This window comes from Mesocricetus auratus, unplaced genomic scaffold (genome assembly GCF_017639785.1).
Source record: "Mesocricetus auratus isolate SY011 unplaced genomic scaffold, BCM_Maur_2.0 Super-Scaffold_100004, whole genome shotgun sequence".
Taxonomy (NCBI): Eukaryota; Metazoa; Chordata; class Mammalia; order Rodentia; family Cricetidae; genus Mesocricetus; species Mesocricetus auratus.
In genome coordinates, this window is record NW_024429189.1 from 10,270,131 (window position 1) to 10,342,219 (window position 72,089).

At 37.1% G+C, this 72,089-nt stretch overlaps 1 long non-coding RNA gene across 1 annotated transcript; it reads left to right on the plus strand.

Annotated features, from left to right (window-relative positions):
- Positions 1-41,044: 41,044 nt before the first annotated feature.
- LOC121140167 lies at positions 41,045-49,562 on the plus strand. The gene is made up of 3 exons (XR_005876973.1): positions 41,045-41,116; positions 48,117-48,177; positions 48,840-49,562. It is a non-coding gene; the product is annotated as an uncharacterized LOC121140167 (long non-coding RNA).
- The last annotated feature ends 22,527 nt before the right edge of the window (positions 49,563-72,089 follow it).

A 72,089-nucleotide genomic window follows, 5' to 3' on the forward strand; every position in this document is an offset into this window, starting at 1 on the left:
TTAACTACTCACATAAACACTGACAAATATCCATAACCCAATGAAAAACCAAAAATCACCCACCCTACCTCTTGAGAATAAGGGAGTAGTGTTCTTAAATTTACTTCATGCAGTCTGAGGGACAATAGCATTTTTAGGGGATCCTGAAAAGAAAAAAAATGGGATAATTACAAGGCCTGGGAGAGGTAACTGTATCCATTGATGTTCAGTCTCTGAGTAATCAGAAAGTGCATGGCTTGTCTCAAGTCATGCAAAGAGTAGTCCGTGAGGCTAAATCATTTCAGCTAGCCAACTTGAAATTGTTCTGAGTATTTTGTAGTCGAAAGTCAATCTTTAGTTAGCATTTTTGACCTTAGCATTGTTATGGTAGTTCTGATGGAATCTTCTTTGTGGGATCACATCATCTTTTTGGAGACTTCATTAGGTCAGATATTTCCTTTTCTTGGTAATTTTTCCTGGGCAGTTCTCCCTTCTTCTTTGGATGCATATATGTCCAAAGTTCATTAAATTCCTTAAGATAGTTGTTTTATTATCCTAAAAAGAGAAAAACAAAACCCTTCCCTTACTCTAACTTTGGGGAGGTTCCTAATCTAATCTTTAATTTTGATTTATGGTTTCTCCTGCATTTTTGTTTAATCTTCTAAAACCATTCTTGCATCCTGAGCAGTATGGTTTCTTACAATAGGTATTAGGCTGTTTAATTACTCTGGGAAGAAATTTCCTCCACGATGACCAGAAACAATAAAACCAAATTCGACATAGGGGGTTAATTATCAAGGATTTTCTTGAATATCTCTTGTTGACATAAATTCATTAGTCCAATGATTGCCTTTGCCACAGCTTCTACCTATTTCAGAAGGGAGGAGAATTCTGTTTGGATTATGCTTAGAAAAAAATGGTTTCTAGGAACGCCTTGTTTACAATACCTTTTAAGGTGACCATGTTTGCCATCACTGAAACACTAATATTTCCATTTTTCTTCAAACATGAGGAAATCATCTCTTCTATCCATACATCATCATGATCATGAGATTCAATATTTAGTGATCTCAGATTCATTCCTCCAAAGGTACTGACCTTGCCTTTAAGGGCATAGTTATAATTTTGCATTGAATATTAAGTCAGAGATTCAATTATTACTTGTCTAATATCAGAATCTGTTACTATTCTATTTACTGCTGATGCCAATCTGTTAGAAATCAATGAAGCCTTCCTTTATCCATGTTACATATAATAAATGATTCAATTTTCTTTCCTACTTCTCCAATTCTGTCCCAAGTTTTAAAACATGCTGCCTGGCATAAAGTCAGGGTATGGTCATCATGGAGACTGTTTTAGAGAAGCTACAACAGGAAAATCCCAAGATCACTCAGAGGCTTGGGGAAAGCACAGAAGGAAACCTAGCCAGCCAGTCAGGGACTCTGGTGGGAGCAGCCCATCCTGGGCCAGTGACTTAAAAGCCACAGGCATGCAGATTTTTCATGAATTAGCACCTTTAAATTGGACACAAATATGTAGTATGAAAAATAAAAACACAGAGATACATGTTAAGGCTCAAGCAGAAGACATAAAAGCAAAGTAGCCAGCCACTAGCTATTACCTTTACCTCAGACTGACAGAACAAAATGTGTATACCACCACTGCCTGACCTCTATGACTTTGGCTAGTTTTGCATTCTGGTCTTCAGACAAGTTTTATTAGATCACAAACAATATATCACTACAATATAGGGTCCAAATATCCTGTGTTATGCTTTCTTCCAATCCTTATGTGACGTATTATTTTATATTATTTTATTCTCATTTAAGAACTTAGCATTTTTAACAACTTATTTTTTCTGTGACTACCTATATACATTTCCTTTACTTTCTTTAGCATGTCAGCCCATTTTTAGGCATACTGTATATGTACAGTGGTTTGTCTTGGTATCGACATGGCTTTCTTCAGGCCTACAGCCTTTTCTGACCAGGTGAGCCAAGACATAAAGGGCCAGGCCATTCACCAAACCTACCAGACAGCAAATGGGCAGTTGCATTCAACAAGCACTCACAAGTTTGCCAGAGACTATATTATCTGAGCACCCTGGATTTGGGAAGATTTTTTTCTTGCCCGTTTGTCCCTCTAGAGGATCCTGTTGTTTTCCACGTGGCACTGGCAGCTGACTCTACCTCCCTCAGTTGGTCCAGCAGGCTTCCACACTAGTTCTGGGCTGCAGCTTCTTGCAGCTTCTGTTTGGCACTCTGTGAGAACCAGAGCCTCATACTCTTGGCATAGACCAGGAGCCAGACCTACTCATCAGAGCCCTGATAAGTTGTTGGGCCTGTGCTATGTGTTTTCACAAGTTCTCCTATCATAGGCCATACTCAAGCGATCAGCTGCACAGCATGAACTTGTAAAGGAGCCATGCCTCTATCTGCATTAAGCACAGGGACTGCCTGATAGCCTCAGTTTCTAGGATGCAGCATCAAACTCCTTGTACAGAATTTTTCTGTGGTTTCTCAGACTTTGTGTTTTGATACTCATGCCACCTGTTGGCTACCAAATATAACAAGGTTTTATTTTGTTTTTTAAGAGTGCCAGCTCCTGAAAAATGACACACAGACCTTTTATTAATTATGAAAGCTTGGCTTTATCTTAAGCATGTTCAAAACTATCTCTTAAAACTTAAATTTGTCCAGTTGCACAAGCTGTCATGGCGGCCCGACTTAAGTTTTTATGCTTTCCACCTTTCAATAGCAGTAGCAGAACGAGGTCTCCCAGCTGGCTGCGTTTGCTGCCAGTCCTCCAGGGCTGTAATCACCCTGGCTGGTGTGGAGAGAAACCGGTAACAATAACCAACCATGCACTGGCAGGAGGACCCAGAACCTGAGGAAGAAAACATCTATGTGAAGAACCCAGACTTTCATGGTTATGAACAGGACCCTGTGGTGGACGTCTGGAATATGCGAGCTGTCTTCTTCTTTGGTTTTTCCATCGTCCTGGTCTTGAATACCACATTTGTAGCATATCTGCCTGAGTACAGGATGCAAGAGTGGGCCTGCCGGGAAGCTGAGAGACTTGTGAAACGTTGAGAAGTCAACTACCTCCCCATCATGGAATCCAGGTGTTTTGATCCCAGCAAGATACAGTTTCGTAAGAAGAGCTTAAGAAGCACTACTTTGTCCACCCCCTGCCTGTTGTTCTTCTGGTTCCTTGGAACACCTTATTAAAGAGATTAAAAGAAGAAAAAGAAACCCTTAAATTAGTATGTTTATATTAAAATGAGTTCCTCTTCAGTACCAAAAATCCGAGATCCTCAGCAACTCCTTTGAAAATCCTCAGCACCTCAGATTCCCTGCAGATTCTCTATTTCTCTCTAGAAGTTCTGCATGTTCTGTCCTGTGTAGCTATTGGCCATGCAACTCTTTATTGAACCAATAGGATCACCTCTTATGTGTCTGAGGTAAAACAGTGACACAGCTTTACAAAGTGTGATCAAATATCCTGCAATAACATTCTACAGGTAACGTTCTTGTGTCTTCAGAACCTTCTCTAGGCTGATCATGTTTATACCACTTCCATTTGTTGCTGATGTGAATATTCTACTTTATGATTTGGTGTGTCAGATAATACACATTTCATGATAGGAGCTCAGGTCACATGGTAACTGAGTGGCCCATCTTCAAACATTCAGTTTCCGCTAAAGTCCAATAGCATGTCAAGAGCTGACTTCTAAAAAAGTTATTACACAGGGCTGGAAATTCATATATTCTTGAGATAAAGTTATAAATGTATATTGCTGACCTTTCCAACTTCTTTTGGTCTTTATGGATAATACTTTAAAAGATAAATGACTGATTAATTTCTAAATCTAATGTATCAGGAAATGTGTTAATCTAATCAAATAAGGACACATTTAAGGGATTTTGGGGTCTGTAGTCTGGCTCTTCAAATGGTATTTGGTGTACTAGGCCAAGAGTGTGTTAACTGATTGCAGGGGCTATCGAAGAATAGTGATTCAGTGTTAATTTATACTTTGCTGCCCTGATCCAAATGTAGACCAGTTAATGTCAAGCTGTAAGGATGCTAGATTCAAACAGTATTCAAATAGTGTACTATTTTAAAATAAAATAAAATCTGCCATAATAATGTTATGGATGCTTTAAAGTTTACCATAATATGCAGCAGAATATTCTCTCTATTTTTAAAAAATATTTAATTCTACTCTGCACAAAAAGACATAAAACAAATATTTTATATATAAATTCCTTCATTGTTCATTGTTAGTGTATGCTTATTTCAATTTTACCAAGCAGGACACTGCAGGGCTTGAGTGAGCTGACACTATGGATGGATGATGGGAAGTTCTAGAATATTATGGCATAAGGACTTGTCTCCCTCAACCTGAGGATCAATGCCCATGTTTACCATTGCTCTACTCAAATGAGGACACCTGTCTCTGATATGCCTCCTGAAAATATTGATAAGAGTTGTAGAAAAGCTTAATACACTATTCCTGTGTTTTAAGAGAAACCTGGAAATTTTATTAACTTTAAGATGTGGCAATCTTTACAAAAATATAAGGCCACTGATTCTGCTAGAAAATTGAGGACCCACATTTGCCACCCAGATAAACATTCAGAGAAAAACATATGCAATAAAAATAGAAAGGAGGATGGTTGTTGACCATCAGTGGAAGAATTGGAGTAGAGGAGTAGTTCCTTGTGCATGCAGGAGTACAAGTTTAACAACACTGAAATGTTCAGAGAACTTCTATTCCTGAGGCTTTCCAGCCTTTTACTCTGCAAACAGTTCTGAGTACTCTCCAGTGTAGGTTTCTCTACTCTTGTCTTCTAAAGCAGGCTTCTCTGTATTGTTTTCCTTGCTCTCCATTATGTTTCATTTTTGGCATATTTCTAGTATTTGGAGTGTACGTGTATTGACAGCATTAATGCCAGTACCAAACATGTAAATTTTCATGAATTATTTGCCTCCTATTTTCTAGAGATACTTCTTCCTTCCTTCCTTCCTTCCCTGCCTTCCTTCCTTCCTTTCTTTCTTTCTTTTGAAGGGGGTTATTTGTTTGATTGTTTGTTTAAGTAAGAGTTTCTCTCTGTAGCCCTGGGATTTATCTGTAAACTAGGCAGGTGTCAAACTTATAGAGCTCCACTTATCTTTCCATCCTCAGTGCTAAAATTAAAGACATGTACCACCACCAGTGTACACACGAGGGATCTTAAAGAAATGATATCAGAGAGTAATTTTGCAAGTGGATTTGGAAGATAAATGATGCTAGGTCAGAAAAAAAGATGTACACAATTTAAAATAATACTACTATGAATAACTTAATTATATAATCTGCTGATGATATGTATACTGAAGAAAAATAAAGTATATGACAGACATATAACCATATTTATCCACCTATTCATGCATAATTGTTTTATATCCTAAAGCAGTTGATGCTCACCAAAATAGCATTTGTTGTTAAAGTCAAGTGTTGTACTAGGCTATAATGATAGGTCCCTGAAGATAGACAGGTAAGATTTTTTTGATATGGTCAATATTATAATATTTAATTCCAAAAAATACTGGTCTTGTCATCCATGACTGTAATCCTAGCTCTTTGTAAATGGAAGCAGAAGAATTTGTCTTTCCAGGTATTGGAAGAGGATTCCAGAGGATCAGAGGTTACAGGCCAATTTAGAATAAATAGCCAGATTTTTTTGTCATCCTGGGCTTGTGAAATTGTCAACAATTTTTAAAAAAATGTTAATGTTTTAAGACACTTTATCTTCATACGCCAGACTATAGTGAGATTCCCCTGTGCTCAAATCTGTGAAGTATTGTCACTGTATGTCCTTACAACAGTGGCATCATTGTGCTTTCCTTGGCTTGTAACAGTACCGGTTATGACATCAAACAGGGTTGCATTTTATTATGCAGGAGATGCAGTGTATGTGTCCTGAATTCTGTGAATTTTATTTATTGTTGCTGAAAGTGTTACTAGTTTTTTACTGTACAGAAGAATGGGAGTCTCAGAAGGAAAACCTAAGCATTCCTAAAATATGTATATAGTGTAGAATTTGAAAAGTTCATCTCTAAGTTAGTTTATCCCAAACTTTTAACTATTCATCAAAGATTCCCATTGATTTATCTATTGATTGCTACAACAGAAATTTAAGAGGTGACTCTGTGCCTAACTCTGCTCTAGGGACTGAGTATAGACTCTTAAACAATAGCAGAAAAGTCACCTTTTCGGGCCTTTTCCCCATATGCCTTGATCAGAAAGTTCAGATTATTCTAATGAATGATTTCCATTCATTTCTGTAATTTCACACCACATACCACAGGTTATAAATTGGAAGATTACTATTTCCATATGAAAATTAGGTGAAAGAGCCCTCTGATGCCCTTAGACTTCTTTTTCAGAGATATGTGCTGTGCTTTAACCTCACTACAGAAATGTCTTCCAGGTTTAATGATGAAACAGATTTCTGAAACCAGTTGAAGGCATGCACAATCCAACTAGAATAGAATGTTTTATAAGAAGCTAGGATGAAGTCCTGATCCTCATGACCTCAGAATGTGAGCTTAGTTAGAAATAGCTCCATGAAACTGTCAGTCATTGGGATGAACCATTATGTCAGTAAGACTGATTTCCTTAAAAAAAGAAGAAAATTTGGACATCAAGGTAAAATGCAGTAATGGAGAGTCACAGAACAGCATGTGACAATGAAGTCACACTGAAAGACTGTATCTCACAATAAAAAAATCTAAGTACTTCAAATGCAAGAATTTAGAAGAGGCAAGAGGGACTCTGTCTTGTAGATTTCAGAAAGAACGCAGTCTCTTTTGATATAAGTCAGGATTCTCCACTAAAACTTTGAAACAACAAAATTAATTTAAGACATTTCAAATATGTAATCATTTACTACACAGTGATCTAAAAGTAATACAGTTGTATATATCTATTTTATTGTAATTGTCTCATTCTCCCTTCCTCTTCCCCTACTTACCTTTTTTATAAATTTCTCACTAGTAAGCATTCCTGTGATACTATTATCAAAAGTCATTCAATTCATCCTCTCTTCTAACTTTTCTTGATCTCTGAAGCATTTTATCTTCCGAGCTACTACCTTAAAGTGACTACTGAGTTATTCAGTCATGATCCTCTTTCATAATGTTAAATAGTGTTTATAAGGTTCAAAATATTTCTTCAGTCTCTGTTATGCCAGAGTGCCTAAACTTGTGGAAAAATCTTGAAGAATTGCTGCTATTGGAAGATACTGAAGTATCTGCTTCTTCCATTTTCTGGCATGTTTCTGTCTCCAAGACATATAATCTCCTTCCCTAAGAGAATTATTATAGCAAATAGTAAGTAAGTTCCAGTACATATGAAGATGTGAATGCCTATCAGTACTAGGTTGATAGGACATTATTCTGCAGTGGTCTGTGTCACAACAAACCATGTTTTACTTTTCCTGGAAGTACCAGGATACTTCCTGTTTTTCTATTGAAGGTATGCTATCTATGCAAACAACCTGGTGCTGAACATTATTCATGAGAATGTGTTCTCCAGAAAATACTATTTCAACATCTAATGCTATACTAATGCTAGAAAATGAGACTTATCACTGACTAGTTCATTATATAAAGGGCTCAACTTCAAACATTGGCTCCGTTCTTTGACATTTTACTTGAGGGACAATAAATAATAAAACAGAACATATGATACTAGTGATGTCATACAGGAGTACTTAGGCCAGTACAATTTTAATTGTACAGTATTTCAGGCCCACAAACACATATCGATATATTATATACTACACTATATATTTTGTTGACTAAACATTGGTTATATTAGTTTCCTTTCAATTTCTGTGATAAGACACCATGACCAAGGAAACTTGATAAAGAAAAGTTCTAATTATGCTTTGGTGCAAAGGGTTAGAACCTACAAAGTTGGAGGAAACCATTGAAACACATGGAGAAGCAACCAGAGATCACATCTTTCACAAGCAGGGGACAGAGAATGCTGGGAACAGCCTGATTCTTTTGTAACCTTAAATCAAAAAAACAGGTCAAAGAATTAAGATGACTGAATCTCAAATTGGTGTTCTGCAGCTTTTATTTGGGTCACTTATAAAAATATAAGTAAGGGGTTACTGATAAAAGCAGTGACTATTCAAAGTCACCTCATCATGAGTGATGATTCATACAGGTGAATTTCATGATTTCATTATTTTTTAACAGGTGAGAAATACTCCATTGTGCAAATTAACCACATTTTGTTTTATCCATTCTTCCATGAAGGATACATACGTTTTTTTCAATTTCATTCTTTTATGAATAGAAGATCAACAAACATGTTTGAGCAGGTACTCTCATGGTAAAATGAAATGTTCATTGGGTTTGTGCCCAAAAGACATGTAAGCCCCTTTTTTTGAAGTTGGGTTTTTAAGTATATTGATTCCCAACTTTCTAAGAAACTACCATATTGGTTTGCAGAGAGGCTGAACATGTTTGTAAACTCAACAGCAAATGATGAGTTTTTCACTTATTTCCCAGCATGAGCTCTCATTTGTATTTCTTATCTTAACCAATCTGACAGATATAAGATATAATCTCGAGATACAATGATTTATATTTCCCTAATGGCTAAGGATGTTTAAAATTTCTTTTCAAGTTTCTCAATCTATTGATTTTTCTCTATCAAGAATTATTTATTTAGATTTGTACCCTATTTTTAAATTGGATTAATTGCTTTATTGATATCTACTTTTTGAGTTTTTTTAATATATTTTGAATATTAGTCCTCTATCAGATGTGAAGCTGTAAAAATCTGTTTCCATTCTGTTGGCTGCTTCTTTGTCCAAATGATAGTGTTTTTTACCTTACATAAGCCTTTCAGTTTCATGAGGTCTCCTTTCTTAATTATTACTCATAGTTCAGAAGTTGTTTCTTGTGCCAATGAGTTCAAGCTGTTCCTTTGTTTTTCTTCTATCAGGTACAGTTTATCTGGGTTTATGCTGAGTCTTTGATTCACCTGTACTTGTAGTTTGTGCAGAATGGTAAGTATGGATATATTTGCATTCTTCTACATGTAGACAACCAGTTCAATGAGCACCATTTGTGGAAGATGCTTTCTTTTTGCATGTGTATGTTTCTGTCTTCCTTTGCAAAATCAGTAGTTCAAAGGTATGTATAATTATGTCTCAGTCTTCAATTTGATTTTTTAATTAACATGTTTGTTTATATCACCATACCATGTAGTTTTTATTAAACCGGTACATAGTAAAATTTGAAGTCAGCAAAGGTGAGATCTCCAGTAGTTTTTTGTTATTCAGCATGGTTCTGTGTATCCTGGGTTTTGTGTTGTTTATTTGTTTGCTTTTCCATATGACATACATGATTGTCCTTCTTTTATTATTTTTATTATCACTCTCACTATACTATGCTTGTTTTAGTGCAGTTTGGTTATTTTATTGTTCTCTCATAAAATACCCAGCCTCAGCCTCCACTCTTGTCAGTGCCTCCTAGCTCCCTGCTACCCCAGATCTACTGCTTCTCTGTTTCCCTTCCTAAAAGATCAGAACTTCCAGTGATATTCATCAAACTCAGAATAACAAGGTGCAATAAGCCTAGGCATATACCCTCATATCAAGGCTGGACAAGTCAGTCCAATAATAGGAAATGGATCCCAAACAAAGACAAAAGGCAGACACTCCTCACTCTCCTTGCTAGGAGTTCAACCAAAACATCAAACTGAAGAACCACAGCATGTATACCTATGATCTGATGCATACAAATGCAGACTCTTTGATTGCTGGTTCAATCTGTGACCCTCTGAGACTATGAGCCCTGTTTAGTTGATTCTGTTGGCCATTTTCTTGTGGTACTCTTGAAAACATTGGTTCCCATAATCCTTCTTTCCCATCACCTGCAGAGATGTCAAAGCACTGCCTAATGTTTTAGTGCTTTGTGTATCTGCTCCCATAAGCTGCTGAAGGAAGACTCTCTGATAACTCTTGGTTTAGTCACTGATCCTATGAGTATAGCAGAATACCTAGGAATCCTTTCATTGGGTGTCAGAGTAACTGTGACATCATGAAATCAATTGGGCAATAATCTTTTAATCTGTTTTGTTGAATAAAGTGAGGAGTATTGCCATTAACCCTTGAAAGTCTGTCAGAATTCTGTACTAAAACTATCTGAGCCTAAGATCTTTTGATTGAGAAACTTTTTGCACCAACTTCTATTTCACTATTGGTCATTTGTCTGTTTAAATTGCTCATTTTATCTTGACATAACTTTGAGAAGTGGTACCTATCAAAACTATTCATTAGTTTACTGAATTTCCAGAGACCTGGGAGTAGCCCAATCCTTCCAAAACTGCATCTGTTGCCATAAGAGCCTTGGCTATGCCTCTACTTGGAGAGGCCCTACCTGTACTCATTGGAGGAAGAGAAGAGAAAAAGACAGTATAAAACCACATTCAGCAACATAAAAACTAATATGGTACCACCAAAATATACATGTTCTACATCAGCAAGACATGAACATCCCAACAGAGATGAAGCAGAAGAATATGACCTCAAAGAGAGCTTTATTGATGATAGAGACACTTAAAGAGGAAATGAGTACCTCAGAGTTAAGGGTTGGGAAGAGATTTTCAAAAAAAATGGACCAAAGAAACAAGCAGGGTTAGCAATCCTAATATATAACAAATTAGACTTTAAACTAAAATCAGTCAAAAGAGATGAAGGAGGTCATTTCATACTCATCACAGGAGAAATTCATCAAGATGAAGTCTCAATTCTGAATATCTCTGCCTCAAATACAAAGGCATCCACTTTCATAAGAAAAGTATTAAATTAAATCACATATAAAATCTGACACACTTATATTGGGAAACCTCAACACCCTACCCTCACCACTTGAAAGGACTATCAGAAAGAAACTTAGCAAAGAAACAAAGGAACTAATAGAAGTTATGACCCAATTGGGTCTAACAGACATCTATAGAACATTCTGCCCAAACACAAAAGAATATACATTCTGCTCAACACCACAGAGAACCTTCTAAAAATCAGCGACATGCTTGGCAACATAGCAAATCTCAACAGGGACAAAGATGTTGAAATAACTCTGTGTATCTTATCAGACCACCATGCTCTAAAGTTAGAATTCAACAACAACACAAATTGCAGAAAACCTACAAACTCATGGAAATTGAACAGTGCATATTTGTACCATTCCTGGGGCAATAAAAAAATTAAAAAAGAAGTTTTAACGTCTTCCTAGAATTCAAAGATAATGAAGCAAGAACATATGAAAACTTATGGGACTTTGAAAGTGCCCACATGAAGAAACTGGAGAATGGTCACACTAGAGAATTAACAGCACAAATGACAGCTCTAGATCAAAAGGAAGCACACTCACCCAGGATGAGTAGATGCCAGGAAATAATCAAATTGAGGGCTGAAATCAATGAAGTAGAAATTAGGGAAACAATAAAAGGAATCAATGTAACAAAGAATTGGTTCTTTGAGAAAGTCAACAAAATAGACAAAACTTTATCAAAACTTATGAAATAGCAGAGTATGAACATGCAAATTAACAAAATCAGAAATGAAAAGGGGGACATAACAATGGACATTGAGGAAATCCAGAGAACCATCAGGTAATATTTTGAAAACCTGTACTCCACAAAAATGAAAAATTTAAAGAAAATGAACAATTTTATGGATAGATATCACTTACCAAAATTAAATCAGGAACAGAAAGCAATTTAAATAGACCTATAACACCTAAGGAACTAGAAGCAGTTATAACTGAACAAAAAAAAGCTCAGGTCCAGATGGCCTCAGTATAGAATTCTACCAGAAATTCAAAGAACAGCTTATACCAATTCTTTTCAAAGTAGTCCATGCAATAGAAGCAGAAGGGTATTTGCCAGACTCGTTCTATGAGGATTCAATAACCTTGATACCCAAGCTACACAAGGACACAACTAAGAAAGAGAGAACTTCAGACCAATAACCCTCATGAACAAAAATACTCAATAAAATACTGATAAATCAGATACAAGAACACATCAGAAAAATCATCCACCATGATCAAGTAGGCTTCATTCCAGGGATGCAGAAATGGTCCAACATACAAAAATCCATCATTGTAATCCACCATATAAACAAGCTGAGAAACAAAAATCATATGATGATCTTAACTAGATACTGAAAAAGACTTTGAAAAAATGCAACAGAACATGAACATACATAAACATAATAAAAGCAATATACAGCAAACCAACAGACAACATCAAAATAATGGAGAAGAACTCAAGGCAATTTTAAAATCAGGAAAGAGAAGAGGCTGACCCCTTTCTCCATACCTCTTCAATATTGTAGTTCAAGTTCTAGCTAAAGCAATAAGACAACAAAAGAAGATCAAGGGAATACAAAATGGAAAGAGATCAAACTTTCACTATTTGCAGATGATATCATAGTTTACATAAGTGACAAAAACTCTACCAGGGAACTCCTACAGCTGATAAATACATTGAGCAACGTGGCAGGATACAAGATCAACTAAAAAAGTTAAGAAGCCCCATTATATACATATGAAAATAAGGCTGAGAAAGAAATCAGAGAAACACCACCATTTACAATTGCCACAAACAACATAAAGTACCTTGGGTAGCACTAATCAAGCAAGTGAAAGAACGTTATAGCAAGAAATATGAGTCTTTAAAGAAGGAAATTAAAGAAGACACCAGACAATGGTACGATCCCCCATGGTCTTGGATAGGTAGTATCAATGTAGTAAAAACGGCATTCTTTCCCAAAGCAATCTACAGACTCAATGCAATCCTCATGAAAATCCAAGCACAATTTTTCAGAGACCTTGAAGAATACTTCTCAACTTTATATGAAAAAACAAAACAACCCTGTTCAACAAATCAAAATCCAGACGTATCACCGTCCCTGATTTCAAGCTCTATTGTAGAGCTATAGTCCTGAAAACATCTTGGTTTTGGCACAAAATAGACACAAAGAACAATGGAATCAAAGTAATCACCCCAATATTAACTCATAAACATGCGAACACCTAATCTTTGACAAAGAAGCTAAAATTGTACAATGGAAAAAAAGCATCTTCAAGAAATGATGCTGGCATAACTGTATATGGGCATGTAGAAAACTGCAGATAGATCCATGTCTATTGCCATGCACAAAACTTAAGTCCAAATGGATCAAAGACCTCAATATAAACCCAGCCACACTGAACCTCTTAGAAGAGAAAGTGGGTAGTACCCTTTAAGGAATTGGTAGAGGAGACAGCTTCCTGAACATAACACCAGTAGCACAGACAGTGGGATCTCCTGAAACTGAAATGCTTCTGTAAGACAAAGGACACAGTCAGCAAGACAAAATGGCAGCCCACAGAATGGGAAAACATATTCACTAACCCCACATCTGACAGAGGGCTGATCTCCAAAATTTACAAAGAACTCAAGAAGCAAGTCTCTAAAACACCAAAGGATCCAATTAAAAAGTGGGCTGCAAGCCAGACGGTGGTGGCACATGCCTTTAATCCCAGCACTCGGGAGGCAGAGGCAGGCGGATCTCTGTGAGTTCGAGGCCAGGCTGGATGACAGCCTCCAAAACAATACAGAGAAACCCTGTCTCATAAACCCCCCCCCAAAAAGGTGTGCTGCAGAAGTAAATAGAGAATTTTCAATAGAGGAGTCTAAAATGGCTGAGAAGCACTTGAGAAAGTGCTCAACATCCTTAGCCATCTAGGACATGCAAATCAAAACAACTCTGAGATACCATCTCACTCCTGTCAGAATGGCTAAAATCAAAAATACCAAAGACAATTTATGTTGGAGAGTATGTGGTAAAAGGGGAACATTCCTCCATTGCTGGTATGAGTGCCAATTGTTCAGCCACTTAGGAAATCAGTATGGAGATTCCTCAGAAAAATGGGAATAAACCTACCACAAGACCCAGCATCTCCACTCTTAGGCATATATCCAAAAGATGCCCGTTCATACAACAAGGATGTCTGTTCCACTATGTTCATAGCAGCATTATTTGTAATAGCCAGAACTAGGATGCAACCTAGATGCCCCTCAACCAAAGAGTGGATAGACAAAATGTGGTACATTTACACAGTACTATTCAGCAGAAAAAAAACAATGGAATCCTTAGATTTGCAGGCAAATGGATGACACTAGAAAGAAACATTCTGAGTGAGGTAATGCAGTCACAAAAAGAGAAGCATGGCATGTACTCTCTCATATATGGATTTTAGACATAGATCTGGGGAGTGCCAGTCTACAATCCCATGGCCAGAGAGTCTGGGAAACAAAAACTTCATTCAGTGGCTGATGGAAGAAGAGGCAGACTCCTCTGAGCTGAACTCAAGAAAGCCAGTAACAGAGAGGGAGGACTGATGATCAAAGGGATTAAGACTGGGCTTGTTTACCCTCCAGAAACAGCTGACCAGACAAAGCTTAACTCTTGAATCTCAGGCATAAGCCTGGGAATCCAGCATGGGACTGATCAAGACTCCCTGAATGTGGGTGTCAGTGAGGAGGCCTAGGTAATCTATTGTGCCTTGGGCAGTAGATCAGTATTCATTCCGAGTATGCCCATGGACTTTGGACTCCCATCCAACAATGTAAGGTGCACTCTCACCCTGAACTCTTAGGGGAGGGTCTAGGCCCTGTCCTGGATGAAATGACAGACAATGGACACCCCCATGGAGGGCCTCACCCTCCCTGGGGAAATGAGGGGATATTGGGGTGGGCTGGTGGGAGGGCATGGGAGGAGGGGAGGGAAAGGGAGAGGGACCTGGAACTGACTTGTGAAACAACCTTGTTTCTAATCTAAATTTAAACTTAAAAATAAATAAAAAAGCAAACTCCATAACAAGTTTCTTCTACTCATATCTTCCTCTCTGATATAGTTGCTGTTGCCAGGAACAATTGTGTATCATTGTAGTGAAAAGCCCTAATAAACAATTTTAAATGCCATATTCTGTAGGTCTTTCAAAGGTTTCTAAAAAATGCCTATTCATTTGAACTATATCTCTGTATATCTAGAAAACCTAACTAATATAGGTTATGACTATACTAGGTGACTACCTATAATCTGTATTTTAAATATATATTACATTTTAAATATGCTATATAAACACAGCGTATAATCAAGAGTAGCAATATACATATAGCAAAATTGACCTCAAATTTTTATCAATAAACAAAAATCCATACCAATGCAAAGTATTCATTTCTATATCATATTCCCTAATGACATATGGTAGGCATGAATATGGGTTTGGCAAAATTGGTGAGTGGTCACTAAGGCAAGACAAGGATGGAGTATCAGATGAGATTCTTCCTACAGGGGGAGACATCATGTTCCAAGATCCTGTACCAAGAAGTACCAGGAATGCACACCAGGAAAGGGTTCCTGGAATGCAGACAAACATGGGTGGAAGAAGCTGTAATCTGAGCTAAGGCTGACAAAATAGTCATTGTCAAACCATTCCAAGTAGAGGATATGGGTTCATATAAGTGAAATTGGAAGGCTTTGAAAAGTTGGTGGAGGTGGGATATGAATCAGATTTGTATTTTAAAAAATCACTCTTCTTCTCAGAGGTAAATATATTGGTATATCAAGATATAATGGCAGGACTAAAGCAGGGAGCACCAAGAGACTAAGTCATATAATGTCAACAGTACAAAGAAATCTCAGGGCAATGAGGGACAGCCCCTTAATCCATGTTTGGCAACATGGATGGTAGAGTTTAGTGTGCAAACTGATTACTGTCATGAACTCCCCAGGGTTAGAAGATGACTCTGTTGATAAAGGGCCAGTTCTTATGTGGGAACCTGATATTCAAAACTCATGTAAAAAACAAAAGTTGTGGCTCACTCATGTAGCTGGGAGGCAGGTAAGGGAGAGATATGAAGATCAGTGAAGCTCATGGGCCAGCCACCTTAACCTGGTGGATGATTTGCAGGCTCTATGGAAGATGCTATCTCAAAAAATTAAAGTGGGTTAATGGCAAGATGACTCAGCAGGTAAAGCATTTGCTGAGTGTGCATGGCAATCTGTTTATGATTCTTAGAATCCACGTAGAGGTGAAAGGAGAGAGTAAACACCACTAAATTGTCCTCTAACCAGCAAACACTACGGAACATGCACCCACCCACACAACATACACATAGGCACATGCATATGCATGCACCACACACATTAAAAAAAAGAAAAGTCAAATCCAGCTCCGAACAGCACTGGTATAACATGTATTGGGTCTACCAGAGTACTAGAAAATAAGGAGATATAGACTTTTTTTAAAGATTTTACTAAGAGTAGATATTGGTACCATAAGTCAAAGTCTTCTTTGTTTGTTTTGAATTTCTTGATAGCTCTTCTTTCTTCTTTAGGCATCTACATGTCCAATGTATTTTGACTTATTGAAGATGAGTGTTTTCTGTTTTCCTTTAAAGACAAGAACAGAACACTCCTCCTACCTTTGTGATGTCTCCATACAACTCATAAGATATACCTTGGTAGATAACCTATCATTTCTTCCGATCAAGAGGTTTCTCCTTTCCAAATCATATCTTGATCAACTTTGATGATATCCAAAGCTTATCTTCTCCTGTAGAAATAAAGGAGAAACCTCTACCCCAAGGTAACACATATCTTGGTTTCCATGCTGAGGTGAATACATCCTTTAAGTACACTGGCTGATTTAGCTCAGAAGGTTGTTTTTGTTGTTGTTGTTGTTGTTTTGTTAAATGTCTTTCTGTGGCTATTTTCCCATCTAATTAGCATTAAGAAAGTTTAAGCTTAGTAAAGCATTATGTAATATGTTTAGGGAGACTTGCTTCCCCCTACCTGTTTATAGAGCATTTGCTTTAAAATGTGATTAGATCTTTCAACAACAGCTTGTCCTGTAGGATTGTGTGGTATACCAGTAGCATGCTTTATTTTATAATGTTTAGAAAACTGTTTCAGTTTACTGGAGACAAACACTGGAACACTGTCAGTTTGTGCAGGTATATCCTTAATAACCACTACCTGAATATGGTAATCTTTCTGTTTTTGAAGCTTTGCATGTATTTATGTACATATTTTGTATGCCGATTAAACTTAGGATTTTTATCTTATTGTACTCTACTGTTCTACCTCTAGTCAAGACAATTTGCCAAATTGCATTTCTAGGTATCCATGTTGGCAAAGGGATTAATATTAGAAGGAATATTTAGGACATTTTTTATATATTTCCTTAGATTGTTGCCAAGTGATGGTAAAGTCATTTTTTAAACCTTTGCTATTCACATGGTTTTTTATGGAATTCCAAGGCCTCCAGCACACTTTCTACTAACAAATGATCAGTTTCATCATTGCCTTATGCTAGAGGACCTGGAAGACCTGTATGGGATCTGATATGTGTTGTATATATAGAATGAGTCCTATTCCTGATTATTTCTTGTAATTGTATAAACAACGAAGTTAATTGTGTATCATCAGAAATAAATTCAGAAGTTTCAGTATGTAAGACAACTCTCTCTGAATATTGAGAGTCAGTGACTATATTGAGAGGTTCCATAAAGTCCATAAATACCATGAGAATGGCCTACAATTATGCCTTTTGTACAGAGTTATAAGGGCTTTGAACCACTTTAGTTATACTTCCTGATTTATATCCTGCCTTACCTAGTTTGTTTACATCAGTGCAGAATTTAGGGACTCCAAAGATTTGTATTTCTCTTACAATGTGTGGAAGCATTCATATGGTTTTCTTTATGGATTTTATTCTCTCAATTTTGGGGTAATTGCTGTTAGTCATTCCCCAAAAGTTACTGCAATTTCTTTGCCAATATTAAGTATCTTTCCATAAGGAAAACATTTCCTCACTACTTAAAAGTACTATAATTTTTGCTGGATCCATTCCTGTCACTTGACAAAGTCTTAATTTTCCACTTAAAATCAAATAAGAAAATTTTTCTATATGTGGTATTAATTTTTTATTCTTATTCCTTGGGGTGCTGCAACAGGTTAGTATAGGACTCAATTCTTTTCCCTAGATCTTGAATCTCATCCCAAGCATTCAAGGCTGCCATATGGCATAGGGACATCATATTTAGCTTGAGTCTCTACATCAGCATAAAGACCCTCACCAATAATTTTATCCTGGGAGCCTTATAACATTTCTTTTGGCCTTGATGTTCAAGTGCTTTGGCCTCTTCCCTCCACAGAATCCTCCATTCAATTTGAGGACCAATTTCAAAGACAACTTAGACTAATTGGCCTCAATAATTAGGGGTTACCTTATATCTTGTAGCCCATGACTCTACAAATTGCCTCACATATGGTTAATACATGTCATAAGAGGCTACTGTTTCCTTTATACCTTTTAAATCTCATATGTATTGGCTCCCAATGACATTCAACAAATCATTTTGGGTGTTTTTTAGTTGCTGGTTTTTCAGTAAGAGGGATGTGGTAGGCCATATAAGATGACATTACAACCTTTGATAAGTAATCTCTACCTCTGAAAAGTACTGGTAATATTAAATCCCTTTCATTGTCTTTTGTTTATAACTGTTTCTGGTGTATCAGTTTTAAGTTTGTCTATGGCCTGTAGTCTATTACCATTCTTTCTCTGAGTGTTTGAATTTCCTGGACAGTATACACTTCTAAGGATATCATTAAGTCAGTCAGTTTCTCATTCTCTTCACTTCTATATGATTCTAGATATTAATTATTGTCATCTTTAGAGATTATCTGAAAGGCGTGTAGATTGCCTTTGAAAAACAATGTTCCATATGCTGACTTGTCATTATTCTCAGTTATGAAACAATTTTTTCTGTTAGTATTTCAATCTTATGTTCATTTTTCTCATTCTGTTTGTTGAATCATGAGAAATGGAACACTTTTTTCTATTAGCCAGTGAGTTTTATGTTCCTTATTTTGAAATCTGTTTGTCAAATCACCTTTGCTGTTTTAAATGTTCTGAAACCTTTTTTTCTAATTTCTAATTATTATTCTGGAAAGTGTTATCAATGGTATTAATCCTTTTTACTAAAGTCTTATTAACAGTCTGTAATGTCTATATGATTTCTATAAGTTTGTCATTCTGTACTCTATTATCAAACCATTTCCTTAACAATATTATATGGATTATCACACAAATTGCCACCATGGATAATAAATATGTTCTGGGTAGGTCATAAGCCTCTTCTAAAATTCCATTCATATAAGAAACAAAGAGGATTTTTACTTTCTTTATAGTAAGTAATATTACCCGCCATTGCTGTGGGGTAGTCAATTTACATTAAGTAGAGTCCTGAAACTTGGAGATCTGGGTGATTGTTGGCTCATAGGAAACCTTGCACCTGGGAAATCAAATCAAAGGAGAAAGAAAACTGCTGTAACTCAAAGTTATGGGCTACTTTCCACAGGTGTGCAACCATAACTCAACAGCTAGCAAAAGGTACAGCAAAGTACCAGCTTTTACTGGAACAGGCCACAGAAACTATGCAGCAAACTCAGAGGCTAGAGCAAATTACAAAATCTGCAGCCTCTACAGCCAGGCACATGGTGTGGTTTTGGGAGCCCACCTAAGTACTTCAGGTGCTACAATGAAGGTTAGGATGTAATGACTTCCTTAGACCCAAGACAAATGATAAATAGGTGTTTATTGGGGAATATTTACACAGAAAACTACAAAGAACCATGGGAATATTTCTTTGCCTTTCCTACTGGATCAGCTGACCCACCAGAAAGACTGTGCAAATGAAAGCCATGCATAAAGCATCCCTCTTTCTGCCTGAAGCCATGCCCAAAGGTGTGTGGCCACCATTGCAAGTTCACTGCAAGACTGCTACAAATAGCATCCAACAGAATAAGAAAAGACCCTACACCTGATAGAGGGCTGATCTCCAAAATACACAAAGAACTCAAGAAGCTAATCACCAAATCACCAAACAATCCAACTAAAAATGGGATATATATCTTATTAGAGAATTCTCAATAGAGAAATCTCAAATGCCTGAAAGGCACTTAAGAAATTGTTCAATATCCCTAGCCATTGGGGAAATGAAAATCAAAACAACTCTGAGATGCCATTTTACACTTGTCAGAATGGTTTAAATAGAAGTAACTAAAAACAGTTTATGCTAGAGAGGCTGTGGAGAAAGAAGAACACTCCTCTATTGCTGGAGGGAACATAAGCCACTTTGGAAATCAGTATGGTGGTTTCCCAGGAAAATAGAAATCACTCTACCTGAAGATCCAGCAATTCCACTCTTAGGCATGTACCCAAAAGATGTTTATTATACCACAAGGGCATCTGTTCGACTGTTCATATCAGCATTATGTGTAATAGCCAGAACCTAGAAGCAAACTAGATGGCCCTCAACCGAGGAATGGAGTACTACTCAGTGGAGGGTGGAGGCAACCCAATGAGATCTTGAAATTTGCAAACAAATGTAAAGAACTGGAAAAAACCATGCTGAGTGAGGTAACCCAGACACAGAAAGAAAATCATGATATGTACTCACTCATAAGTGAATATTAGGCATAGAGCAAATGATAGCCAGCCTACAATCCAAAAACCCAGAGAATCTGAGAAGCAATAAGGGTCCTTAGGTATACAATCTGTCTTCATGTGCCTATAGCACAAAGAGAGGTGCTCTCTCAGCCTGGACTCTTAGGGGAGTGCCTTGACCCTACCAAGAGTAAAATGATAGACTCTAGACATCCCCTATGTGGAAGGATTTGGCAATAGGGTGGGAGGGAGGGTGGAAGGGGAGTGCGGGAGGAGGGGAGGGAGAGGGAACTGGGATTGACATGTAAAACAAGCTATTTAAAATTAAAATAAAAAATGATTTAAAAAAAAAGAAGGGTCCTTAGGGAGGCATATATAGTCCCTTGGAGAAGAAGAAAGGAACAAAATCTCCTGAGTAAATTGGGAGCATTGGGGGGCGGGGAGAAAGAGGAGGAGGAAGGGGGAGAACATGAGGATGGTTGAGTTGGGGGAAGAACACAGAAGGGAGCAAGGAAAGACATAATTTAATAGACGGAGTCACTATGGACTTAACAAGAAAACTTGCCCTGTGGAAATTGCCAGGAAACTACAAAGATGACCCCAACTAAGAATCTAAGCAATAGTTGAGAGGCTACCTAAATGTCCTTCCCCTATAATAAGATTAATGAGTACCTTAAATCCTATCATAGAGCCTTCATCTAGTAGCTGATAGAAGCAGAAACAGAGATTCACAGCTAAGCATTGATCCAAATTACTGGAACCCAGTTGTAGAGAGAGAGGAGTGATGACCAAAGGGGACAAGACCATGTTGGGAAAACTCACAGAAGCAGCTGACCTTAGCAAGTGGGAACTCAAGGACCCCAGACAGACAGCTAGGGAACCAGTATAAGAATGAACCAGGTCCACTGAAAGTGGGAGTCAGCTGTGGGTGTTGGGCAGTCTATGGGGCCTCTGGCAGTGGAAGCAGTGTTTATCTCTAGTGCACAAATGGGCTTTGGGAGCCCATTTCCTATGGAGGGATAAACTCTCAGCCTAGATACATGGAGGAAGGCCTAGGTTCCACTCCAAATGATGTGACAGACTTTGATGATCCCCAATGGGAGGCCTTATTCTCCCTGAGGAGTGGATGGGGAGTGTGGGATTCAGGATTATGGGGGGAATGAGAATATAGAAGGGAGAGAGAACTGGAATTGATATGTAAAATAAGATTGTTTTTTAATTTAATCAAAAATGTAAGAATGGAATGTAGCTATCCATTACTTTTAGAATTTTCAGCTTGGTGGACTATATGGCTTATCTTTTTATGTATGTCTTATTGGTTCTCTGGATTTGCCTGCTAGAGGTTTTTACATCCCTCTTTTTACTTCTAATTTTGTTAATTTGGGTAATCTTTCTCTGCCTTTTAGTCAGCTTTGATAAGGGTCTATCTATATATTCCGTTTATCAAAAAAAAGAAATATTTGTTCCATTGATTCTTTTTATTGTTCTTTTGGTTTCTATTTTTAACTATTTATCCTTTATTTATTATTCTTTATGTCTCTTGGATATGATTTCTTCTTTTTGTTGTATAATTTGCAGATGTGCTGTTAAGATGCTATTATGAGATCTCTCTAAAATTTTCCTACACTTAGTGCTATGAACAAGTCCCCTAGAACTACTTTTGTTGTGTCCTATACATTGTGTGTGTGTGTGTGTGTATGTGTGTGTGTTTTCATTTTCAGTGACTTCAAGTCTGCCATTTCTGATATCTACAAAATTACAGTTAAAATACATTATGTGTAATCTGTTCATACTTATTTGAATGACTACACTAATGCTCATCTTGAAACCCTCAATTATTTCTTGTTTCCTTCTTCCCATATATATTTTGGGTAGCTTTTTGTTTGTTTGTTTTGATTTGAGGGATTCTTTCACTCTAAATTATAAATATTTAAGACAGTTATGAGTCATTACTGTATATGATTCTAAATATTAGCCAGTTTACCAATATTTAATGTGCCTGGCTTCAAGATATATGAACTAATGAGAATTGTTATGTGCTATAATCTGAGTATTAATGAACATCTGGGAGAGCTGATAGCCCAAGGAAATATCCCTATGGTGAATTACTCATTTCTATTATACCTCATTTGTTTTATTTTAATTAGGTAAAAAAACAGAAAAAAAACTCTTTCTCTACCATGACTCTCTGAAGGAATGATGATGCCATAGGCAATAGGTACAGCTGATTTTACTAAACTAACAACAAAAAATAGGATTCAGTTTCTTAGAAATGATTAACCCATGAGCAGGAAACAATTCTTACTGAATCATTTGAATAACTTTTTGTTTAACATATAAACACATACACACACACACACACAAAATATGCTATTTATAAAACACAAGTAAATATATTTTATAGTTTTGTGAAATTTTTTCTACAAAATATGCTTGACATTTTTATTAAAATAACGTACTTTCTGTGATGTGTTCTAGGGTTCATTTTTTGTTTATTGTACTAAATTCAAGGACATTCTGATAATAATCTATTGTTTTCTTTAGAAATGATACCTACACTATATGCATCCAATAGTGACTAGTTTTAAAAACAAGATGTTCAGTTCTATGCTGTCATTTCCTTGGTTAATTTAAAATGAATAATACTGAAAATTCCCATTTCACAAAAATTATTATTTGCTATGTCAAAGCACGAAATACAAAGATGTCTTTTTCCTTATAAAATTCAAAATGCCATTATAAAATATTCTTTACTAATATGAATTGAAAAGTATTTTATATTGCTTGTTGAAGCAAAGATATTTCACAGAAAAATATTAAACAGGTCAAGAATATACAAAGAAAAGCAAAAAATAGAAGTTCAGTATAAAAGTTGTAGGGAAAGTAGGGAAGTACAAAATCAACTCACTATATTTTCAGGAATGTAACAGAATTGTATTATTCAAAATATATAGAGGGTAAGAGCAAAATGTAAGTTATTCCTTCAGAGAAACCTTTCTACTTATGTTTTGAGGAATTATAAATATGCAGTTTAGATGTTTCTGCACAGCTTCTTAAATGAATAATTTATGGGTAGCACTCATGAATCTTTTCTTCCCTGCCATGCTGACTATAATTACTTGTATTTTGCACTTGGAAAAATGCATTCATGGTCTGTTTTGATATAGGGCTCTGTTGGTGTTCAATAAACATGAACTGAGGGTGAGGCTGAGATAAGCTGTTTCCAATCATCTCACATGGACAGGACCATAAATTTAGCTGGCAAATTATGAAAGGAGATCTGTGTGGTTTTATGTGGTTTTGTCTATGTGAACTGATGTGACAACTGTGAACAAAGTATATCCTAGTCACCTCCCCACACACACAAATTTTGCATGATAAATGTTCTGTGGTTCAAAATGTGAGAAGATGTGACACAGTTTTAAAGACAAAATGTAAGGTAGCATGTTTAAATTAATATTATAAAGAAAATGGAAAACAATTACTTTGAACAATATATAAACCTGTAATTAATACTTATTAAAATGTAATGTGTATTTTGGGGCAATTCTATGCACATTTTATTTTGTGCTTCCTGAATAAAATATTTATATTTTCCTGCCAATAACACATTTATTCAAATTGGATATTTTTGTAGCTGATCATAGAAGGAAGAGTAAAAACTTATATTGGGTGAATATTATTTTTGAGAAGCAACAAAAGTCAATTTTCATGTCTGAAAGCTTGTTACTTCTTCCACAAAGCAAGAAGATATACTAAAAACATACAGAGGAGTTGGTACTTAACATACAGAAAACAATAACATAAAAGATAATTTGATGATGATTTTAGGGAGAAGAAAATTGGTATGTTCAAAGCTATTAATTGACATATTTTATTATCAAAACTATGAAAATCTGCTAAACATCCACATATTAGAAAGTAGACAAACAAACAATAGCTACAATAGAAAATTCAGTCATAAGATGAATGCCATTTTTTAAGAGTCTCATGCTCTACCAACTGAGCTAGCCAGGCACCTGAGTGCCATTTTATAAATACACATGGAGTAAGTTTCCTGGTTTAAAGGTTAATTGGGATGAAAAGGGAAAAATATGTTATCTGTTCTTCGTAGGAAAAAATGCTAAAGACAGTAAGATAGAAGAAAATATTGAGCGAGGTTTTAGTTCTAACTGATTGAGAGGCACATGGTGAAAATGAGGAGTAACAACATGACAGTTACTTAAATATACCTTCTCCATGTCGATTTCAGTGTGATAATAATGTATAATTTCAAGAAAAAAATAAAAAACTGGTGTACAATGCATAAGGCATTTCTGTATTCCAAATATGTATTGGAAAGGCCATAAAAACTCTGTTTGGAAAAATTAATATGAATTAAACAACAGAATGCTCACTATAAGCTGTTAGTGAATGAAAGATGAACTTAGCCAACATCTCCAGACAAAAAACTTTTCCTTAACAGGCACAGACTGCAAATCAGTGGTTCTCAACTTAGGGATCAAATGACCTTCCCAAAGGGTACACATATCATATTTCCTGCATTATCAGATACCTACATTGCAATTTGTACCAGTACTATAACTACACTTATGAAGTAACGATTAAAAAATATTATGATTGGGGCTGACCCCAACATGAGAAAATGTATTCAAGCATCACAATCTTAGAAAGGTTGAGAACCACTGTTGTAAATTACCAAACTGTATTTATTTTACAGGTTTTTCTGTGTTCGAAAACTGTATTTCAAAGTTGAAAAATTATGAATATAGTGTCAACATTTACAGATGGTTTTTTAATGCTCAATGTAACATTTTATAATATAATTTATACATGATTTTACATATATTAACAAACATCTAAGATTGTAAAATCATATACATACATAGAGAATAAATAAATAAATATAAAGGAGAAATAACAATATACATAGCATAATCAAACTTAAAGGAAACAATAGTGTTTTTTAATGAAGATGATATATTTTAGGATAAAGAGAAATGACATGATACAACTAGTACATAGTCCCTCATTAGACCTTGATGCATAACATAAGATTATTATTTTTAAAAATTAACCCTAATCCTAACATAAAACATCCAGGAAATATGGGACACCATGAAAAGACCAAACTTAAAATAATAAGTATAGAAAAAAGTGAAGAAAACCACATCAAAGGGGCAGAAGGCATATTCAACAAAATCGTAGAAGAAAACTTTCCCAACCTAAAGAAAGACATGCCAATGAAGGTACAAGAAGCTTACAGAACACCAAATTGAGTAGACCATGAAAAAATAATTCCCTTCCCACATAATAATCAAGACTCCAAATATACAGAATAAAGAAAGAATATTAAGAGCAGCTAAGGAAAAAGGCCAAGTAACATACAAAGGCAAACCTATCAAAATTACACCTGACTTCTCCATGGAAACTCTGAAAGCCAGAAGGACCTGGGTAGATATTCTACCAACACTAAAAGACCATGGATGCCAGCCCAGACTACTATACCCAGCAAAGTTCTCAATCACTATAGATGAAGAAAACAAGATATTTGATGGCAAAAATAAATTCAAGCAATACATATCCACTAGCCCAGCCCTATAGAAAGTTCTAGAAGGAAGTTAACTACAACCAGAAAAACAAAGGCATTAGATAATCCCACTTTACAAACAGCTAAAAGAAAAGAGGGATGGAATTCCACACATAATTCCACCAACAACAACCATTCCAAATCAAAGAAGAATGAGCAATCAATGGTCATTAATATCTCTCAGTATTAATGGCCTTAACTCACCCATAAAAAGACACAAGCTAACAGAATGGATTCGAAGACAGAACCCATCCTTCTGCTGCATACAAGAAACAAAACCTCACCCTCAAAGACAGACATTACCTGAGAGTTAAAGGTTGGAAAAATATTTTCCAATCAAATGGACCCAAGAAACAAGCAGGGGTAGCAATCCTAATATCTAACAAATTAGACTTTAAAATGAAATCAATCAAAAGATATGAAGGAGGTCATTTCATACACATCACAGGTGAAATCCACCAAGATGAAGTTTCAGTTCTCAACATCTATGCCCCAAATACAAAGGCATTCATGTTCACAAAAGAAACATTACCAAAACTCAAATCACGTATAAAGCCCCACACAATTATAGTGGAAGACTTCAACACCCCACTCTCACCATTAGACAGGAATACCAGACAGAAACTCAACAATGAAGCAAAGATCTAATAAAAGTTATGACCCAATTGGGATTAACAGACAATATAGAACATTCCATCCACATAAAAAAGAATATATCTTCCTCTCGACACCACATGGAACCTTCTCAAAAATCGACCACATACTTGGCAACATATCAAAGCTCAGCAGCTACAAAAAATTGGGATAACCAGGCATCTTATCAGACCACCATGTGTTAAAATTAGAATTCAACAACAATACAAATTGAAGAAACCCTACAAACTCATGGAAATTGAATAATGCACTACTGCACCATTACTGGGTCAAAGAAGAAATAAAAAACAATTTAAAGTCTTCCTAGAATTCAATGAGAATGAAGACATAACATACCTAAACCTGTGGGACACTTTGAAAGCAGTTCTACAAGGAAGCTCATAGCACTAAGTGCCCACATGAAGAAACTGGAGAATAGTTAAACTAGAGAATAAACAGCACAGCTGAGAGCTCTAGAACATAAAGAAGGCAACTCATCCAGGAGGAGTACAGTCCAGGATATAATCAAACTGAGTGATGAAATCAATAAAGTAGAAACTAGGAAAACAATACAAAGAATCAATGTAACAAAGAGTTGGTTCTTTGAGAAAATCAACAAGATAGACAAACCTTTGTCCAAACTTACCAAACACCAGAGTGTGAACATGCAAATTAACAAAACCAGACATGAAAAATGTAATCCACCATGTAAACAAGCTAAAAAACAAAAATTACAAGATCATCTCACTAGATGGAGAAAAAGCCTGTGACAAATTCCAACACCCCTTCATGATAAAGGTCTTTGGGAGATCTAGGATAACAGGAACATACATTAACATAATAAAAGCTATATATAGCAAACCAACAGCCAACATCAAACTAAATGAACAGAAACGCAATGCAATTCCTCTAAAATCAGGAACAAGACAAGGCTGTCCACACTCTCCATACATTTTCAATATTGTACTTTAACTTCTAGCTAGAGCCATACAACAAAAGGAGATCAAGAGGATACAAATTGGAAAGAAAGGAGTCAAATTTTCACTATTTGCAGATGATATGATAGTTTACATAAATGACCCAAAGAATTCTACCAGGGAACCCTTACAGCTGATTAACAACTTCAGCAAAGTGGCAGGCTACAAGATCAACTCAAGAAAATCAGTAGCCCTACTATAGACAGATGATAAAAAGGCTTAGAAAGAAATCAGAGAAACATCACCCTTTACAATTGCCACAAACAACACAAAATACCTTGGGGTAACACTAACCAAACAAGCTAAAGACCTGTATCACAAGAACTTTGAGTCTTTAAAGAAACAAATAAAAGAAGCCCTCAGAAAATGGATAGATCTTCCATGCTCTTGGATAGATAGGATCAATGTAGTAAAAATAGGAATCCTGTCAAAATCAATCTACAGATTCAATGCAATCACCATTAGAATACCAGCACAATTCTTCACAGAACTTGAAAGAGCAATAATCAATTTTTTATGGAAAAACAAAATACCCAGGATAGGCAAAACAACCTTACTCAACAAAGCAACGTCTGGAGGTGTCACCATTCCTGACCTCAAGCTCTATTATAGAGCTGTAGTCCTTAAAACAGTTTGGTATTGGCATAAAAATAGACAGATAGACCAATGGAATTGAACTGAACACATGTGGGTGCTGGGATTTGAACCCAGGTCCTCTGGAAAAGCAGCCAGTGCTCTTAACAGCTGAGCCATCTCTCCAGACCAATAGAAGAGTCTAAAATGTCTCAGAGGCACTTGAGAAAGTCCTCAACATTCTTAGCCATCCGGGAAATGCAAATCAAAACAACTCTGAGGTACCAACTTACTCCTGTCAGAATAGCTAAAATCAAAAATACCAACGGCAATTTATGCTGGAGAGGTTGTGGTGAAAGAGGAACACTCCTCCACTGCTGGTGGCAGTGCAAACTTGTACAGTCACATTAGAAATTCAGTATGGAGATTCCTCAGATAAATGGGAATAAACCTACCACAAGACCTAGCAACTCCACTCTTAGGCATATATCCAAAAGATGCCCATTCATAAAACAAGGATGTCTGTTCCACTATGTTCATAGCAGCATTATTTGTAATAGTCAGAACTTGGAAGCAACCTAGATGCCCCTCAACTAAAGAGTGGATAGAAAAAAATGTGGTACATTTACACAATGGAGTACTATTCATCAGAAAAAAAACAATGGAATCTTGAAATTTGCAGGCAAATGGATGGCACCAGAAGAAACCATCCTGAGAGAGGCAACCCAGTCACAAAAAGAGAAACATGGCATGTACTCTCTCATATATGGATTTTAGACATAGATCTGAGGAATGTCAGCCTACAATCCCATGGCCAGAGAGTCTGGGAAGCAAAACCTTCATTCAGTGGCTGATGGAAGTAGAGGCAGACTCCCACAGCTAAACACTGAGCTGTCCTCAAGAAATCCAGTGACAGAGAGGGAGGACTGATGAGCAAAGGGGTTAAGACTGGGCTGGTTTAACCCCCAGAAACAGCTGACCTGAAAAGGGTTAGCTCTTGAATCCCAGACTGATGGCTGGCAATCCAGCATGGGACTGATCTCGACCCCCTGAATTTGTGTAATCTATTGAGCCTTGGGTAGTAGTTCATTATTTATCCTGGGTATACAAATGGACTTTGGACTCCCATCCAACAATGTGAGATGCACTCTCACCCTGGACTCTTGTGGGAGGGTCTAGGCCCTGCCCTGGATGAAATGACAGACTATGGACACCCCAATGGAGGGCCTCACCCTCACTGAGGAAATGAGGGGATATTGGAGGGGTTGGTGGAAGGGTGTGGGAGGAGGGTACGGAAAGGGAGAGTGACCTGGAATTGACTTGTGAAGCAACCTTGTTTCTAATTTAAATTTAAATTTAAAAATAAAAAAATAAATTAAAATAATGAATAAATAAATAATTAAATTAGACTGGAATAAGTCTGTATGATAACAATTAGGCTAGTCACCAATCTGATTATAGGGGAGGGCCTGTTCAGGCACCCTCTACACTGATGCTAAGAACCTTATCTGGGGTTATCCTTGTGGACTCCTGGGGATTTCCCTGGCATCAGTTTTCTCTATAACCTTATATTGGTCCCTGCCTAATATATCTATTTCATTACTCTCCCCCCTCTGCTCTATCCCCACCTCAATCATCCATCCTTTATGTCCCCATTCTCACATCCTGTCCCCTCTATTCCCCCTCAACCCCAGTTTCCCCAGAACATCTCATTTATTTCTTCTTCCTTGGGAGATCCATCCATCCCACTTAGGATCCTCCTTGCTACCAATCCTCTTTGGGGATGAGGATTGCAGTCTTGTTATCATTTTCTTTTTAGGTTATTTTATTTAGAATATTTAAATTTTTTTACTTTTTATTTTATTTATTTATTTTTCAGTTTAAATTTAGATTAGAAACAAGGTTGCTTCACAAGTCAGTTCCAGGTCCCTCTCCCTTTCCCTCCCCTCCTCCCGTGCCCTCCCCCCCAACCCCCCATTATCCCCTCATTTCCCCAGGGAGGGTGAGGCCCTCCATGGGGGTGTCCATAGTCTGTCATTTCATGCAGGGCAGGGCCTAGACCCTCCCCCAAGAGTTCAGGGTGAGAGTGCATCTCACATTGTTGGATGGGAGTCCAAAGTCTGTGTGTATACTCAGGATGAGTACTGATCTACTGCCCAAGGCTCAATAGATTACCTAGGCCTCCTCACTGACACCCACATTCAGGGGATCTTGATCAATCCCATGCTGGATTACCAGGCATCAGCCTGGGATTCAAGAGTGAATCTTTGTCAGGTCAGCTGTTTCTGGGGGTTAAACCAGCCCAGTCTTAATCCCTTTGGTCATCAGTCCTCCCTCTCTGTTGCTGGCTTTCTTGAGTTCAGCTCAGTACTTAACCAAGGGAGTCTGCCTCTTCTTCCATCAGCCACTGAACGAAGTTTCTGTTTCCCAGACTCTCTAGCCATGGGATTGTAGGCTGGTACTCCCCAGATCTATGTCTAAAATCCATATATGAGAGAGTACATGCCATGTTTCTCTTTTTGTGACTGGGTTACCTCTCTCAGGATGGTTTCTTCTAGTGTCATACATTTGCCTGAAAATCTCAGGATTCCATTGTTTTTTTCTGCTGAATAGTACTTGATTGTGTAAATGTACCACATTTTCTCTACCCACTCTTCGGTTGAGGGACATCTAGGTTGCTTCCAAGTTCTGGTTATTACAAATAATGCTGCTATGAACATAGTGGAACAGACATCCTTGTTGTATGAATGGGCATCTTTTGAATATATGCCTAAGAGTGGAGTTGCTGGGTCTTGTGGTAGGTTTATTCCCATTTTTCTGAGGAATCTCCATACTGATTTCCAAAGTGGCTGAACCAGTTGGCACTCCCACCAGCAATGGAGGAGTGTTCCCCTTTCACCACATCCTCTCCAGCATAAATTGTCGTTGGTGTTTTTGATTTGAAAGAACAATAATCAATTTTGTATGGAAAAACAAAAGACCCAGGATAGCCAAAACAACCCTGTTCAACAAGGCAACGTCTGGAGGCATCACCATCCCTGACCTCAAGCTCTATTATAGAGCTATAGTCCTGAAAACAGCTTGGTATTGGCACAAAAATAGACAGGTAGACCAATGGAATTGAATTGAAAATCCCGATATTAACCCACACACGTATGAACATCTGATCTTCGACAAAGAAGCTAAAAATATACAATGGAATAAAGAAAGCATCTTCAACAAATGGTGCTGGCATAACTGGAGGCTGGCATGTAGAAGAATGTGGATCGATCCATGTTTATCGGCATGCACAAAACTTAAGTCCAAATGGATCAAAGACCTCAACATAAATCCATCCACACTGAACCTCTTAGAAGAGAAAGTGGGTGGTATTCTTGAACACATTGGTACAGGAGACAGCTTCCTAAACATATCACCACTAGCACAGACAGTGAGATCAACAATTTATAAATGGGACCTCCTGAAAATGAGAAGCTTCTGTAAGGCAAAGGACACAGTCAGCAAGACAAAAAGGCAGCCCACAGAATGGGAAAAAATATTCACTAATCCCACATCTGACAGAGTGTTGATATCCAAAATTTACAAAGAACTCAAGAACAAGTCTCCAAAACACCGAAGGATCATATTACTAAGTGGTCTACAGAACTAAATAGAGAATTTTCTTTTTTTTTATATATATATAATTTTTTTATTCTTTTTTTTTTTAATTTAGATAAGAAACAAGGTTGCTTCACAAGTCAGTTCCAGGTCCCTCTCCCTTTCCCTCCCCTCCTCCCGTGCCCTCCCCCATCCCCCCCCGTTATCCCCTCGTTCCCCCAGGGAGGGTTAGGCCCTCCATGGGGGTGTCCATAGTCTGTCATTTCATATAGGGCAGGGCCTAGACCCTTCCCCAAGAGTTCAGGGTGAGAGTGCACCTCACATTGTTCTATGGGAGTCCAAAGTCCGTGTGTATACTTGGGATGGGTACTGATCTGCTGCCCAAGGCTCAATAGATTACCTAGGCCTCCTCACTGACACCCAGATTCAGGGGGTCTTGATCAGTCCCATGCTGGATTCCCAGGCTGATGCCTGGGATTCAAGAGTTAACCTTTGTCTGGTCAGCTGTTTCTGGGGGTTAAACCAGCCCAGTCTTAATCCCTTTGATCATCAGTCCTCCCTCTCTGATACTGGCTTTCTTGAGTTCAGCTCTAAATAGAGAATTTTCAATAGAGGAGTCTAAAAGGGCTGAGAGGCACTTGAGAAAGTGCTCAACATCCTTAGCTATCTGGGAAATGCAAATAAAAACAACTCTGAGATACCATCTCACTCTTGTCAGAATGACTAAAATCATTTTCTTTACATCCAATATCCACTTATGATTGAGTACATACTATACATACTCTTCATTCATTCTTTGGTTGAGGGACATCCAGGGTGTTTCCAGGTTCAGCCTATTATGAATAATGCTGCTATGAGCATAGTTGAGCAAGTGTCTTTCTGGTTTGATGGCACATAATTTGAGTATATGCCCAAGAGTGATATTGCTGGGTCTTGAAATAGATTGAATCCCAATTATCTGAGAAAATACAATACTGATTTCCAAGGTGTTTATACAAGTACACTCCCTCCAGGAATGAAGGAATGATATTCACAGGAGGTCTGTTCTCTTCCTGAGGTAAACAGAACAGGAGTAGATCAACAGGGAGAGAAGGGAGGTGAGAGTTAGTACTGAGGGACAAGGAGGAGAGCAGAGGGCAGGAACTGTGGTTAGGATGCGAATATAATAATAATTAAAAAATAAAACAAATTAAAGGAAGTGACATTGCAAAAACCACTTAGAATATAATTGTTTAAGGAGGCAAAGAAAAATAGTGTAGGTTCATTTTCACTTGTTATAATATTTTAGTTTTAACATTTATAGTGACTTTTAAATATGACATGGGAGTATTTGTATAAAGAAATTTCTGAAGTATTAGAGGGATCAGAATTTGTTAGTGAGTGTAAGTGACAAATTCATAATCAATTTTCAAAAAAAGTATACCTTTTACATATCTAACTTACAAATGCATGCTTTTTAATTATTTATTTTTAAGTTTAAATTTAGATTAGAAACAAGGTTGCTTCACAAGTCAGTTCCAGGTCCCTCTCCGTTTCCCTCCCCTCCTCCCGTGCCCTCCCACCAGCCCACCCCAATATCCCCTCATTTCCCCAGTGAGGGTGAGGCCCTCCATGGGGGTGTCCATAGTCTGTCATGTCATCCAGGGAAGGGCCTAGACCTTCCCCCAAGAGTTCAGGGTGAGAGTGCATCTCACATTGTTGGATAGGAGTCCAAAGTCCATGTGCATACTCGGGATAAATACTTATCTAATGCCCAAAGATCAATAGATTACCTAGGCCTCCTCAGTGACACACTCATTCAGGGGTCTTGATCAGTCCCATGCTGGAGCTGAACTCAAGGAAGCCAGTAACAGAGAGGGAAGACTGATGACCAAAAGGATTAAGACTGGGCTGGTTTAACCCCCAGAAACAGCTGACCTGACAAGGGTTAACTCTTGAATCCCGGGCTGATGCCTGGGAATCCAACAAATGCATGCTTTAACACCTGCAGTGTGTTACATGTAGATTATATTTACTGATGAAAAGATCATGTGTCTAGTATCATTTGTCTTAGACATTTTCCATATCCTATATGGTAGAAACCTCATATAGTACTATTTGAGTTCCCTAGTTGTTTCAAGAGATCTACCTGTTCATGTATATCCATTTATGACTGCACACATTTTAAGGATCACAACAATAAGAAGCAACACTGTTGAAGTAACTTTTGTCTTGTGGTCTTTAGTCTAGTGTCATGTCTCCTAATTATTGACTAATTCTAATTCATTGTCCTGGTAAGAAAACAGGTTGCAGACTGGAGAGAAAACTATAGTACTAGATCATATTCATTCAGAAAGATGAAGTTGAACATAGATATATAATAAGACAATGATTTTCTCCAGTTTGAAAAGATACAAGAAATATGCTTGCTTAGACTTCAGTAGGTGAAAATATGCTCAAATATGGCAATGTGAACAGCTGTGTGACTAATGGTCTCTTCCCAAAATCTTTTAGGTTCAGCAACCTCTGCATCTGTAACATTAATCTCTTGCTCTAAGGCCATTTCTGCTTAAGTGAAATCCATACAATACAAGAAGATACCCTTAGACTTCAATAAGATTTAGCATTTAAAAACAATGTCTTTCACCTTTGTTTTTGACCCACTATTCACTGAAAATAGCTTATAAGATTATACCTGTACATTTTCTTGTAATTATCTGTTAAGAGGAAATCTCCCTATGTGTCAGGTTAGAGGTCTTCTGAAGATTTAGAGAGTGCTATGAGGCAGAGCTGTGAAAATGCCTCTCCTACCAATACAAGTTGTTAAAAAAATGTCAGCAAGCACTCTCAGGTATCAGTCAAGGAATGGCAGTGCTGGACTAAATAAACAATGAAAACACCGGCAGCCATGCATAGGTGGGTAGAGTGTCAATGGCTATTCTTGGATCATGGGCCATCCATCTCCATCACTCCAAGTGTTGAACATCTCTTCTAAAATTTACATTATTTTTAAATTTTTTTCTTGTAAATATCTTCAGTATACTATTCTTGAATTGACTCTGTATGATGCAATAAAACTTAGAAGAACAAAGATGAACCTGAGGCTGTGTGAGGAGGATAATATATAAGATAATTCAAGACTTTCTATATGGGTTAAGGAGTCTTTTCAGATGCATGTGTCAGGACACAGGTTGCTGATGAGAGAGACTACCCTGGCTAGACTGTGGAAAAAAGATATATAGGAGTCAGCTGGTTGTAGAAGTCAGATATGTCCTGTGAGAGACATATTGGTTGGAATTAGGTAGGGTAGGGTAGGTCCTAGTGTTAATTTAGAGTTTGACAAATTTCACAAGCAAGGGTGGCAGACAGGGCAGCTGCACTGCATTTGGGGCCCTAGTTAGGTATATTGGGATTTGGGAAGCATGTGTAAAGTAGGATCAGGTAGACTCACTCAGATAGACTCAGGAGAATGATATTGACAAATATCTTAATGAATAGTCTACCATATATGAAATAAAAAGGAAATACAAATTTCCTAGAATGAAAGATAAGTAAGACCAAAAGTTATCTGAGTCTCTGGAGCACAGTTAAAGCATTCCCAAGAGGAAACTTTATTTTTTATTTTGACAAATACTCCCATTGCAATATCTGAGATATATACATATTAATAATGCACTACAATGCTTTTGAAAACAAATCAAAAGAAACAAATAAAAAGCAAAACAGTCAAGCTCAACCATAGTCTATCCCAAGCAATAATGAAGATTGAGAAAATAGTTAATGAAACTGAGTTTAAATTCATTATACAATAAACAAAATCAACTAAACAATGATTTGGTCCAGATTAGTTAAACAAACTGTTAGCTAATCTGGAAAAAATGATTTAAAAAGACACAAAATTTCAAAATTGTAGATCAAATGTTACCAATACATAATATTCCAATGAATTGTTGACCATTATTAGTTATTATATGATAACTTACACTCCAAAAATACTGGAAAACTAGGAAAAATACAAAGTTCCAACCATAAACTCTCAGAAAGAAATTATAAATATATTCTATTTAAAATATATCCGTAATTAAATACCCAGAAATATACCTAAATAAAAAAGAAAAAGACTTCTAAATACAAAAATTTATGACATTGTAAATCAAAATCAAAGAAGATACCAGGCTATGGAAGATTTTCCAGATAGCATTGTACTGCAATAAAATTGTACAGTTACATCCATGGAATAGAACATATGACCAGGATACCAACTGGAAAAATCTGCTTTGTATTGTTTGTTTTAGAGATTTTGTTTCAATTACCATATTTATCCCTTCCATTTCCTCCTTCTAAAACATTCCATATTCCCCTCTCTGATCTCCTTCAAATTAATGATCCATTTTTTTCATCAACTGTAACTATGTACATGAATGTATTTGTAAATACAAATGTATTTGTAAATGTTATTTGTTGTTCTGCATAGTCTTATGTCAAATTGACACAAGCTAAAGAGTGAACTGTAATTGAAAAAATGTCTCCACATGACCAGACCGTAGGGCATTTTCTTTATTAGGGATTGATACACAGGGGCCAGCCCCTGGTGTGTGTGGGGGTATCCCTGGACTGGTGTTCCCTGATTCTATAAAAAAAAAGCAGGATGAAGTAGAGCCATCTCTTCCACTTTTAGCCAGTTGTTTCTACCACTTTGTAAGAACTCAGGTCTGTTGAGAATTGGCATGTTTGTCGGGGTCCTTGTTCAGCTCATGTTTGGGCAGTCAAGCTGGTGAGACATTATGGATGTCATTTTGACATTACTAGGAGACACTATCTTACACAAAAGACCCTAATCATCTGGCTCTAACATCACTGTCCTCTCTTCTGCAAAGTTCCCTGAGCATGAAATACAGGAGTGCTTTGCAATGTATCCATTGGGACTGGGATCAACTCCTCTGCATATTAATTAATTATGTTTTCTGTATTACAATGGTAAGTTTCCTTCCAGGTAAATGATGATTACAATTATCTGTAGGCATAAAAACAAGTGTTTATACACTGTTTTAGGGACTATACAGTTTTAGCTATTTGGTAGTTGTAGATTCTCCTCAAATGAACAAAATATCACTATCAGTGATTACTTAGCTAGGTTTCCAGAGCGAGGCATGAATCCATTTTGCTGAATGGGTTGTAAGTCCACTTAGAGAGCTTTTGCTTACCAGCAACATGTGTGTGCCAATAATCACCTATAGGATTGTTGGGACGTGCTGATCATTGATTTGGTTCATAGGAATCATAGCTAGGTGGGACTTTTGTTTTCCCAACACCTTTGTAATCTTTCATGGAACCTTCTGATGACATTAAATGTAGTCTTCAGAGAGGGGTCATTCAGATAAATTTCATATCAGTGGCATTTGTTCATTTTTCTGTAATCTATGACTTCTTCAGCAATAGGGAATTAAATTCAGCATATGGGCATGGCAGAACAGTGGTAACAAGAAACACTGGCAGTAGGCTTGTATGTTATAGGAGTTTTGGTGACAGTCCTGACTAACAATTCAACAGGGTTTGGGATTTGTGGTAAGAGGCCTATGGCTCTTAGGGAAGGAATTGTCATCCCTGATGATAAAAGATTGTTACAACTACATACACGAGAATACTTATTTCTTTTCTTTACTTTCCCAAGTTCCAGTCCCCTAATCTCATTACCAGATAAGTAGCAGAACACCTGTGACAGCCTTGCTTGAACCACTATTTTCCTGTGCATCTAAAGGGTCTTCCCTGCTATTGGATAATCTTACTGTACATTGTAAAGATATGTTGATCCAATTGTTAATGAAAAGATGATTGTTCACTGGCTAGGCAGGATTTTGGAGGCAAAGAGAACGCTAAGGAGAAGGGTAGAGTCTGAGGAAACATGAATAGGAATGTAAATGTTTCCATGAGTTAAAAGAGCCTAGGGGCAGAATATAGATTAATAGAAATGGGTTAATTCTTTGCCAAGGTGTCTTCTGATTGGTTTAATAAAAAGCTGACAGGCCCATAGTTAAATAGGAAAAGGTTAGTCAGGAGAGCCAGACCCAGCAGATGCTGGGAAGAAGAAAGGTGGTGTCATAGGAATCAACAGCTGGAAAGACACAGAATAAGTGGGAAATGAATTGTTACTTCCATGTGGCAGAGTGTGAATATGAAATATGAGTTAATTTATGTTTTACAAGCAGATTAGTAACAAGCCTACACTATTGGCCAAGCATTCATAAATAATAGTAAGTCTCTAGTTTGTTATTTGGGAACTGGCCAGTAGTCCCAATGGAAGACTCGCCTACAAATGACAAACAACATCTAACACACACATCTGCACAGATGTAACAATGCTTAATAAGTACAAAATTGCAAAATACAAAAATAGAACAAAACACGGTTTCCTAGTCTCATTGTTTCATGCTAGCCTCAATGCAGAGAAGCATCTCCTAACTATTGCCTGAGTACATGAGCATCAGCATGAGCCCCACCAACATGCCATGAGCTAAGCTGCATGGAAGGTTTAAGATTTTGCTAATGCAAACAGAAAAGTTTTCAGATATGTAGTAAATACAGTTCCAAAGGAATAAAAAGAACTCTAAACAGTTTATACTGTGTTAGAAAGTGTACATAGGTTTGAAAGAGAAAATAGACAGGATATAGACTGTCATAGAAAAAAAGTAATCTATAAATAATAAAGCATTTAAATTGAAAAGAAAAAAATTAAAAATTAAACCATGTATAAATGGAAAATGTATGGGAAATCTGGATGCTGTATGTTATTATATTGTTTGAATTTTTTGTTCCTATGAATGAATGATAGTGTGTAAGACATATTGGATTATGGAAGCTGATAGATTAAACCAATCTATATATTTTTAAAATGATGTGTTGCTTTGGGGAACAGGTTATGCTTTTGTTCCCATAAAAAACAAATGTCTGTGGATTCATTCAGGGTTGAAGAAGATCAAGTTTGTTTGCAGAAGATTCCCTGAAAATTCCAGCTACAGACATAAAGAAATGAACCTAAGAAAAACTACAAACCTTCTAACACATATGTTAGCTGCTGAAACATTAAATTAGCAAATTATCTTTGGCTGACTTGTGTACAACCCCTAGTCTATACTTGTATTAATGTAGATACTTATGTTACCTTAAAATTTATGTATTTTCAGATCAAGAGGGTCAAACACCAGTAAAAACAAATGACCCAGTTGATAAAACATCTCAAAATGCCTCTGTTGCAGTTCAGAGTTTTAAATCCAGGATAACTTGAAGGCTGCTGGATGAGATTGTCTAGCCTCACAGATTACTTCATTCAAGTATTAACATTTATCCTCAGTTTTCTCAGGGTCTCCTAAAGATTCCAATGACCCCAGTCAATAAGAAGCAGTCTAAAGAAAACAATGCCAACATTCCCAAAGGATGGATTAAGAGTGGCTGTCTTTGCTTAAGGAGGTATATAACAATTATTTATTAGTCATGGTAAAAGCAACAACTACAACAAAAACTCCAGGTAAGCAAAAGCATTGTATTAAAAGATCTCTTTCTAAAAGAAAAAAAGGGAGATTAATAAAGAAATGATGATATAAAAGGGTTGATTATTCATTGTACTTTAACTATGAATCTAAAATATTTTTCATTGGTATTCATTTTGTTTATATTGATAAAATTTCAAAGTTATTTTTGTTAAGTTCCTACACTTGTTTGTTATGTTATGCATATACAGCTCATTTAAAAATGTATTATTTAATTAAGAAATACAGGTCAATAATCATCTATAATACAATTATAAACATGTATGTTTTCAATTTTAAAAAGATATATTTCAATAGATGGTCTTCAAACACTTCAAAGATGAATAGAATATGGCATTTGAAATGTTTTAACAGCATAAGGCTTTTCTTGACAGTGAAATATTTCTGCTCCTGGCAGAACCAATTTACTTTAGAGAAGGTGATAGGCAACAAAGGAACTCCATATGAAGTGTACTTTCTTCATGGTAAAAGCTATCCACTTAGCAAAGAAACTTCCCTTTCCTCAATTTTCAACAATATAATGTACAAACTGGACAGGCAGGATGAAAACAAAAATACTTTGAAAACTGTCTGCCAAACTTGCTAAGACAAGATGGGACAAAATTCGTCACTGTGCAGAAAATTCTGTCAGAAATAATAGGCCGGTAGGTAAAGATGGATGCCCCAATGTTACAGAACTAATTTGGATGACTGTCAAAGCAGTCAGAATTCCCTGTATTTAGGTAAAATTACACTCTTCTCGGGTCTTTGATGGAGTTAAAGAAAAATAATTAAACTTTTAATTTTGCTTACTTATGATAAAAAGTAAATTATGTATAAAACTTTAGATTCACAAAGATAAAATAGATATTTTCTCCAATTTTGCCAAATATAAATTGACTGGATATTGTAACAGTAATTCTTAGTTGATAACTCCTTTGCTGTAAATATTTTTACTAAGTTAAACGTAAAACACTTTTTGAAATTAAACAAGGGATAAATGTTATGGGATAATCTTTTCGTACAGTGTGAGGTGTTATCAATGCCAAGGTACCTTCTGATTGGTTTAATAAAAGGCTGACTAACGAATAGTTAAGCAGGAAGATTTTAGGAAGGAGAGCAAAACTGAGAGGATACTGGGAAGCAGGAGCATGGGGCTACAGGAATTTCCAGAAAATGGGAGAAGAGGTAGGAGATGAACATGCTGGTTTGAAAAAAAAAGTACCTCCACTTGCCAGAGTGTAGCTAAGAATTACAAGTTAATTTAAGTTATAAGAGCTACCTATAAAACGAGTCTAATTTATTGATTTATAGTGGATTACAACTCTGTGTGGTTATTTGGGTAATGGCTGGCAGAACAGAAAAGTCTGCTACACTTCCCCTTCTAATCTCCTTAACCATAGTGTTCACTTATTTTAACTTCCAACTCCAGCAGGTACCCTCTGCTATCATACAGGACATATCTCCATGAAAACCAGGAAGGCTACGTCCAGATATACTTTTATCCCTCTGCTTAGCCAGATTCAGTACCCAGGTATCATCCTCAGTTCTATAGCAGAAAAATCTGCTGGAATCTCCTATTGCTGTCTGACCCCACAATGGATACATTCCACATTCCAGGCTCCAACACCAACACCACCTGGCGTTCACTGGGCACACACCATCTTAGCAGATCAGGGAAACAGGTAAGGCAACAGAAGACATTCAAGACTTCTTTCTCCCCTCTAAGCCTAATGACCTAGTCTTATCTTTACTGCTGCAAGAGGACACCAGCTGCAGCTTTCCTTTCTCCTGCCCCCATCACCTGTGGTTTCTACAGACCATTACCTCCTAACCTCCTTTACTCCATTTGCTGCTGTATACCAGCTTCCAACTATTGCAGGCAACTCCTGCTAACCCAAGGACTGTTCCTGACAATTCACCAGTTAGAAGATCCATGTGTCTCCTTTACTCCTCCAGATCCAATTTCACCATTCTCATCCACAATTTTATAATAGAAAACCTGATACAGTTTCCTGTTCCTCTCTGATCCCATCCCCAATGTCCCACAAAAAAAATTCACCTCACACATTGGGAGTGGGAACTTGCAATACCTCACCAATAGAAAGGACAACTAGACAAAACTAAACAGGTAAATGTTAGCGCTAACTGGTTTTATAAACCAAATGAGCATAAAAGGTATTTACAAAACATTTTACTCAAACATAAAGAATACACCTTCTTCTGTGTATGCTGTGGAATGCTGCAAAATTAACCACATACTCATAAACAAATCCCTTAAATTTTTCGTACTGTCTTCCCATTGCCTGAACTTCCTGAGAATTCCTTGGAAGCAAAAAGTAACATACTTATTTTCATTGTGGGTTAATGTTTTAACAAGAATCATTGGTAATGATGATCAAAAGTATTATTACTTGTTAATTAAAACATGATAAGGTTGGGAATGCCATAGTGCTAGGATATCACTAGCATTATCCTGAAAGATAAAACATGGAGCTAAAGGAAGATACTGTAAAAATACCCTTTTATTAAGTAAGGCTGCCATCGATTTTCAGAGTCATTCTTCAGAGTCTCTCTGTCAGTATGGACCTTCACCCATTTTCTCTATTATATATACAAATGATTTGGATACATTTCTGTCCTTTTTTATACAGTTTTAGTATGGTACATGCTCAATTCTTCCTTACTGATGCATGTGCAGCACAGGCACAGATGGCAGAGGGACACAGAGAGAGAAGGAAAGAGAAAGGGAGGGAAGAACAGAGTAGAGACAGAAGCAAAATAAAATAGAAAGAATATGTTCATTTGAAAAGGAAAAAACTTAATTTACTTCTTTTCCTGTTTCTTGCTGCAAAAGATAATATATGTTCTCTCTGTTTCTGTGTCTGTCTCTCTGTCTCTGTCTCTCTCCTTTCTCTGACGTTCTCAGTCTTTCTTTTTTATTCTTGCCATGGTGGTACTTAGCTATCATCCTATTGCATAGAAAGCTGAGGCAATAAAATATGTAATCCACACCAAAGCATTTATCCAACACGAAAAATGTCAGATGTTGTCCCTGTGGACAGTGTTTCCTGAGAATGGAAGTGTAGTCCCGGCCCTTCTAGTGTTTGGTGAATCTGCATCTTTTTTATTTAAATTAGAAATAATATTGTTTTACATGTCAATCCCAGTTCCCTCTCCCTCCCCTTCTCCTTGCTCCCACCAACCCCCTACCCCACACCCTTGCTGCTCCCCAGGGCGGGAGAGGCCTTCCATGGAGGATCTCCAAAGATTGTCATATCATTTGGAGCAAGGACTAGGCACTCCCCTGTGTGTCTTGGCTGAGAGATTCCCTCTATATGTTGTGGGCTCCCAAAGTCCCTTTGTGTACTAAGGATAAATATTGATCCACTACTAGAGGCCCTATAGATTAACCAGAACTCCAAACTGACATCAACATTCAAGGAGTCTGAGACAGTTCTATGCTGGTTTCCCAGCAATCAGTCTGTTGTCCATGAGCTCCCCCTTGTTCAAGTCAGCTGTTTCTGTGTGTTTCTCCTGCCTGGTCTTGACCCCTTTTTCACATCACTCCCCCCTCTCTGCAACTGGATTTCAGACTTCAGCTCGTACTGATTTCCAAACTGGCTGTATAAGTTGGCACTCCCACCAGCATTGGAGGAGTGTTCCTCTTTCTCCAAATCCTCTCCAGCATAAACTGTCATTGGTGTGTTTGATTTTAGCCATTCTGACAGGAGCAAGATGGTATCTCAGAGTTGTTTTGATTTCCATTTCTCCGATGGCTAAGAATGTTGAGTACTTTCTTATGTGTCTTTCAGCCATTTTGGATTCCTCTATTGAGAATTCTTTATTTAGTTCTGTACCCCACTTTTTAATTGGATTATTTGGTGTTTGGTGAATAGCTTCTTGAGTTTTTTATGTATTTTGGAAATCTGTCTGTCAGATGTGGGGTTAGTGAAGATACTTTCCCATTCTGTGGGCTGCCATTTTGTCAATGTTGACTGCATCCTTTGTCTTAAAAAGCTTCTCAGTTTCAGGAGGTCCTGTTTATTAATTGTGGATCTCAGTGTCTGTGCTCCTGGTGTTATGTTCTGGAAGCTGTCTCCTATACCAATTCATTTGAGGGTACAACCTATTTTCTATGAGGTTCATTGTGGCTGGATTTTATGTTGAGGTCTTTGATCCATTTGGACTTAAGCTTTGTGCATGGTGATAGATATGGCTCTATCTGCAGTCTGCTACATACCAGCATCCCGTTATGCCAGGACCATTTGTTAAAGGTGCTGTCTTTTTTCCATTGTATAATTTTAGCTTCTTTGTCAAAAATCAAGTGTTCATAGGTGTGTGGGTTAATAGTAAGTTTTTTTATTTGATTTGATCTTGAAGTCAGGGATGGTAATGCATCCAGACATTGCCTTATTGAACAGGGTTTTTTGATGATCCTTGGTCTTTTGTTTTTCCATATAAAGCTGAGAATTGTTCTTACAAAATCTGTGAATAATTGTGCCTGTATGTTGATGGGGATTGCTTTGAATATGTAGATTGCTTTTGACAAGATTGCTATTTTTACTATGTTGATCCCACCTATCCAAGAGCATAGGAGATCGTTCTATTTTCTGGTATCTTCTTTAAATTTATTTAAAGACTCGTGATTCTTGCTATACATGACTTTCACTTGTGTGGCCAGCATTACCCCAAGATGTTTTATGTTGTTTGTGGCTATTATAAAGTGTGATGTTTCTTTGATTTCTGATTTCTTTCTCAATCTATTATCTGTATATAGTAGGGGTACTGATTTTTGAGTTAATCTTGTATCCTGCCACATTCCTGGAGGTGTTTATCAGCTGTAGAAGTTCTTCGGGTCACTTATGTAAACTATCACACCATCTGCAAATAGTGACAGTTTGACTTCTTTTCCATTTTGTATCCATTTGATCTCCTATTTGTCTCATTTTAGAACTTCAAGTACAATATTGAAGAGGTATGGAGAGAGTAGACAGGCTTGTCTTGTTCCTGGTTTTAGAGGAATCACACTGAGTTTCCCTCCATTTATTTTGATGTTGGTAGTTGGTTTGCTGTATATTGCTTCTATTATATTTAGGCATCTTCTTGTTAACCCTGATCTCTCCAAGACATTTTTCATGAAGGGGTGTTGAATTTTGTCAAAGGCTTTTTCTGCATCTAGTGAGATGACCGTGTGATTTTTGTTTCTCAGTTTGTTTATATGGGGGATTACATTGATGGGTTTTCTTATGTTGAACCATCCCTGCTTCCCTGGGACAAAGCCTACTTGATCATAATGGATTATTTTTATGATATGTTCTTGGATTCTATTTGCCAGTAATTTATTCAGTATTTTTGCATCAACGTTAATGAGGGATATTGGTGTGTAGTTCTCTTTCTTAGTTGTGCCTTTGTGTGCCTTGGGTACCAATGTTATTGAAGCCTAGCAAAAAGAGTTTGGCATTAAAACTTAAAACTTCTGCTTCTATTGTGTGGAATAGTTTGAAGAGAATTGATATTAGCTGTTCTTTGAATTTATGGTAGAATTCTGCACTGAACCCATATGTCCCTGGAATATTTTGGTTGGGATACTTTTGATGGATGCTTATATTTCATTAGGGGTTACAGATCTATTAAAATTGGTTATCTATTTTAGATTTAATTTAAATAAGTGATATCTATGCAGAAAATTGTCCATTTCCTTTTTTCTGAATTTTGAAGACTACATGTTTTCAAACTACCCTGATGATTCTCTTAATTCCCTGAATGTGTATTACTATAATCCCCCTTTCATTTCTGATTTTGTTAATTTGCATGATCACTCTCAACTATTTGATAAGTTTTGATAAAGGTTTGTCTATCTTGTTGATTTTCCCCAAGAACCAACTCTTCCAACTGTATTGATTTCCTAGTTTCTATTTTATTTCAGCTCTCAATTTGATTATTTCCTGGAATCTACTCATCTGGGGTGAATTTGCTTCTGTTTGTTCTTAGAACTCTCAATTGTGCTGTTAATTTTCTATTGTGACTATTCTCCAGTTTCTTCATGTGGGCACTTATTGTTATGAACTTTCCTCTGAAAAGAAGGTATAATCTTTTGTGTTTGGATAGAATGTTGTACAGATGTCTGCTAATCCCAATTGTGTCATGTCTTCTATTAATTCTTTTGTTTCTTTGATAATTTTCTGTCTGGTGGTCCTGTCTAGTGTTGAGAGCGGGGTGTTTAACTTTCCTTCTACAAATGTGTGAGGTTTTATGTGTGATTTGAGTTTCAGTAATTTTTCTTTTACAAATGTGGATGTCTTTGCATTTGGGGCATCGATTTTCAAATTTGAGACTTCATCTTGATGGATTTCTCCTGTGGATAATATGGAATAACCTTCTCTGTCTCTTTTGATTGATTTTAGTTTAAAGTCTAATTTGTTAGATATTAGGGTTGCTATCCCCACTTGTTTCTTGGGTTCATTTGATTGGAAAATCTTTTCCCAACCCTTAACTCTGAGGTAACATCTGAGCTTGACATTGAAGTGTGTTTCTTGTATGCAGCATAAGGATGGATTCTGTCTTTGTAGTCTATGTCTGTTAGCCTATATCTTTTTATAGGCGAGTTAAAACTATTAATATTGAGGGAAATTAATGACCATTGAGTGTTCATTCTTGTTTGTTTTGGATTTTTTTGATGGTTGTGGAATTGTGTGTGAATTTCCATCCCTTTTTTCTTTTGGCTGTTGGTAAATTAAGATTATCTATTGCCTATGTTTTTCTGGTTGTAGTTAACTTCCTTCGTTTGGAGTTTTCATTCCATAACTTTCTGTAGGGCTGAACTGGTGGATATTTATGGTTTAAATCTGATTTTGTCATAGAATATATTGTTTGTTTTCTCTATCTATAGTAATTGAAAGCTTTCCTGGGTATGGTAGTTTGGGCTGGCACCCATGGTCTCTTAATGTTGGTAGAATGTCTATCCAGGACCTTCTGGTTTTCAGAGTTTTCATGGAGAAGTCAGGTTTAATGCTGATAGTTTTGCCTTTATATGTTACTTAGCCTTTTTCCATAGCTGATTTTAATATTCTTCCTTTACTATGTATGCTTGCAGTTTTGATTATTGTGTGGCAAGGAGAATTTTAGTTGTCTAATCTATTTGATGTTCTGGGATGTCTTCCTTTAGGTTGGGAATGTTTTGTTCCATGATTTTGTTGAATATGTTGGTTCTTCACCTTCTTCTATACCTATTACTCTTAGGGTTGATTTTCTTGTGTTGTTCCATATTTCATGGTGAATATACATCATCTTTTTATTTATTTGTTTTTTTCTTCTACTAACTTTGCATCTAGAAGTAAGGCAGTTAAATTTTATATCAGGCTTTCATCTCACTATGGTAACTGCAAGTGTTTAAAGTATATGAATGCCATCATTATCTTAAAATTACAACTTTGTATATTCTGACCTGGTGACAGGATGTATTCCTATCATCCGAATAATCATCTGTAAACACACACATACACACAAACAAACACACACACACAAACAAACACACACACACACAGACAGGGGTGGGGGAATTATTGAATGAAGACAACAAAGAAATGTGACCAAGCACCTTTCATATTCCTAACAGGTTGAGAGATATCCTGAATGTGCTTTGAATGCATGGGATGATATTTAGAATGTCACTTTTTATTTCCTGTGGTGTTACTTTAAATTTAATTAGAAAATATACATGATATCAGTAATACCTGCCAGAGCTGATATATGTTTATAGATATAACTTGCATATTTCCCTCAGAAAGAACACTTTGGAAACTTTATCTTCAATGCCACTGAGTTTTGAGGAAAATCCTATTTTAGGTGCACATTCCTTTTCCTCTCTTCTGCTCTTTTGCTCCATAATGTCTCTGCAGTCAATGGAAGCTACACCTTTATGGCGATTTTCCTACTTACTTTGTATTATTATAACACCATCTGAGAGATTTATAAGCATTATTAAATTATTTAGCAGTTGTGGTAGGTAAAATCCAAAGGTGAGAGAACAGCAATATGTAGAGAAATAGCAAATGATGGCAATCAAAGCCTTATGGATTTCGCAATGACTATGTATCCATTTCTGATATGGAAGATGTTAGGTTTCATATACCACAACAGTTTTATGGAGGCACAAGTTTCCAGCACCCACTCTAAGGGTCACAAACAAGTAATATCTGTGATAGACTATCTTCTATGGGTCATCACTTATTTACTGCATCACTTAACATTTGATATTTTTGTAGCTTTGAAGTGACACACTTAAAATAACCCTAGTAAAGCTATAGGAAGTCATTGTCAAGAAAATTTTGATTACACTCCAACAATGTATTCACATTGATGAATATCCATGTCATACCCAGAATATTTGTTGTCATTGCCTCATATAATTCCTGTTCTGGTAAATCTTGAGAAGTGCAGAGATTTCAGCTTTCACAAATTAGTAGAATCAATATTTAAAATTAAAGAACTTTCTGGCAGCCACTATTTAGATATTTAAAATTAAAGAACTTTCTGGCAGCCACTATTTAGAGATAGCTATTTTTCCATCCCTAAGGGAACTGTATCATTACATGGTATGTAAAAAAATTATGTTATTGACTCATTTATTTTCTGTCCTCATTTGCTAGTGATAACTGATATAGTATGTTATTTGTATTGTAGATTTCCTTCTAACAGGAACACCTTTCTCATATGTTATCATGAAGAGGAGCAGGACACACAGGTACATTTATGTTCCTTTGCTGACTCCGGTGAGCATCTGTTTTTTTTTAAGATCAACATAGTCAGATATGGGAATCTATTCATCATAATGGGTTTGATAATACAGAATAATCTCACTCAGTGATCCTTTTTCATCTTGGCATGAATGGGAATTTATCTTTTTCAGCACGGTGTTGAAAATGGATGATCTGAATCTATTTTCCAATGTCACACCATTTCTTATTACTTCCTGAGGAATAGCAAATACATGAAAATATTTTTCAAAATACGGCCTGACCTATATAAAGCTTATTAGTTAAAATTATATAGGTAGTCCTTGGTCCTACTGCAATTAGGGAACTGACATGATGTTCCAGTGCTACACTGCCACTAATGGTTACAAAAGGTGCAGTATTAGGGCCAGAGCCAGAAATCTTGGTGGTATCCTGTAAACACACTGCTGCATGAACGATTCTCATCTGATTGGCCATTCCTTCCACCCACAGCCAGGACATCATCAGGGCCTAAGCTGCTCCCAGGGGCCATATCTAGGGTCAATATTCAAGCTGTAGGTAGGGTCTGTGTTGATGTCTGTGGCCAGAGGCACCCCAGGTGGCCTTCAGGAATCATGTGAGATGTAATCATATGACTATACTAAGCCATTTCTACCCTTTGCTGTCCTAGGAAAGCTGGCCTTGCCTCTTGCTGCTCACTCTAGCAAGATAACTGGCCCATGCACACAGGAGAGAGGGTTCTCACCCCTAACCACAGGAAAAGATGAACCTATCCTGAGGGCTGACTCTGCCACCTCACTCACGGTGTGTGGCCCCACTGGCTTGATCTGAACTGATTAGCTAACACCCAGGTCCACAACTGGTCATTGGGGTGACCCACCCTAGAATCTACCCACCTATGTCCTGCTTGAGCTTGTGAAGGAACTTGTCCTGGAAAACGACACCCACAAGATCTCCAATACATTGGATACTCCAGACAAGCTCTGGTGAAGACCCATTAAGGATGGTGTACCAAAAACCAGAGGCCTTGAACCAGACCAATGACTCATTGTAATGGACAGTTGTCAGTCAAGCTGATGGGACAAAGGGATATGCTGTAGGGCACACTGAAGCCTTCAGTGCCATCATAACGGATAAAGAGGTGGCAGAGGTTTTGCTGTTTCCAGTATGGTTTTAAGTTCTGTTTTGTTTTGGTATTTACTTTTCTTTGTTGTTCTGGCTTTTGTTTGCTTGCTTACTTACTTAGCTTTGTTTTCTTTCATGGGGGCCATGCAAGAAGAATCAGATTGGAATATGGAGTGACTGGGAGGTGAACAGAATTGGGGTACATGATGTGAAACCCCCAAATATTCAATAAAGAAGTTTAAAAAATGATTTAAGTAGGCCATAAAGTTACATGGACTTAAAGTATGTATCTTGGAACAAAGACAAAACATAGGAGGATAGGTACTGGAGATAGTCATTAAACTAAAGAGAATTTGATTTCTGGTGTGCTTTGGTTATACAGAGCCACATGAAAACCTAAGGTGACTGAGAGACATGTAAAACCTAAAAGTCATTTTGATTGAGTCACATTGTATCCTTAATGAAATATTAACCAGTTGTACTTTAAGGGATATATCAGAGCAAGGCCTTGAGAAAAACATCTAAAATTTTTATATTGATATAATTGAGAAAGAAACGGACACCAGTAATTGAGTAGCAAAACAACTGTGAGTGTAACTACAAGGCGGGAACACCAATTTAAGAATGGAAATCTACCTATGTGGTAGTAGTGCACATCTTTAATACCACCACTCAGGAGGCAGAGACAGACAGATCTCTGTGAGTTTGACGCCAGCCTGGTCTGTCTACTGAGTGAGTTCTAGGTCAGCCTCCAAAGCTACATAGAAACCCTGTCTCAGAAAAAAACAAAGACTGAAAATCTTGGTTTTTTTGTTTTCAGAGCTGATACTTCTACTTATAATGGCTGGTTTTTATAGCAACTTGACACAACTAATGTAATCAGAGAGGGGGGAGCTTCAGTTGAGAGATTCTTCCATAAGATACAGATGTAAAACCTTTGCTGAATTAGTGATCAATAAGGGAGTGCCAAGCCCGTTGTTTATAATGCCATTCTTAAACTAGTGGTTCTGAGTCTATAAGAAATCAGGCTGAGAAAGCAATGTAGGGAAAACCTGAAAGCAGCACTCCTCCATGGCCCCTGCATCAAGTCCTGCCTACAGGGTACTGCCCAGCTTGAGTTCCTGACTTGACATCCTTTGCTAATGTACAGTGATATGGAAGTGTGTTGGCCAAATAAACACTTCCCTCCCAAACTTGCTTTTTGGTCATGATTTTGTTGTTGTTTTCAGCAATAGAACCCCTGTCTAAGACATTAATTAACCTAAGGCCTGATGTGAAATTTGTGAAAAACATTTCAGTCACCTCCATTATACAGCATCTAGCATCCAGATGGGTCTTGAATGTTTCATCGTAATGGGTCCTCCCTGCCTTCCTTGCATCAGTCCTTCTATTCATCAGTGACATCTGGAACTACACATCCAGGAAGTTGGCAGTAAATATTTCAAACAATTGAACAGAATTTTTCTGGGAATCTTCTCTTACATGGTCTGATGGAAACAACCTGATACTTACAAGTTATTGGTGAGTAAAACCCCAGATCATCGATATTAAGCAATTAAGAGTAAAATTTATCTATGTGATGCCTATGTCCCAAGTAAATAGTGGCTTTAGAAATATGGGACACCCTGAAACCCTTAAGGGTAGCCAACGTGTGCTTGAATAATCTATATTGTTTGAGAGAGAATTTTAGGAAAACAAAACAACAAATCTGCTTCACATTACTGTTACAAATAACTTGAGGTAATCAAGCTATAAAACATCAGTTTTTAAATTGTAGTTTGGAAGATGTTAGACAAGGATAAGTTAGCCCACATATTTGGGCCTCTGGCAAAGAAGTCTTTCTTATGTGGGTATGTAGCAGGCATTCCTACTTATTTCATGTCCAGAGAAACAAAAGGCTACTAAGAGAGACAGGCTTATACAATAAACTCAAGTGCATATCATAATTACATAAAGAATTCCTATTAAGATCCAACTCTTCAGAGACCTCTCCATAGTCCTCAGTACTGATGAGTAAGTCTATATAGCACATGGACTTTTAGGGTTAATCATTATAGCAGTGAGTGATCCTCAAACAACTGTGTAGAATAAATGATAAAAAACTCAGAGACAGATATTGGGGTTCAAGCTGAAGATGAGAAAAGCAAAGCAGCCAGCCCCTAGAGAGTTATCACCTCTACCAATGATCAGATTGATGGGGTGATCATGACCTCTGAATGCCTAGACTTCAATGAGTTCCTGTCTCTTCCAGCCTTTTATTTCTCTCTCTGACCAGCCACATCATTCCTGTCTCCACCTCCCTAGTGCTGGAGTTAAAGGTATGAGTTCAATTTCTCTTTTAGACTGATTCATTCCAATATAGTGCATGGTGGCCAAGAACTCACAGAGATCTATCTGACTCTGTCTCCTGAGTGCTGGAATTAAAGTTATATACCACCCCTATCCTATCTGGCCTCTTTGGTTGCAACTAGCTTTGCATTATGATCTCCAGGCAAGATGTATTAAATAATAAACAAAATATCACCACAATTCCCTTTTCCTTCTAATACAAGAGAGAAAGTTATAACTACAATAAAAACATACAATATATACAAGCCATAAAGTACATCAACAATGTCTAATCCATTTGCATTTGACAAATTTATAGAAAATACCGTGTATCTGCCTGTCTTGGTGAGTCCAAAATGTTGTACCTAATTCACTTTCTATTCTAATTTACATTATCAAATTATCTTTTAATGCTTTTCAACCTTTTACACCTTATACTTTTATAGTGGGTTTCTTTTCTGAGTCTTGTAAACAAGGAAAACTGTAACTACAACTTCCTAATCTTCAAGTCCCTCAGAGACCCAAGAAGGAAATAATATTAAATGAGTAAACAGGAAGTATGAGCAGGCAAATTAAAAATATGTGAGAAATAACCAGAACAGCCAGATGTCTGGGTAGTCACCCAAGGTTCTTATGCAATTTTGAGGCATCTATGTTGCCTAAAGGCCTAGAATATTCAACAGACTTTTCTGTGAAGTAGGGTTATTGAAGGGCTACCCTACTTTGTGTTGGTAAAGTTCAACAGTCCTTTTTGTGTGTCCTGCTTGTCCAATTTGGATGTGCTACTGTCAGTGAACTGAGTTGTAGCACTTTTTATCAGAGAACTAGCACATAGCCATGAGTGGCAACCTGGGAGAGGATGTAGGGAAAGGCAACAGTCTATGGCATGGGGAAAGAGTAAGAGACAGAGAGAGAGGGAGATGGGGGAGCTGTCTGAAAAATGCACATGGGATTGTTAAGGAGGTGTTTAAACAGAGCCTGCAAATTTAAGGCAGATAATTCCTGGGGCATTTGAAGCCCAGGTGATTCTATAATTTATGTGGCATCTGGCGACTGTTTTAGAGAAGCTACAACAGGAAAATCTCAAACTCATTCATAAGTTTGGGGAAAAAAAAGAAAAGAAAATCTAGGTGACTTGACAGTGACACCAGTGGGAGCCCCATGTTGGGTACCAATGTGTAGCATGAATAATAAAACCCAAGAGACAGATATTTGGGTTCAAGCTGAAGATCAGAATAGCAAAGCAGCTAGCCACTAGAGAGCTTTCACCTCTACCAGTGCTCTGACATAAAGGGCAATTGCCCGGAACCTCAGCCTCTCCTGACTGCACTGCTGGTCAGACTCACTGAGACTGCTATATATTCTTGTTCCTCACACTTTATTTTCCTCTCTCTGCCTAGCCATGTCACTCCTGCCTCTGTCACCTAGTGTTGGGATTAAAGGTGCTAACTCTGTTTCTCCTGTAGAATAATTTACAGCCTGGGCTTCATGAATTAACAGGGATCCATCTTCCTCTGTTTCCTGAGTGCTGGGATTAAAGGTGTGAACCACCACTGCCTGGCATCTGTTGGTGTGGGTAGCCTTGCACTCTGATCTTCAGGGAAACTTTATTAGATCATAAACAAAATATCATGATACAACTGCAATCATATCAGCCAAATTTTATCATGTAATCAGCAAAGAAAACAGGTAAGAATGAAAAGTGCATTTAAAATCACATAGAGAGTTTAAGAACCCATATACTAGAATATGGAAGGAAATAAAACTGAATTAGTCTAACTGTAGGGCAATAATGTCTCCAAAAAGAGTTACACTAAGTATAATCTTTCCTCAAACTGTATTCAAAGTAGCTGAAAATTCTCTTTTCACACAAAATTTCACCATGCAATTACTTCAGTGGGAAGATAATAAATTTGCAACCTTGATAGACAATGGAATATTTTGAAGTTCTCTTGCTTATTAAAAATCTTAGTTTAGAAGTTATATTAAACTAAACACATTGCCAAATTAATAATGAGAAAATTAACAATATATAGGAAGGTTGAAAATGATGAAAACATATTTTACAAGGCCTCAGATTAAATAAATACATCCACATCACAAAATCTATGTTTGAATAGTCTCATTTCTATAAGGACCTTACATGCATGGTTAACAATAGGCTTCTCAGTGGACTACTTGTCAGTTTGCATGATTCATTTTAAAGTCTACTTTAAAAATATAGAATCATTTCTTTTCAGTTTTTCATAGTCAATGTCTTTTAAACAAACCCTATTTTTCATCCTTAAAGTGTCTTTTTTAAAATTAGTTTCCGAAAGACAATTTAAAACATTTTTTACTGGGGTCTGGAGACTGAAACCAGCTGTTAATTTCCTACTGCTTTTCAGGGTACCTGAGGTATATTTTTAGCATCCATCATGAGTATTTCACAATTACACTACTTTACACTAAAGTATCTCTTATTCTCTTATGGACTCTGTGTATACCTGTATACAATGTATACCATGTTCACATTTGCACAAACACAAAAACTCAGACACACACACACAAATAATAAATAAACCTTAAAATACAAATATCTGAAGTTTTTGCTATACAATCAAAATTATATTCATCTTATTACATTTGTCAGGACATGTTTAGTAAGTTTATGTTAAATACTGCATTTGGTTTCTACGAAGTACTTATTTCATTGTTCTACACTTTTGTAAAATAATGTTATTGTATAATGTTAATATGTGTCACTCATTGGTTTAATAATAAGCTAATATGGGTGCTGGTGGCCCATGCCTTTATTCCCAGTACTTGGGATGCAGAGGCAAGCAGATCTCTGTGAGTTCAAGGTCAGGTTGCTCTACAGAGCTAGCTCCAGGAAAGCTGGGGCTGTTATTCAGAGTAACCCTGCCTCAACAAACAAACAAATAGACAAACAAACAAACATAGCCAAAAAGCCAGCCAATATGGAGGCAGGATTTTCAGGGCAGAAGGAATGCTAGTAAGAAGAAGGTAGAGATGCTAGGAGAGGCAATACAAGCAAGGTGAACATGCTGGAGAAGAGCTAAACTCCAGAATCCATATGACAACATATAGGTTAGTATAAATGGGTTAATTTAATTATAAGAGCTAGTTACAAGCAAACCTAAGCTATCAGCCAAAATTTTATATTTAATAATAAGTCTCTGAGTGGTTATTCATGTGCTGGCTGGTGGGGAGGAGAAAGTCTTACTATACCCTTCCCCTAGAAAAACAAAGACATAACTTTGTGATTCAGTCAAAAAAATATTGCTTAAAGTTTTCTTTATACCAACACCAAAGTGCTTGTTAGAGATTTAAAGAGATTAAGTAAAAGTTGTTAATTATTATTACTTGTTGGTCTCCTGGGGCTCAGAACACAGGAAAAATGATTTATAGAATAGATAAGAGGTCTCCTATGAAGCCAGTTCAGTTGATTGCATGAGATTTCTTGTGCTGTCCTTGACCCCTGTGGCTTCTACAATACATCCACCCTCTCTCTTCTGTATGATTTCCTATACTCCACCTGATGTTTTATTGGGGGTCTGCATCTGTTTCCATCAGTTGCTAGATGAAGCCTCCTTGATGACAATTGGTTTGGGCAAAAATGTGGACAATTAAGACAACATATCCACTATTGCTAGGAGTCTTAGCTGGGCTAATCCTTTTACATTACAGTGAGATTTCTTTGTGTCAGGTTTTTATCTGACCCTAATACACCCACCCTCCTTTCCCCACCTGATCACTCTTATTCCTTTCCCTACCTTCCCGTAGCCCATTCATGAAATCTCTTAACTTTCTCTTCTCAGGGAAATCAAGGCATCCCCTCTGTGAACATTCTGTGTTAACTAACTAGTCTCTCTGAGTTTATGGGTAATAGCATTGTTGTCCATTATTTTACTGCTAATATCCACTTATACGGGAGTATATCCCATGTTTGTCTTTGTTAATACAGGTTACTTCTCTCTGGATGGTATTCTAGTCCCATGCATTTTCCTTCAAGTTAACTGCTGTCCTTGTTTTTAAGAGCTGAGTAATACTCCATTGTGTAAATGTACACTTTCTTTATCCATTCTTCATTTGAGGAACATCTAGGTTGATTCCAGGTTCTGGCTATTACCATAAAAAGTATCTACGTGCATAGTTCAACAAGTGTCCTTGTGGTATGATTGAGCATTCTTTGGGTATATGCACAGATACAGGGATCTTGACATAGATTGCTTCCCACTTTTCTAAGAGACCACGACAGATTTCCAAAGTGTCTGTACTCGTTTACACTCTCACCAGCAATGGGGTGTTCACTTGGCTCTGAAGCTTTCAAGCCCACACTCTTGTTTGTGTTTTATATCTTAACCTGTCTTCCAGATTTAAGATGTAGTATGATTATCTCATGGAAATTTCTCATTCTACTGGGCATTTTTACTCATAGATTATTATGAAGATGATTTCCTCCTAATCTTTATTGTTTAACTAAAACAAGGATTTTATACAATAATTGTGTTAATAAAATATGATTTTGATGATGGGGATCTTTAATAAATATATTAATAGACTAGGATAGAGACTAGCTTAGTGTGAAAACTAATATAGATTTTAAAAAGACATGATGTTACCTCTACCCCTAATAAAGTATTGGCTGCAGAGTACAGAAAATAAAAACAAGGAAATTTCACACAGACAGATTCTCTTGAGGAGCTGTATAGACTGTGACTTAGGATAATGATTAGGACAGATAATTGAGTCCCAGAAGCACAGCCAGCTAAAATTCTTTTAATCTTAGTGTTCAGAGATGTGTTCACAGTTTTCAGACTGTATCATAGCTAAAACAAAGTACTAAACATGACATGAGGTTAGGTTAAGATGTTTTGTTAATGTATTTGAGGCTAAAATCTTGAATACCAATCTGTAGGCATACTTTTAATAGCTGAGTGAGGAACTTATTGAGGTTAAGGAACAAGGACAATGACATCCTGGCTCTTAATGGCTGATGTATATTTCTTGCTAGGATGGGTTGTTCATCAAGGATGATGACTAATTCACTGTACAAATTTCTGCCCTCAGATTTCCTGCATATATATACTGTTGTCAAGTGAGAATGCATCACTATGATTTAAAATATAGCTGATTGTTTATCATATATAAAATTTAAATTTGTGATTCTTGTAAGATTTCTTGTAAGATAATTTTTAGATGGCTAATTTTTATTTAAATTAGGAACAAGCATCTTTTATATGTCAATCCGAGGTCCCTCTCCCTCCTCTCTTCCCCTGCCATCCACCAACCCCCTATCCCATTCAATTTCTGCTCCCCAGGGAGGGTGAGTACTTCCATGGGGAATCTTCAATGTCTGTCAAATCACGTGGAGCACACCCTAAGCCCTCCCCTATGTGTCTAGGCTCAGAGAGTATCCATCTATATGGAATGGGCTCCCAAAGTTCATTCATATACTAGGGATAAATACTGATCCACTACCAGAGTCCCCATAAATATCCCAAGCCTCCTAACTGACACACACATTTAGGGAGTCTGGATCAGTCCTATTCTGGTTTCCTAGCTATCAATCTAGGGTCCATGAGCAACCCCTTGTTCAGTTCAACTGTTTCTGTGGGTTTCTCCAGCCTGCTCTTGACTCCTTTTCTCATCACTCCTTCTCTATTACTTGATTCCAGGAGGTCAGTTCAGTGTTTAGCCATGGGTGTCTGCTTCTGCTTCCATCAGCTACTGGATAAAGGCTCTAGGATGGCACATAAGGTAGTCTTCAGTCTCACTGGGGAAGGGCATTTAAGATAGCCTCTCCACTATCACTTAGATTGTTAGTTGGGGCCATCCTTGTAGATCTCTCGACATTTCCCTAGTGCCAGATTTCGCTTTAAACCTATAATGGCTCCCTCTATTATGGTATCTCTTTTTTTGCTCTCCTCTTTTCTTCCCCTGACTCAGTCTTTCTACTCCCTCATGTCCTCCCATTCCCCTCCACCCATTTTCCCTTTCCCATTCTCCTGGTGACACTATGTTTGTTTCCCTTAGGGTGCTCCTTGTTTCCTAGCTTCTCTGGTGGTGGGAATTGTAGGCTAGCAATCCTTTGCTCTATGTCTAAAATCCATACATGAATGAATACATACCATGTTTGTATAAGATCACTTTTTTTTCCAGTTTAAATTTAGATAAGAAACGAGGTTGCTTCACAAGTCAGTTCCAGGTCCCTCTCCCATTCCCTCCCCTCCTCCCGTGCCCTCCCCCCAACCTCCCCCCCCCCGTTATCCCCTCATTCCCCCAGGGAGGGTGAGGCCCTCCATGGGGGTGTCCATAGTCTGTCATTTCATATAGGGCAGGGCCTAGACCCTTCCCTAAGAGTTCAGGGTGAGAGTGCACCTCACATTGTTCTATGGGAGTCCAAAGTCCGTGTGTATACTTGGGATGGGTACTGATCTGCTGCCCAAGGCTCAATAGGTTCCCTAGGCCTCCTCACTGACACCCAAATTCAGGGGGTATTGATTAGTCCCATGCTGGATTCCCAGGCATTAGCCTGGGATTCAAGAGTTAACCTTTGTCTGGTCAGCTGTTTCTGGGGGTTAAACCAGCCCAGTCTTAATCCCTTTGATCATCAGTCCTCCCTCTCTGTTACTGCTTTCTTGAGTTACTGGCTTTCTTGAGTTCAGCTCAGTACTTAACCAGCCGCTAAATGAAGTTTCTGTTTCCCAGACTCTCTGGCCATAGGATTGTAGGCTGGCACTCCCCAGATCTATGTCTAAAATCTATATATGAGAGAGTACATGCCATGTTTCTCTTTTTGTGACTGGGTTACCTCACTCAGGATGGTTTCTTCTAGTGTCATCCATTTGCCTGCGAATCTCATGATTCCATTATTTTTTTTCTGCTGAATAGTACTCCATTGTGTAGATGTACCACATTTTCTCTATCCACTCTTCGGGTGAGGGACATCTAGGTTGCTTCCAAGTTCTGGCTATTACATATAAAGCTGCTATGAACATAGTGGAACAGACATCTTTGTTGTATGAATGAGCATCTTTTGGATATATGCCTAAGAGTGGAGTTGCTGGGTCTTGTGGTAGGTTTATTCCCATTTTTCTGAGGAATCTCCATACTGATTTCCAAAGTGGCTGAACTAGTTGGCACTCCCACCAGCAATGGAGGAGTGTTCTCCTTTCACCACATCCTCTCCAGCATAAATTGTCATTGGTGTTTTTGATTTTAGCCATTCTGACAGGAGTGAGATGGTATCTCAGAGTTGTTTTGATTTGCATTTCCCGGATGACTAAGGATGTTGAGCACTTTCTCAAGTGCCTCTCAGCCATTTTAGACTCCTCTATTGAAAACTCTCTATTTAGTTCTGCAGCCCACTTTTTAATTGGGTCCTTGGCTGTTTTGGAGACTTGCTTCTTGAGTTCTTTGTAAATTTTGGAGATCAACCCTCTGTCAGATGTGGGATTAGTGAATATTTTATCCCATTCTGTGGGCTGCCTTTTTGTCTTGCTGACTGTGTCCTTTGCCTTACAGAAGCTTCTCAGTTTCAGTAGGTCCCATTTATTAATTGTTGATCTCACTGTCTGTGCTACTGGTGTTATGTTCAGGAAGCTGTCTCCTGTACCAATTCGTTCAAGGGTACCACCCACTTCCTCTTCTAAGAGGTTCAGTGGGGCTGGATTTATGTTGAGGTCTTTGATCCATTTGGACTTAAGTTTTGTGAATGGCGATAAACATGGATCGATCCGCATTCTTCTACATGCCAGTCTCCAATTATGCCAGCACCATTTGTTGAAGGTGCTTTCTTTATTCCATTGTATATTTTTAGCTTCTTTGTCAAAGATCAGATGTTCGTACGTGTGTGGGTTGATACCCGGATTTTCAATTCGATTCCATTGGTCTACCTGTCTATTTTTGTGCCAATACCAAGCTGTTTTCAGGACTATAGCTCTATAATAGAGCTTGAGGTCAGGGATGGTGATGCCTCCGGACGTTGCCTTGTTGAACAGGGTTGTTTTGGCTATCCTGGGTCTTTTGTTTTTCCATACAAAATTGATTATTGTTCTTTCAATGTCTGTGAAGAATTGTGCTGGGATTTTAATGGGGATTGCATTGAATCTGTAGATTGCTTTTGGCAGGATTGCCATTTTTACTACATTGATCCTACCTATCCAAGAGCATGGGAGATCTTTCCATTTTCTGAGGGCTTCTTTAATTTCTTTCTTTAAAGATTCAAAGTTCTTATGATACAGGTCTTTCACTTGTTTGGTTAGCGTTACCCCAAGGTATTTTATGTTGTTTGTGGCAATTGTAAAGGTGATGTTTCTCTGATTTCTCTTTCAGCCCTTTTATCATCTGTATATAGTAGGGCTACTGATTTTCTTGAGTTGATAAGATCACTTTTGAGATAAATAATGAAATGATTAGTCCTTTCTTTGTAACCACAAAATGCTGCCTGCCAGAAAACATACTGGTTGAAAAAAATAACTTGCTTGCTTACACTCTGTTAATCCATAACAATTTGCTTGGGGACTGATGAGACAGCTTGTGTTTTACCTGTAACACATAAAATGTTTAATCATGCAAGGGATGTTTTAATTTTTATTCATTGAAATCATTCACTTGACAATGTAATGTAACTACATTTTAATTTTTATACTGCTTGAAAGATTTTACTGGAATATATGAGCTGAAAGAGAAAAATAAATGCATGAGAGAAGGAAAACACCAGAAGAGATGTAAAGTGAAGGAAAACACCAGGACACATGTAGAAGAAAAGGTAGAAGGAAGACATCAATATAGAAGAGAAACTTCAGAAGAACACACTAGAACAAATAACATAAATAATAATAAAATGAAGAAATAAGCTTTGCCATCAGAAAAGTCCCCTTGTGTCTCTTTGTCTTTCCAATGCAGTTCCCATACTCTTCATCTTCTCTTTAGTTTCTCTGTCATCCTGAATGTTTGCCATTACTCAGTACCCAAGGTTAGATCCTGACATATATGTGTGTGTGTGTGTGTGTGTCCCTTTTTTTTAAGCAGTCCCAGAGAACTATCTTTTACTCCTTCAATTAGAAAAGTCAAGTTGACTGATAAGTCTGCTGACTTCCTTGGATCCCCCTCAATCTCTGAGCTGTTGGAGGCTGGTATTCACAGTACGCTGGTACTATATCTCCTTACCCTCAGATACACTGTTCCTCTTTAGAAAAGAGCAGGCTTCTCTGGGATAGCATCTAAACACAGCAGAACAAGATGCAGTAAACCTAGACACAAACCCTTACATCAAGGCTGGATGAGAAAACCTGATAGGAAACAATCTGATAGGAGCAGGCAAAGGAGTCAGCAACAGCCCCACTCCAAAATATTATGTATAATTTCTAACTTTTCTGGAGTATCATAGTGATGTATAAGCTTATCAGTGTAACACATCAAGTAACACCCAGTAGGTAAATACCAGTGCATTTTCTGTGAGACATAGTATGGGATCTATTTATTCAATGGCACTAGACTTCTAGGCTTTTGGTTTTTATTAATTGATTTTAAAATGTTTTGTTAATTTATTTAGGAGTCTGAATATTTTATTTCAAGGGACTCATAAAGGAATTACTCTTTCAAAATGTGTCTCCATTTAATTCCCACAAACAAAGTACTTTCTCTGAAAGTGTGTTCATCAAGTAGATCTGCAACAATTTGCCCAAGACTACAGATAGTCCTAAAGAAGTTAACATCAGCTCGGCAGTGGTGGCATACACCTGTATTTCCAGCACTCAGAAGGCAGAGGCAGATGGATCTCTGAGAGTTTGAGGCCATCCTGGTCTACAAGGCAAATTCCAGGAGAGTCAGAGTGATTATACAGACAAGCCCTATCTCAAAAAACAAAACCAAAAAAAAAAAAAACAACCAAACAAACAACTACAACAACAGCAACAAAAAAACGAAACTGTTGACATCATACTCCAAAGATACTTCTACTTTGTTCATTTCTCCTCTATTCTCAATCACTAGGAAATGGAAACATTTGAACACATTGAACTGATGAGTAATGATGAAAATCTCATGCATATAAACAATGGAAAATTATTCAACTATAAAGGAAAACAAAATCATGAAATTTCCAAAGATATGAATGGAACTAGAAAATACTGAGTGAGGTAACACAGACTCTGAAGCATATTCCTCATTTTTTTTCACTTTTAAATCTGAGTTGCAAACATTATGATTTGACAAAATAACCTGACATGTGAGGAAACCAGAAAGGGAGACTTAGGAAGGGGATAAGGGAGCAGGAGTTAGAGCATGGAACATCAGGAAACAAATAGACAACAATAGGAAAAATGAAGGATTCAGTTTGGGTTAGTGGAAGGTCAGTACAGAAGAAGGAGGGAAGTGGAGTAAATAAACCTAAGACTGTTGGAAAAGCCATAAGAAAATCATATTGCGTTTAGGCCTCCTAGGCTTTAACCTGGACTATATTTATTATCCTTGTTCAGCTCACTTTCAAGAAGCCATATTTGAGAGTTTTCATTTCTTCCCTCTTTTGAATGGATCTTTCTCTTACCATGAAAACCAGTCTTCAGTGAGGAGACTTTTTCAAATCAGTTAATTTCAGAATTCTCTGGACCTGGCTTCTGAACTGAATGGTGTCTACAATAGTAGGAGCTTACATCTCACCTCTGGTGGACAACCAAAGTCAATAACAATATCCAGAATGTATGGGGAGCCTTTTGGAAAATGGTTACCTACAACATATGGAGGGCTTATTATACCTGGTGTTGAGATTTGTTACATGATCTTTGTCTGTTGTAGGAAGCATTTTTTAGCCCAGATGTTAAAATTTCATTAAAACTATGTGTGCTTTTGCAAAAAGTTTTGTGTATAATACATGTATATAAAAATACAAATGAATTTAAGGTAAATAGCTAATATTATAATAGTATAATATTAAATAATAGTATAATACCTCTTTAATGTAAGTTCATGTTCTGCCCCTTTATTTGATTTTCTCCACCATCTCTAATTAGAGACTAATCCAATTTTCTTGCTTCCCCTACCCGATCACATATATTCTGCTGTTTCCCTCTCCATTGTTTCTCTATCTGATATACCCATTTTGTGATTTTCCTAGTTTGCATGGTTATTCTGGATTAATACTTGAATAGGAAGATTCAGAGCTAGAAGAAACATTACAATTCACAATTGCCTCAAAGAAAATAAAATATCTAGGAAAGAAATCTAACAAAGATTTGAAGTACCAGTACATTGAAAACTTCATGTCTCTGAAGAAAGTGTAAAAGGTATCAAAAAATGAAAAGACACCCTGTGTTCATGGACTTGTAGAATTAATGTTGTGAAAATACTATTTACCAATAGCTTTTTGTAGATTCAATGTAATTCCAATCAAAACACAAAAATATATTTAAAAAACTATTTGTGAATTAATATGAAACTATGAAAGACTCTATACATCTAAAATAATCCTGAGCTAAAAGAACAGTTTTTGAGGAATTACCATTCTAGGACTGACCCAGACCCCTGAATGTGGGTGTCAGTGAGGAGGCCTACTTAATCTATGGGGCCACTGGTAGTATTTACCCCTGGCATGCAAATAGACTTTGAATGCCCAATATGTTAGGCTCTCTTAGCTGAAACTCTTGGGGGAGGGCCTAGGCCCTGCCCTGGATGAAATGACAGTCACTGGAGATCCACTATGGAGGGCCTCACCCTCCCTGAGGATCAGAGTGGAAATTGGATGGGGGACTGTGGGACTTAGTGGGGAGGGCAGGGGGAGGAAGGGAGGGAGAAGGAGCTGGGATTGGCATGTGAAGCAAAATTGTTTGTAACCAAAATAAAAAAATAATAATTAAAAAATACATTATACATCCATAGGAAAGAAAACATTAAGTTACTGACATATAACAAGACAGGAAGACCAATGAAGCAAAATTAAAAATCTAAACATGACTGCACATAACTTTAGCCATTTAATATTCGATAAAAACTCCAAAATATACCCGAAGGAAAAAATTGCATCTTCAATAAATACTGTTAATAATAATGTATAGCTCACATACAGAAGACAGAAATCATGTGCCATATCACATAAAAACCAATTCCAAGTGGATCAAAGGCCAGAACTTGAGGCAGAAGCACTGAGACTATTAGAACAAAACAAAATTTGGAAAATTCTACATCATACTGGTTTAGAAAGAATTTCCTGAATATAATTCCATTCCCCTAAGAACTGAGGCCAACAATTGACAAGTGGGATTCTTATAAACCATAAAATCTTTGCGCAGCCTAAGAAACAATTGAATAAAAAGAAGCTTGCTGAATTGTTGCCTGATCTATATCTCAATAGTAATTAATATCCAGAATATATAAGCTACTCAAAAAGCAAATAGTAAACAAAATGAATGTCTCCTTCAAAAATAGTGAGTCTGAGACATGTAAAGGCAGTTCTTAGGAAAAAGAAAAGAATAGCAAAATATCTCACAAATCATTTATATCCTTAGCAGTTGGATGAAAATCCAGACAACTTTGAGAGTTCATCTTATTCTACTAGGAATGAAAAGATAAAAAAAAAATCAACAAAAACTGCCCAACATGTAAGGAAACAGGAATACTCATTCACTATTGATGTGATTGGAAACTGGACCAAAAACTCTGGAATTTAGTCTAGAAATGTTTTAAAAAGCTAAAAGTCAATCCACTATATGATCCAGCTATACCACTCCTTGACAAATATCCAAAGGTCTGGACATCTTACTCCATACGTCCTTGCCCAGGCATGTTCATTGTTGCTGTATTTATAGCAGAGAAAAATTGAAACAACCTTGAATTTATGAATAGATAAAAAAATCAACTTTAAGTCACTATTCAGTTCCAAAGAAAAAATAAATTATCATATATGCATGTAAATAGATAGAACCAGGAAAAAAATTATTGAATCAACTAGCCCAGATCAAGAAAAACACGAGTTTCATGTTCCTTATGGAATTGTTAAAGAACTCAGTCATAGCCTTCCCTTACATATTGGAATCTTGTTTTATTATCACGATTAAGTAAAAGCATTAATCTTCAGTTTTCTAAAAAAGTTATTCATCAACATCCTGATAAAATTAAGATTCAAGTATCTATAGCAATTTTCAGTTAAGCTCAGGTAATAACTGAAGAGAAGGTGCTGGAATCTTTACAAGGCTGTAACACTTGGATGAAAATACTTCTTTTACGACACATATTTCAGGTACTGACTTGGGTATGAAGTTAAAGAATACTGGCATAATTGCTTGAAATCATTGATAGGAAAGACATGTTCAATATCTTCAGTAAAATCAAGAAATGTGATGTTGAAATTTCCTGTCAACGCTTTTAGAACTTTTGATAATTGGCAAAAGTGGAAGTTCTTTTCAATGTAGATTTCAAAGTAAGAACACACATTACTGCTTAGGAATTTGCCAAAAATGACATTTTTCTGACATTTTTACCTATATGGAAAGACATCAGATGAACATTTTTTTCAAGAAATAAAGTTTAAATGGTTGTCATATGAGCAAAATTCTTCAAAATTAGACTTTTCTCTGAAAATGTCATTCAGGATTTATTTTTTATTACATGTGAACTTTGCTCTTACTTTCAGTATATACTCAAATGTCAGATTATTTCAATTACAACAGAATGAACAACATTTCCCTAAACATTATATTTTCAGAACTATTAGTTTTGATACAAGATTCTGAAGAAAAAGAGTAACCCTTCAGGAATCATAGTACAGTAATTTTAATTGTTATTATACTTTGTTGGACTCACAGTTAATATCTTAAATTATATGACAAAAATAAAGCTTCATGCTCACTTTACAAATCAATTTATGAAACAGTAGAACATTAAAAAAGTGATTTGACATATTAAAAAGGAAAAGTATAGTTTATTCTCAGCAATGAAAAATTAAAAGATAACTTATTTGAACATTATATTCAATTCATAATGAAATATATATGAAAAATATATTCCTAAAATAAATACATAATACTAGGTTTCATATTACTATATTTAGATTGTAAAAGGTCAAAAAAAGAAAATAATGAGCAGAATTTTAAAAAATAGAGAAGTGTGAGGTTGAAAATAAAGCAAAACTTGATCCAGAGTTGTATCTGTCTTAGTAATTCTCATCTAAGTGCTGTCTTAGAAATTTAACACCACCAAGTAATGCAAGAACTCTTGTGACTATTTGAAGTTCACTTAAATTATTATATCAGGACTGCTTACAAACTGAGTGTCCTATAACATCTAATTAAAATCTTGGCTGGAAACCAGTTAGATACAAGACTTTAAAGTACAGAGGCAAAATTATTATTATTATTATTATTATTATTATATTATTGTTATTATTATCAGTACTAGAAACCAGTAGACGAGTGAAGTGACTGCCAAGGGCTACAACTGATCTTTGCTGTGCAATTTCTTGATATGAAAACTGGCAAACGTATGTAGTATATATCTACATTTAATATCAACATCATTCAAATGGAATTCCATAATGCAATCATTTATAGTCTAAGAGCCCAGAAGTACAGCAAATTAAAAGTTCAGCTATTGCTTTGTTGCTTGAGTATGTGACGATTAGAGGTAAAAAGTTCCTCAAATCTCTTAGAAGGATTTATTTACCAGTACATCATCATAGACACCAGACAAGAATTCTGGGAAATTTTTGCAAGATGAGATAAAAGGTTGTTGCCTAGCTCTTGCTGCTTTCATTAAAATGCTAAATTTTTATATTAAATAGATATCTAAGGATAATTTAACCCAATTGAAGGACCAATATACTTGTTCCAACAGTCAATTATTGTGCAAGACAATAGCATTAATAAACCTCAGAGATTACATTTTCAAACACTGAACATTAAGTTCTTTAAAAAACAGTGTCTGCAAATTTACGTGTATAAAAAATTTATCCTTCTACTGGGACAAAAGAATAACAGGGAATTTTGTGAAAAGAAGTGATTAATCATGGTGGAAGAGGGAAGGGAAGTATAGTAGAGGGACACTGGGCAGAATAAAGACCAATAAAAAAATTTTAAATAGCCTCACAGAAACAAGCTACTCTCCTAGCTTCTTAAAATATGTCTGTATACATACACAGAAAGAATAAAAATGGAATTATCCTACAACAGGGAAACAATACATATTTTAGACATCAGAATATAATAAATAATAATAATAATAATAATAATAAACAGTGCCAGAAATGGATTACTTCCTTCCTTTGAAGTTGCTGGATAGTCTTAAAGATTTCCAAATGTTATGGACTGTGTTAGTCAGTGTTCTATTGCTGTGAAGCGAATCCATCAATTCATAATGAAATATATGAGATGAGATATCTCTTATAAAGGAAAGCATTGGGGATTGCTTATAGTTTCAAAGGTTTAGGTCAACGTCATAGTGGCATTGAGCTTATCAGCATAGAGGCAGACACGGTACTTGAGAAGTAGCTGAGTGCTCCACATTAAGCTCCACATGCCATAGGAAGAGAGAAACAGTGGGAGACACTTGCGCTTTTGAAACCCCAAAGTTGTTGCTCAATGACATACTTCCTCCAACAAAGCAATACCTACTCAGACAAGGTCTTTCCTACTAATTCCTCTCAAGTAATATCCCTCACTGTTTGCCCCATAGATATCATTTAATTTCTCTTTCCAGGGTGATTCAGATGTCCCTTTTATGGTTCTCCTTGTTACCTGACTTCTCTGGAGATGTGGATGTTAGTCTGCTTTACATCTAGTATCCACTTATTAGTGAATACATAACATGTTTATCTTCCTGAGTCTGGAGACAATTGTGAAGCTTGAACTATCAGACATGGCCCTAGCTGTAAGACCACACAGCAAACCTGGCATGTGAGCTAGCTTATTGGAATCCATTCCTTAGAATGGGATGCCATGCTCAGTGGCATTAGGACCACAATATAATCCAGATATATGAACTATCTTGTTGGAGCCCATTTCCTATGTTGGGATGCCATGTTCAGTCTTAATGCATGGGAGAGGGTCCTGGCTCTGCCCCAACCTATTGTGTCAGACTATGTTGACTCTTCATGGGGCCCTTACCTGTGAGGAGATGTGGACTGGGTGTAGGCTAGAGGGGAAGTGGAGGAGGTGTGGGAGGGAATGTGGTTGGAATGTAAAATGAAATAAAAAATAACAAAAAAATCGTTCTCTGTTGACAAAGCATTCAAATATATGAGTATATGGAGAGATAGTTATTTTAACCACCACACAGTTTATTGTCAGTGCCTTTGATTACCCTCTATAACTTGATAGTAAGACTTATTTCTTAAAATTCCACACACTTTAGTCAATGTACATGAAAAAAATGAACTAATGCTGACTTTGAAGTTTCATCACTATGGGCTGACTGCCCTAGTGCTGGAACATTCTATCTAAGATACCAGAGGAGAAATGTAATTATTAATATACCTGGCTATCAACCATGTTAGCTACAACAATGACTGGACTTGCAAGACTTGCTCATTGAGATGCTAGTACAAATGTGGGCATAGCCAGCCATTTTCTATTTAGATATAAGACCCACTACACAGCATTAAATTTATATTTACTAAGGTTCTGTGGCCAGACATGGCCAGTCTTAGGAGAGAGTCTATTGCTATTATTATACTAAATGAGTAGAGTATCAAAGCAACACCTAAGGGCCTATCAAGGGTTAAGGCATCTTTAAACCTTCATCAAAGAAGCTTCAATTTGTAGTAGATGATAACACTTAGAACAACAATTGGCCATGGAATATAGGATAACAGACTGCAGAATTTTCAGCCTAAACAAACATATATATAGCACTGCACCTTGAAAGCCTCAGGAGTCACTGTGGAAGATAGGTGAAAAAAGTTTAATAGCCAAAGGAGGTGACTATCTATAAATGTTGTCTTCTCAATATAGCAGGGAAGATGAACATATGAGCTGACAACATACTCAAGACCTCTGTAATACCTGCATAGTATGGAGACTTTGGCATGAAGTTCTACCTCTAAATGAGTAGCAAATGGGAATTTTTTAACCCCTAGAAAAGGATAATATTTTGTGAATGTGTAGTCTTCCTTAAGTCAATCCTACTTCAGTGAAAGGCAACAAATCCAAGAATATTTTAAGAGCATGAATTGGCCTTGATGGGTGGGAAAAGTGATAAAAAAAAAATGTGTGGGGAAGGAATAAGTGTAGATCTAAGCAGTATATGCTGAAGGGTGTGAATATGATAAAAATATTACTTAAATTATTCAAATAACTAATAAAAAGATAGCTGGATAATGAATTATGTATTACCTACAATTTATTGTTTTCATATATTTCAAAAGATCTGTGTTAAAGAAACACTGTTGGAAATGTCAACTGTGAGAGTACACAGCCATTGTGCAACAAATTTGTACTCATCCATGCTTTCCTTCTGACTCACGTAAAGAACATCTGATGACAACCAGGGCTAGAGTGCAACAACCATGCAATGTTTACTACTCTTTTAATGAGAGTTCATGATAGTACATTAAGCGTAAAGCACAGCAGATATTTTATTTTGGCTATTTGGTTGAATATGCATAGACATCTAAATACTTTTCTGATTGCCTCTATAATAAAGCTTCAACATAAGTAAACTGTACAAATCAAGTTTGCAGGTGTTTCCTTTTACTGATACCAATCATTTATATCTACAAGTTGAATACATATGTTGTTGCACACAATTGAAAAATCACCTCGTGAATGATTGCAACCTAACTTTAAACCACATATTTCTGAATGTATATGCTTAGTTTCTTAGGAAGCTTATAAATGATGCTTCAAGGAACAGAAGATAAGAACCTTTTGAATATCAATTTGGTAGTCTAGTAACAGATCTACTGGTATAAAATTTAAATGCAAGAGAGGGTACTCAGTAGCTGAAGCATTACTTGGCATAACACAACTGAGATGTATAAAGTCCCTGGTTATGCAGATTGAAATGTGGGGACTTGAAGGTCATGAGTCTCAGGAATGCTTCATATCCTTCTGATGTTAAAAAAAATTAGCAATGGATCAATACAGTAGCTCTTTCATTGGGGTTGAGCTAATTTGAAACATTTACTAAGTGGTTTATAAAAAAATACAAATGAAAAGAACTCAAGAAGCAAGTCTGCAAAACACCAAAGAATCCAATTAAAAAGTGGGCTGCAGAACTAAATGGAGAATTTTCAATAGAGAAGTCTAAAATGGCTGAGAGGCACTTGAGAAAGTGCTCAACATCCTTAGCCATCTGGGAAATGCAAATCAAAACAACTCTGAGATACCATCTCACTCCTGTCAGAATGGCTAAAATCAAAAACACCAAGGACAATTTATGCTGGAGAGGAAGTGGTGAAAGGGGATCACTCCTCCATTGCTGGTGGGAGTGCCAACTGGTTCAGCCACTTTGGAAATCAGTATGGAGATTCCTCAGAAAAGTGGGAATAAACCTACCACAAGACCCAGCAACTCCACTCTTAGGCATATATCCAAAAGATGCCCATTCATACAAGGATGTCTGTTCCACTATGTTCATAGCAGCATTATTTGTAATAGCCAGAACTTGGAAGCAACCTAGATGCCCCTCAACCGAAGAGTGGATAGAGAAAATGTGGTACATTTATACAATGGAGTACTATTCAGGAGAAAAAAACAATGGAATCCTGAGTTTTTCAGGCAAATGGATGACACTAGAAGAAACCATCCTGAGTGAGGTAACGCAGTCACAAAAAGAAACATGGCATGTACTCTCTCATATATGGATTTTAGACATAGATCTGGGGAATACCAGCCTACAATCCCATGGCCAGAGAGTCTGGGAAACAGAAACTTCATTCAGTGGCTGATGGAAGAAGAGGCAGACTCTTATGGCTAAGTACTGAGCTGAACTCAAGAAAGCCAGTAACAGAGAGGGAGGATTGATAACCAAAGGAGTTAAGACAGTGCTGGTTTAACCCCAGAAACAGGTGACCTGACAAGGGTTAACTCTTGAATCCCAGGCTAATGCCTGGGAATCCAACATGGGACTGATCAAGACCCCCTGAATGGGGGTGTCAGTGAGGAGGCCTAGGTAATCTATTGAGCTTTGGGCAGTAGATCAGTATTCATCCCGAGTATACACATGGACTTTGGACTCCCATCCAACAATGTAAGGTGCACTCTCACCCTGAACTCTTGGGGGGGAGGGTCTAGGCCCTGCCCTGGATGAAATGACAGACTATGGACACCCTCATGGAGGGCCTCCCCCTCCCTGGGGAAATGAGGAGATAATGGGGGAGTTTGGGGGAGGGCATGGGAGGAGAGGAGGGAAAGGGAGAGGGACCTGGAACTGACTTGTGAACCAACCATGTTTCTAATCTAAATTTATGCTTAAAAATAAAAAAATAATAATAATAAATAAGGGCCAAATTCTTATACTTTAGAAGCTGGGAGAAGAGATATATACCTATCTCAAGGTATATGCTTAGCATAAATTTTAGCTTACAAGACCAGAAGCAAAATATCCACATTTCTATAACCTAAATCAGCCTGTGGAGCAGTTGTATCAGTGGTTCTGAAAGTACCTATGTGTGTCATGGAATTGAAAAACGATGCTTGGTCCTCCCTATTGACAGAGAAGAAACATGTTTCCTCCACCAACCTGACCTCACCGAGAAGAAGCTACCCTTCTGGAATCTTGTTCTTGGAAAGCCTTATGGATAAACCACACTGTACTGGCTAGTTTTACATCAAGTTGACACAAGCTAGAGTCATCAGAGAGAAGGGAGTCTCAATGGAAAAAATGCCTCCATGACATTTTGCTATGGACAAGCCTGTAAGGAATCTTCATAATTGGTGGTTGGTAGCAGAGGGGCCAGCCGGTGATGGATGGGCCATCCCTGGGTTTCTGGTCCTGGGTTCTATAAGAAAGCAGGCTAAGCTGGGTTCTATAAGAAAGCAGCACTCTGGTGAAACCCACAGAAACAGCTGACCTAAACAAGGAGGAGCTCATGGACCCCAGACTGACAGCTGGGAAACCAGCATAGGAGTTATCCAGACCCCCTGAACGTTGGTATCACTGAGGAGGCCTCAACAATCTATGGGGCCTCTGGTAGTAGACCAGTATTTATCCCTAGCATACAAATGAACTTTGGCAGCCCACTTCATATAGAGGGATACTCTCTCAGTCTAGACACATGGGAGAGGGCCTAGGCCCTGCTCCAAAGGATATGACAGACTCTGAAGCTCCCCCATGGAAGGCCTCACCCTCCCTGGGGAGCAGAAAGGGAATAGGATAGGGAGTTAGTGGGAGGCAGGGAAGAGGGGAGGGAGAGGGAATTGAGATTGACATATAAAACAATATTGCTCTAATTTAAATAAAAATAGGAAAAAAGAAAAAAATACAAATGAGAAATTAAGTAGCTGATATAAAAGTTTGCAAGCCCTTGCTC